This window comes from Balaenoptera borealis (genome assembly GCF_965194805.1).
Source record: "Balaenoptera borealis genome assembly, chromosome: 7".
In the NCBI taxonomy this organism is placed as follows: domain Eukaryota; kingdom Metazoa; phylum Chordata; class Mammalia; order Artiodactyla; family Balaenopteridae; genus Balaenoptera; species Balaenoptera borealis.
This window is the reverse complement of record NC_138864.1, coordinates 60,057,563-60,118,510: the sequence shown is the minus strand read 5'-3', so window position 1 is coordinate 60,118,510 and position 60,948 is coordinate 60,057,563. Positions and strand designations below refer to the sequence as shown.

General features: G+C 39.4%; 2 protein-coding genes across 3 annotated transcripts; one reads left to right on the top strand and one right to left on the bottom strand.

Annotated features, from left to right (window-relative positions):
* The first annotated feature begins 1,971 nt into the window (after positions 1-1,971).
* On the top strand, positions 1,972-33,030 carry TSPAN13 (tetraspanin 13). The gene is made up of 6 exons (XM_082398595.1): positions 1,972-2,255; positions 21,542-21,709; positions 22,684-22,764; positions 23,628-23,741; positions 25,060-25,173; positions 31,919-33,030. The coding sequence occupies exons 1-6, from the start codon at positions 2,193-2,195 to the stop codon at positions 31,991-31,993; spliced, it is 615 nt and encodes a 204-aa protein (XP_082254721.1). The 5' UTR covers positions 1,972-2,192; the 3' UTR covers positions 31,994-33,030.
* A 5,878-nt stretch (positions 33,031-38,908) lies between these two features.
* On the bottom strand, positions 38,909-50,497 carry AGR2 (anterior gradient 2, protein disulphide isomerase family member). 2 transcript variants are annotated; one of them, XM_082398618.1, is made up of 8 exons: positions 50,392-50,497; positions 47,481-47,626; positions 47,155-47,218; positions 46,984-47,036; positions 45,574-45,647; positions 42,780-42,843; positions 40,379-40,462; positions 38,909-39,204 (listed from the first exon to the last, which is right to left on the bottom strand). In XM_082398618.1, exons 2-8 carry the CDS (start codon positions 47,617-47,619, stop codon positions 39,155-39,157), a joined length of 528 nt encoding a protein of 175 aa, XP_082254744.1. In that variant the 5' UTR covers positions 47,620-47,626; positions 50,392-50,497; the 3' UTR covers positions 38,909-39,154. The 2 variants fall into 2 exon arrangements, with proteins under 2 accessions (XP_082254744.1, XP_082254745.1); XM_082398619.1 differs by having other exon boundaries at positions 50,374-50,460.
* Positions 50,498-60,948: the final 10,451 nt, after the last annotated feature.

Here is a 60,948-nt window from a genome sequence, read left to right as displayed (position 1 = left end):
AGCTTTTCTAGCTCATTCTTGTTGGGGTGGGAGCAAATGGTCTTTTGCAAATTTCTACATCCAAATTCTAAGGTGGAATCCCGCTATGTTCACTTGTTTTGTTTTCCAATTTGCAGTACTTTCTTGGTTTTCTCTCTTAAAGGCCGCAACTCCTAATACAACCCTCCTACAACTTTAGCTCTTGCCTGGTTTCCGTAACTGCTCCCTTAAATTGCCCCCCAGACTTAAGGGGAATTATAATAACTACCTGCTCTTGCTAGCTCTGAGCTGCTTCACTATCCTTTGTTGGCTTCACTATCCTTTGTTGGCTTCCTTTAACCTTGTCCATATTTTTCAAAACAGTCCCTTTATTAAACTCTTCTCAGTCATTTAAATGAGCCACCTCCTTCCTGCTGGGCCCCTGACTGATAGGGGACATTCCTATGAGAAAAAGTAAGAAATTCAACCCACAGGCAGATAGTAGAGTGTATTATGAAGAAAGCAAATAAAGAATTGTCACAGTTGGTTGAGTTATGTTGAAGTGGTACTAACGTTGGTGACATCCAGAAATGAGAAGAGGAAGAATAGATTTCCCCCCTAATTCTTCTTCTTTAATAAGCCTCTGGCTTCTCAAATGGAAAGCTGAGCCACAAAGTTTTATTTGGGTTTGAGGGTCATTTTCCAGATTAAAATTAAAAAAAAAAAAAAAAAAAAGGAACTCATTTGGGTGTATACAAAAGGTTAATGTGGAATACCAAGGCTAAAGAATTAATGTGGCTTTCTTGGTGAAGTTGGGTCTGGGAAGGTAAAGAGAGATTAGGAGAGGAAGCAGACAATTCCAAGAAGACAAATTATTTTTATCAGCTAAAATATTTTATTTAATATACACAGTATCATTTGCTATCACATAACTTACTCAGCATGAACCCTTAGGTTTCATATAAGTACCTGAATATTTCTCTCTAAGAACCTTTTTTGGCAGAAGGCACCATGAAATAACCAAACCTTTATTGGCTTAGCTTAGTGCTTGGAACACAGCAGGTTTTCAAAAACTGTTAGATATATTAATACTAGCTGACATATATTAAGGACTAGCTGAGTCCTTACACTGTGCCAGGCGCTCTGCAAAGAGCGCTTGACATACTGTTAATATCCTAATTTTTAGGTGAGGAATCTGAGGATACATGAAACATTTCTATAGTAGACACTCAAAGTGATAATGAATTGACGGAGGTGGAGACTGTGTCATTTAAAATTTTTCACAGTTATCTGTGGGGAAAGAACCCTCAGCTTATTGAAATGCAGGATTGGAAGACAAAAAACCCTCTTGATTTTCTTTTGCATGCATGATAAAGTTTATCAGCATTTTTGCAAATCCCTGTAGGATACATCTGACCTGACAAGAGTCACAATTATGGGCCATATACCTTACCTATTTTCTGAGAAAAGCAGAGATTTCATCTCTCCGTTTATTCTTTCACTTATTTTCTTCCTTTCATTTTCCCCCACTTCATTCTTTCTTTTAAATCGTTCACGTTTATTCATTTATTGCTTCATTCCTTCCTTTTTTCCTTCATTCAAACAAGGCCAGGTGCTTAATTTTAAAATCTCATTCAAAATGGTGCCACGTCACCCGCTGGGGCCAAGAACCGAGAGGTGCTGTCATCTTTCTCCCTGCCAGCGTGGATCTCCGTGGAGTCCCGCCCTCTTCTCCTCACCTGCTCCCCAGGAACCCGCGGCGAGGTCGCTGCCACACACTCTGGCCTCAGGCACTCTCCCTCAAGGCCTCCGCCCCTTCCCCCTCTCCCAGGGGCCGCCCCGCCCCGCCCCTCCCCTCCCCTCCCCTCCCCTCCCCTCCCCTCCCCTCCCCTCCCCTCCCCTCCCCTCCCTGATCCCAGCTAGCTGAGCGCATTTATTTGCATATTTCTACCTTTGTTCCCCGCCGGCGGCCAATCAGCGCGCGGGGCGAGGCGGGGGGTCTGGGCGGGGCTCGGGCTCGTGCTTCAGCAGCTGCGGCCGCAGGTTCCAGAGCGGGTAGGAGCCGCCGCGGGCGTGCCGCTCACTGCAGTCCCTGCCCAAGCCCCGGGCTCCCCCCCGCGTCCCCGCTGCTGCGCCGCCTCGGCCAGGCCCCGAAAGCAAGGACAAAGAGGCTGCCTGGAGGCTCCGCCGGAGCCAGACTTTACCTGCAGTTGCCGGAAACCGCAGGCTCCAAGATGGTTTGCGGGGGCTTCGCGTGTTCCAAGAACTGCCTGTGCGCGCTCAACCTACTCTACACCGTGAGTATCCCGAGCCCGTTCCTCCCAGCCTGGGGGCTTTGCACCTGCTCGGGTGCCCTGTGACTTCCCTGTCTGTCCAATGACTCGCTCACTTCATCCCGCACCCCCTTTCTGTCTTCCCACGCTCTGGCCTCCCCCGCCCGGCCTCGCCATCCGTCCCCGCCGGGGACCAGGAGCCGGCGACTGTCGCAGTCTCTTCCTTTCATTGTGAAGCCGCCGTCTTTCTGGCTCACTGGCCGCGTCTCTTCCCCATTGCTCTACCCCGCCCCCTCACCCACCGCCTTGTTTTTCAGTTATTTGACCAGACATCTCCACTTTCCCATCCTTATCCCTTCTGCAACTCGCTCTTGGCTCCCAAACCCATCTGGGGCGGATTTGGAGGCGGGAGCCGCCTCTGGTTTGAGGACAGTTTTGCAAAAATAGCGTGATCTGAAACTGACAAGGCGGCATATGGATGGTGTGCGTCGTGTTTAGCTCTACGTGCGCCTGTGATTTTAATTGAGGCCGCCGAGTAGGTTCACAGGATATCCGCAGCTTCCGAAGTTTGTTTCGTGCTTACATAAAGGAATGTCTTTTTGCGGGGAGCGGGAGTTGGGGGAGGGGGAGTTTTGCTTATACCTGATGCTTTTTCCATGTATCTCCCCTCTTATCAATATCCTAAATCCATTTTAAGCTAAATTCTCCAGTAAATAAGCGAGCCTCCACCCAGGTTGTTTCTTTCCCTGCCAACCAGCTCGGGCTTTTTAGTTTTAACCCTGCAGTGTATGTTTATAATTTTTGAGGGGCAATTCGGGGTGAACCGGAGGATGGGAGAGTAGATTGCCATTTACCGATTGCCTACCGCGTCCCAGATTTTACATACACTTTCCTTTTTCTGACAATCATCCGAGGCAAGGGGCATTGTCTAAATTTTATACGTAAGATAATAGACCGAAAAGGGCTTTAATAACTTTACATAGTTGATAGTTGGCGAGTCAAGAAGTGGAACCCAGGCTGTGGGATCCAGATCTTTCCACAGGCTTCTTTACCATGCGGAAGAAACTTCATCTTCTGTCATCATCCCTCCATCATAGTCTTGCTCCCTTCTATAAATACACCTGGGTTTGTTTTGCAGCACCCACCCTGAAAACGAACCCAGCTCCTGTGCATTAGCAGAGAGGTAGGCCATCTGTGCAAGCTTAGGTTACGTCCTTGGAGTGCAGAGTCTGCCTGTGGTCCCCAGCAGGAGGGAGAGGCTGGGTCCTTTTAGCATTACTGTTCCATTGTATGTGAACATGGTTGCAAAGCTTTGAAAGCAAGACATAAACCTGTAAAAAGTATGTCTTTCTGACTAGTTAGTAGGAATCTAATCAACATGTCACTAATCCTAGATTTGGGAAAAATTCTAGACCACCTGGTGATTCAGGTCCTTGTAATCGGAGATCCATGTCAAGTTTCAGATCAGAATTCACCTTTGTCTCACCTGAACATGCCTATCACATTGATTATTTATTAAGTAAAAGCTGACCAATTCTGCAGGTATTTTCTTTTATTAGCATGAATGGCCTGTTTAGAACTTCACATTCCCCATTTTATGCTCTGAATTCTGCCCCTCCCCCTCATGATTTAGTTACCTGTTTGCCAGACGTTTAACCTTATAGTATCTGCTTACACACAGTAGAATGTCTGCGTTGCATACTTACGTCACTGAGGAGGTCTATATAGATTAATATGCCGTATATATTCTTTTTTCTAAAGGCAAGTTATTTTAAAATCTGGTTCTGTTGCTTTTGAGATATGTCATTTCTACTTGTATCTCTTGTGTATCCGGAAAGCAAAGAGAAAGGTAATTCTGAAGGAGCATATTATATAAGACTTTTATATCTGTTCTAAATTATTGACCTTCAGAGTGTATTCTATTGATTTTAGTAGCTCTGTAGTGAAAATTAATTGGAAATTCACAGGACCATAAAGATGGTTGGCCCTTTTAAATCTAAACCTTTTTATTTATTTTTTAAAATTTATTTATTTATTTATTTTTGGCTGTGTTTGGTCTTCGTTGCTGCGCATGGGCTTTCTCTAGTTGCGGCGAGCGGGGGCTACTCTTTGTGCGGTGCGCGGGCTTCTCATTGCGGTGGCTTCTCTTGTTGCAGAGCACGGGCTCTAGGCGTGTGGGCTTCAGTAGTTGTGGCTCGCGGGCTCCAGAGTGCAGGCTCAGTAGTTGTGGCACACAGGCTTAGTTGCTCGGGACCAGGGCTCGAACACGTGTCCCCTGCATTGGCAGGCGGATTCTTAACCACTGCACCACCAGGGAAGCCCTAAGGCTTTTTAGAAAAAGGATATTTCTTAAAATGAATTAGTGTCTACTGCTTATACATTGTGAACAAGTTTAGATGGGTTCAGCAGTTTAAACTGGAAATGAATGAAAGGTAAACGTTGAACCAGGTCTTAAATAGATGCTGAAAATGTGCCATTGCTATTATTTAGATTCTGTATCTTCCCTGGTTTCACCTCAACATTTTAAGATGGGAAATGTGAAGTGATTGGGGGCAAGGTTAAGGCTGAAGACTTGGGAGACATTTCTTTTTAAGGCATGAATAGGAGGACCCTTTATAGGTTCCAGTCCCATCTGGGTCACTGCCTCCGAAATAAGCTCAAAGTTGTGGGATTGAATCTGAGATTATTTCTAAAAGTGTTAGTAAAGCCAGGATTGCATACGGGTGTGGCAGGTGTAAAGGCCATGGTCTGCTCTGAGTCATCACTCTTGCCTTGAAGCATTTTCTTGAGGAACTTAGGGCAGCCTAACTGTCCACATGCTCAGGTGGCCTGCTTATGACCTTGAGATTAGGGCAGAATTCGTGACCAGTCCAGAAAGCATGTCATTAAAATACGCTGGATGGAACATCCGCCCAAACTTGTCATGGAATTTTGATCACTAGCCAAAGGCGTGGCTGATTTTTGTTGTTGTTTATGGTTTGGTTGTTTTAATTAATAGAATCCCTAGTAATGAACAACTTTACATTAGTGTAGTGAATATCAACAGTTTATAGATACGGGAGGAAAGGGAGAAGCTACGGTTTCTTCATGCACTTTCATGGTGTTATAGAAAAGAGAGTGACTTGCTCTAGAACTTCCTACATTTATAGAAACTGAATGTTTCTTCACTCAACAAATATTTATTGAGTGTCTACTGTGTGCAAGGCACTGTTCTCAGTCTGGGAATACAGCAGTGAACCAAACTGGGCTTTGAAATCAACATGCCTTATGAAGCCTCTTTTTCATTCACTATCTTCTCTACATATGATCTCAAGAGCTTTCTTCAGTCAATAAACATTTGCTTACTGTGTGCATTCTGCTGAGAACTGTGGGAAATAATAAACACATACAAAGGCAAGTACCTCCTCTGTGAAGACAGGATCTAGTTGGGATTTATGGAGTGGAAAAATTAATGCTATATAAGGGAAGGACTGACTTTAGGTGCCACAAAATTTAGGACTAGGGTAGATCTTTGTGGGTTGGAGAAGAAGGTATGATTGAATTGGGGAAGCGTGGAAATAGCTTGGTCTTTTTGATACTGTTCAGGATATAAACACAAGTGAAAACTGCTTTGGGAAAACAGTCTATTTTATTTTTAATCGTTGATTTTAAAATAATTTTGATTGAAATTATTTTGACAAAAAGTGAAAAATAACTTTAATTATTCCTAGTGATTCGTGGGGAATTTTAGGAGGTATGAAATAAGTGTTATATTAAAATATGTAACATTTTGAGGGGGCTTTCCTGGTGGCGCTGTTGTTGAGAGTCTGCCTGCCAATGAAGGGGACACGGGTTCGAGCCCTGGTTTGGGAAGATCCCACATGCCGCGGAGCAACTAGGCCCGTGAGCCACAATTACTGAGCCTGCGCGTCTGGAGCCTGTGCTCTGCAACAAGAGAGGCCGCGACAGTGAGAGGCCCGCGCACCGCGATGAAGAGTGGCCCCCGCTTGCCACAACTAGAGAAAGCCCTCGCACAGAAACGAAGACCCAACACAGCCATAAATAAATAAATAAATAATTTAAAATATGTAACATTTTGAATATGTCTCCTTGTGCTTCTTAAGCAGAGAAGAAAAGACTTCTAGGAATCGGCTGCTGTTTATATGTATGTGTGTGTGTGTGTGTGTGTGTGTGTGTGTGTGTGTGTATGAATAGTTTTAATTAAGAACGTAAGGAACAGAAAATAACTCATGGTCTTTAAATAAGGGTCATTTCAGAAGTTTCAGTTTTGTTTCTTAGTCTATATTTATTCTTCTAAAATCTAAGTTTGTTTCTGTTGATTTTTTGCAATATTTTTTCTATATCTTGGGTTGCTTTGGGGAAAAAATCTCCATGCAGTCAAAAATTATACCAATTTACATTCATTCTAAGGCATATGTTTATTTGCGTTTTAGGTATCTCTGAAATTGAGGTTGTCTTAAAATAGGTAAAACATAGCAGATTAAAAAAAAAAAAAAAAAAAAAAATATATATATATATATATATATATATCTGTACAGTCTATGGAGAGAAAAACAGCTGGGTTTCGGAAGGAAACCTAAATTTGAATACCAACTTTACAACTTGCTTGGAATTTAACCTTGGGCAAAGGTCTCCATCTGAGTTTCAGTTTTTTCATTTATAAACTGGTGATGATATTTTTCATTCTTCCCTTGTGGAGTTGTTAGGATAAAAGGAGAGAATGTGGATAAATGCTTTGGATGTGCTATAGAAAAAAGAGCAAGTTGTTACAGCTTCGTGGAAAAAGTTGAATTATTTTAAATTTCTGAATTACAAACCTGTATGTTACAATGGAAAGGTTTTCAAGCTACTGGGATTTCTAACACTTACAGGCTGGTGTTAACTCAAGCAGGCCCTACGGGGTCAAGAGTTCATACCCTCAAAACAGTAATATTAATCTTTCAGTTGTAAGAAAAAAATGACTGAGGTATGGTGAGTATAAGTTTGGAACGATTTTCCTGTACATTTTTTAAAGTCCTATTCTGGTCATTAGAGGGCTGGAAAAGTATAATTTTGTTCAGTTTCTACTCCAAAATAAATGAAAAACACTAATACTTCAGCCAAAGAAAAAAATCTGCTTATTGTAATTGCCTTCAAATTATTGTATTTGACATTTTTCAAAATTCTGATCATTATTTTTCAAATTATTCTTATTTAATATTTTAATGTGTGGTTAGGCTTATGTTATTTCTCGGCCCTTGTTCAAACTACTGAGTGAATTTAAAATATTTAAGTGGTTGCTGAATGTTTACTTGGATTTTGAATTTAAAATGATTCACTGTTTACAGAACCTGGAATTTCCACACGATGCTGTTGAGCTGGTGTTCATAGTCGGCCTTTGTGCTAAATACGTTTGTGAAATTTCCCAACTTTTGATTTTAAAACAGTTACCGAAATGTGCTATTTATGCCATTTCTTACTTGAAATGAGGTTATTTTCTTTCACAAAGTTTAACAACATAATTGAGAGGCTTTTACAAAGAAAGAAAATTTATTAGGGGAATAATTGTATTTCAGCCTACATTTGAAAAGTGAGATTTGAACATCTCAGTGGTTTAATTTGCATACAGTTTTAGGTAGGTTAAAAGTGGGCCATCATCACCTCAAACACATATGAATTACTAGTGAAGACAGGCTAGGTTTAGTTCGTCTTCCTTCTTATCACATTTCACCTGAATTGTTCCTCCATATTATCTTATCACTGTAAAATGGATAATGCACTTGTAATAGTGGATGAAAACTCAGAGAATAAACCCAAATTCCTTAGCATGCCATTCAAGATCTTTCACCATCCGCTCTTCCCGTGTGCATCTCTTCGTATATTTCAGCCACAGAGGGTTCCCCAGACATTTTACCCTTTGTTGCCTGTCTTTGCTGATCCTCTGCTCTTGACCTCTAATACCTTGCTCTGTCTTTGTAAAACTACTCAAATAAAGCCTCCCGTTTCTTAAGTCAGAAAGAATTGTTTCCTTAAATTTTCACTTGGGAATCAATCTTACTACTTGAGTGCCACCCCAGACTAATTCAATCAGGATTCAGAGAGAGGGAGGAGACATGTGATTTTTTGGTTAAAAAAACCCTTTTTAAAATCTTCCTAGCTAATTCTAAATTACAGTGAGGGCTGAGAGTCAGTGTTGTAAGACTTTATATTATTAGTCTAATTTATTATTATTAGTCTAATATAAACATATTGTTAAGACGAACCAAATAAATTTTCTTTTATTCATTCCAATAATATTAATTAAGCAACAGCAGCAGTGAACAAAAGAAACCAAAAGTTCCTGCCTTCATGGATCTTACGTTTGGGGGGGAAGGTAGATGATAAGCAAATAAGCAAATAAGTTATACATCATGTTAGAAGGTAAAATGCTATGGAGAAAAATGGAGTAAGAAGGCTGAAGCACAGTGGGGCATTGGGGGGTGTAAGGGAGGATAAGGGCATATTTTTATATGTGGTGGTCGGGATTAGCCTTCTCGGTAAGACAGCAGTGGAACAAAAACTTGAAGGAGATGACGGACAGACATCTGGAAAACGTCAGTGGAGGGAACGGCCTTTGAGAAGATCCTGAAGGAGTATTTCTGATTTATGCAAGGGACAGAGAGGACTCCTGTGGCTGGGACAGAGTGAGCAAGGGGTGGGTGGAGTGGTTGGAAATGAGTCAGAGAGTTTCTGGGACCCAGATTGAAGGAGTTGAACTTTTACACCAAGGGAAATGGGGAGCCATTGGTGGCTTTGGGACTGATTTTCATTTAAAAGTTTGTCTGGCTCCTGAATTGAGAATAGATTATAGATGGCAAAAGTAGAAACAGTGAGATCACCTGTAAGGGTACTGCAGTAATTGAAGCAAAGATGATGGAGGTTTGGACCAATATTATAGCAATGGAAGTAAGAGAAATAGTCAGATTTTGGGTGTATTTTGAAGGTGGTGCCAACATAATTTCCTCATGGATGAGAATGGGATGTGAGAGAGACCAGTCACAGATTACTTGTGATTTATGGCCTAAACAACTGGCTTGCTGAATCTGCTATTAACAGGAATGGGGAGACTGTGGGTGGACCAGGCTTTGGAAGGAAAATAAGAGGTTCAGTATTAGATGTGATGCCAATCAGATACCCAAGTGGAGATGTCAGATGGCAGGTAGTCTAATAACAGTGGAGTTCAGGGGAGAGGAATAGCTGGAGGTTGAAATTCAGGGAGCCATCAATGTAGAGAGTGGTATTTAGAATTGCTACTAGATGAAATCAACCAGTTGGTGAGGATAGGTAGAGAAGGGCAGTGATCTGTGAACTGAACCAAGGACACTCTTATAGTAACAGTTTTCGGAGACAAGGAGGAGCCAGCCAAGGAGCCTGAGAAGGAATGGCCGGTCAGATAGGAGGAAAACCTGATAGAGGCGGGTGTCTTAGAAGCCAAATGCACATCATTTTAAGGAGGCAGAGTTGAACATCTGTGTCAACTGCTGCTAAGTAAGATGAGGACTAAGACATGATTCTTAGGTTGATCAATGAAGAAGTCACTGAAAAAAGCAATTACCCTTTTATTTTGTCTTATGATAGACTATATGTCCCTCAACAGTAACGACCGTGTCCCAATCACTCCGGCTTTCCTGAATGCCCAGCACAGCCTTGCCATATGGTTGGCATTTAGTTGATTGAATGAAGGCGGCAGTGCAGGGCTGTTTCACCCATAATTCCACTTCCTGTCTCCCAAAACTGCTCCGAAGAAGGAAGATGTAGGGTGGGGTTGAAACTTTGTTGGCAGCTGTGAGTGCTACCTCAAACTAGTTATCCTTGGAAAATGGCAAGTCAGGATGCCTTATTTTGATTCTCTTTACATAATTTCTTCCCAGCAGATATTATATATTATGTATTCTGTGCCTTGTAAGTATAAAGCAATCTGCTTGGCACCAAGGAGAACATAGAGAAGAAAACTATGTGACAACAGCACATCAGCCTTCCTCGTATCATTTGAGGAATGAAAATGAGACGAAGAACTGCGGTCTTGGCTTCAACACTAAATGTCTGGGTATTTAGCAATATCCAGATTATTTACAGAATTTTCAAATTTCCGTCCAGGTATTTGGTATCAAAGAAACACATGCTTGATAATCACTGAATTGTTCTTCAATTTTTCACATTAGGCAGAAGTTCAGAGGGAGAGTTCAGTGTCAAGTGTAATTACTCTTATGACATGGAGAGGTCTGGGGCCTTAGTTTTTAATGTATCGGTGGATGCTGTATTACATTTTCGTGGTATAGTCCTTTTAAATCTTATTACTGTTTTAAGATTCTTACCCTCCACTATCATCACGTCTTCTCTCTTGCTTTAGTGCTGACAAAACATTTTTGAATGATTTAACTGCAGAATCGCATCCAGTTTTTTCAAAGGTTCTACGTTCCTCTTTCGTCCTCAAAGCAATTCACTTACCCTGGTAGAATTTGGATGCTCAAAAAATGTAGCTGCTCTAGAAATGATTCAGGTCTCTCTTTGCATGTTGTTTCTGCAATGTGGTGGATATTTGGTGAAAGAATGAAACTCTCTTTTATAGGTTATATAGAGAAAGAATAATCTGGGACACCATTAGGCTGGATTTCTTCACCCCAAATATTGATTAGGTTAGGGAATAAGCATTTGCCTATCCCTAAAGCATAATGAACAAGATCATGAGCTCTTTCAGTCTGCAGTGTATTTGGAGTACCTCTCCTGTACCGGGCACTTAGCCACATGCTAGGAATATCAGGTCGACATGTGCTTTGACTGTATGGCACTCAAAGTGTAGAGGGCTCATTAGAAGAATTCAAAGTATGACTGGAGGTGGGGAATAGTGGCTAATGAGTTACCTCGAGAGGTAAGCCAGGCCCTTCACATTCTTGGATTTGTCAGCCTGGTGTTTGGACTTTATTCTGAGATTAGGAACAAAAGATAGCCGGCATGGGAATGACCTGATCTATTGGCTTTAAATTAAAGACCATCAAAGACTACCATATTAGGCATAGAGTCCAGCTGCTGGTAATAGAAACCCAGCTACTGCTGCTTCAAATAGTAAGCTCTGTTATTTTCACGTAGCAAGATGTCTAGAAGTAGGTAATCTAGAGAAGGTACACAATGCAAGCATGTTATCAAGGTCCCAGTTATCCTGCCCTACCATCCTTGGTATGTGACTTTCTTCTTTGTCACCCAATTACATCTGCAACTCTAGGCATTAGGATTTGTTCCCTGCTGGAAGAAGGATAACGCTGTAAAATGCTTTTCCTCATAAAGCTCTGTGTGTGTGTGTGTGTGTGTGTGTGTGTGTGTGTGTGTGTGTGTGTGTGTGTTAGAATAGTTCTATTGGGGTATTAATGACATACAATAAGCTGCACATATTTAAAGTATAAATTTGATAAAGTTGTGACACATATATACACCTGTGAACCCATCATTGCATTCACGACCTTGAACATATCAACCCCCAAAGTTTCCTTATCCTCCTTTGTAATCCCTCTCTCCTGCCACATAACCTTTGCTCCCAATTTGCAGGCAACCACTGACCTGCTCAGCAGTAAAATTGAGGCTAGAGTTCAATTTGGTAAGCCTGGGGAGGGTGTTTGCAGGAGGGAGATGGCCTAGGACATTTCTCTGGCTCATTGAGTCCCTTCTCGTTTGGTCCTTACAGTAAAAAGTTTCAGGTAGGTCTTTTAGGCTAAAAGGGAGTGCTCATATTTTGTAAAAGCCCATTGACAAGGTGAAGGATATAGAGTTAGTCTAGGTGGGGAAGGTGGTCACAGTGGGGAAGGTAGACAGGGTCACTGCAAGTTTGCAAGTATTAAAAATGTTACGATAAACACTTGCAAGATGAAGCTTGCATTAACCAGAATTCTTTATAAGTTATAAATGAACTTAAAAGAATGTGTTGGCGAGATAACACAAACTCTTAGAAGGATATAATTGGGAGATTCAATAGTTGGATCACCAAGTATGGCTGGATCAAGGGGCTCAGAAAAGGTCAGAACTCTCTTGCTCCTTCTATCCACTTCTCAGCCCAGCTTGCCTCTGCGTAGATTCTTTTTGAGGCCAGAACTTTCCATGTGCAAGATGGCCACTGGCAGAATCAATTTTAATTGTCCTTATGGCTTGCTATACCAGAGGAACCCTTTTTTTCCTCTTTCAATATTCCTGTATGATCATATGGGACATACTAATTAACCCTGTTGGTTTATGGACCCAACCCATGAACCAATCACTGTGGGTAGGAGGATGAGCAACCATGATTGCTGCTGGCAGTGGTTGGAGGGGGCCAGTGAGACACTATGATTACGGGTTTTATAAGAAATGTATGTGCTGGGTTGTAAAAACACCGTATGTCCCCTACAGAGATCATTTGTCCTCTGAGTAGGAATTTGAATCTTCTATTCCTAATTCTAGAATGTTCTAGCAACTCCATCATTTGAAAGGCCTACTGTAGTGGTTTAATGCTTCAACACCTACTTAAGCTAGATTGTAAAGAACATTATGCACAACATTTTTTTTCTTTCTTCCGGAGTGGCATTGCGTGTTATTGATCCAAAAAGTGCATAAATACATGTTTATTAGTTTTAAATAATTTTATTTGCTGGAGTGATCTCAAAGATAAAGACTGTTCATCCTGACTAGGATTTCTTGCTCCCCTACTCCAGGCAATGCACTGTGTGCTTGTATATGAATGTCGGCATATGTGACAAATTTTCTAGGTCGGGTAAAAGAAAAATAAGCGCAAAATGAATAAGCAAGGATTTGGTAGTTAACTAATAGCAAAGTCGTATGAGTGAGGACCTTATTGTTCGTTTATACATGACTGTGCAACCAGATCTCATAGGGAGTCAGTCAAGGAGACGCTAATCAAAGCTATATCAACCTGGCTACGAAGCAAGAGCTACAGTTTCTTATGCTTTATAATATTGTCTTTACTATTATATCTCGATGTTAAAAATTACTTAACTATGTTGCTAGGCACTATGATATGGTCCTACAGGAAGAAAAAAATGCACCAAACAGAAAGGTTGCCACAGTTCTGCCTCTGTCATTGGGCACGTCATTTTGCTACTCTGATTTATCACCTATAAAATGAAGGGACTCGGTTAAGGTCACTGGCCAGATAGTTTTGTGCTGCTAGTGCCCTCCTTCATCAGAATCGATGGGACTTCCCTGGCAGTCCAGTGGTTAAGAATCCGCCTTCCAATGCAGGGGATGCGGGTTCGATCCCTGGTCGGGGAACTAAGATCCCTCATGCCGCGGGGCAACTAAGCCCGCGCACCGCAACTACTGAGCCCACGAGCCTAAACTAGAGAGAAGCCAGGGTGCCGCAATGAAAGATCCCGTGCAACTAAGACCCGATGCACCCCAAAATAAAAATAAATAAATTTTTTTTAAAAAAAGAATCTATCCATGTGCGCACTAGTAGTTTTGCCACCACCTCCTTTTTTAAGGGTTTGCTTGGGGAAGCAATACCAGTTGTAGACACTTTTATAATCTTGCCTTGGCGTGGCTTTTCATTTTAGCCTTTGTACTCTCTCTTTTAAAAGCTCTTTTTTGTATGATTCACTTTTCTTTGTTTTAATGAGAAAACAGGAAAGGTTGGCGCTTCCTGTTCATAAAAAACATCGCTATCAACAAGTTAACAGATCCATAATTTGTTTTTATCAGCCTTCTGTCTCCCAAAGGAAGGAAACTATTTGTCACAGGTCTAAATTTACTTTCTATTACCATTGGTCTCATAAGGAAACTGTTGTTATTATTAAACAAAAAATTCATGCAGTTCCTTTGTCTACCAGGTTCTAGTGACAAGCAGGCTTTTTAATTATACAGTTAGAATTTTATTGGAATCCATAATTTTTGTATCACTCATTTGGAAGATTTCACATAATCCCATTCTCTTCAAAATTACAAACCAACCATAACATACAATTACCACTATTCAGAAATGAATTGCTTCATTATTATCTTTAAAAGGCTCCTTCTTAGTAAAAGTTAAAGAAACACTGATAATCACATCTAATTAGAGGCATATCATAAAACATTAGGTGTTGTTTCTAATTTAAAAAGTTAATTATGAGTACTTGGGGATTTTTGTTACAGTGTGTTAGAGACAGCAGTCACACCCAAAAACATTTATGTTGTTTTCAATTTTGCTCTATTAAAAAAACCAAACAGGGCTTCCCTGGTGGCGCAGTGGTTAAGAATCCACCTGCCAATACAGGGGACACGGGTTCGAGCCCTGGTCCGGGAAGATCCCACATGCCGCGGAGCAGCTAAGTCTGTGCACCACGACTACTGAGCCTGCGCTCTAGAGCCTGTGAGCCACAACTACTGAGCCCACGTGCCACAACTACTGAAGCCCGCGCGCCTAGAGCCCATGCTCCGCAACAAGAGAAGCCACTGCAATGAGCAACCCGCGCACCGCAACGAAGAGTAGCCCCTGCTCACCGCAACTAGAGAAAGCCTGCATGCAGCAACGAAGACCCAACGCAGCCATAAATAAATAAATGTTTAAAAAAAACCCCAAAAACAAAAAAAACCAAACATATTTTGGGGGTTTATTAGAAAATTGAGTCACTTAAGTAAGTTTATGTTTGGACAGTTTCTCTGTTGTGGTAATAAATGCAAAATTTGTTTTTGATTGGACCGTTAAATCATGTTCTCTTCTACATTACAAATGAGAATGTGTATTTAGGAGTCGGGTACCAGAAGGAGGTGATAGGGTGGTGTCAAGATGCACACGTGAGTCTACCCAAGTGTGACAGACCTAGAGCTTCACTTTCTGTTATAAACAAGTGGAGAGTCAGTGAATTACTGCCTACTGTCTTCAGGTCTCTACCACCTTCATTTGAAAGCCTTCCTTTTTCTTAAGTGGGTGCAAATTGTAGGGGAGAATGTGGACAGTACCTGGAGATGCACAGTTGGGAATTAATGTGAAATATTTGAGAGACAAATGAGAATATCTTGATGCGAATAGCCATGTTTAGGGAATTGTGGGAACAAAGGCTGGGTGAGGCAAGTTGGACAAATTTACAGAGGAAAGCAAAGCGGAAGAATTTAGTATTGGTGTTCCAGTAAGAAAAGGGTTGTTACATTTTCAGGCTACTTGTAACTTGGAAATGCTTTATATGCACAGAAAGTAATATGGTGTACTCATGTGATCCCAACAGCCTGATTTCACAAATGCCAGTGTTTTGCTATGTCTCTTTTTAAGAGCTTCAAAGTTATAGTACAGCTAAAGGGCCCCTCTCCGTTCCCTTTCCCAATCCGCACCAGAAGTATTGTACTCACTATCCTAAAATCAACATACATCATTTCTATGCATGTTTATATATGACAATTTGATCTGGTAATCAACCACAGAGAATATATAGTTGTTTTTTTTTTTAATAATTAATTTATTTTTGGCTGCGTTGGGTCTTCGTTGCCGCGTGCGGGCTTTCTCTAGCTGCGGCGAGCGGGGGCTACTCTTGATTGCGGTGTGCGGGCTTCTCACTGCGGTGGCTTCCCTTGTTGCGGAGCATGGGCTCTAGTTGCACGGGCTTCAGTAGTCGTGGCTCGCGGGCTCTAGAGCGCAGCCTCAGTAGTTGTGGCGCACGGGCTCTAGAGCGCAGGCTCAGTAGTTGTGGTGCATGGGCTTAGTTGCACTGTGGCATGTGGGATCTTCCCGGACCAGAGTTCGAACCCATGTCCCCTGCGTTGGCAGGTGGATTTTTAACCACTGCACCACCAGGGAAGTCCCTCAGCTAAATATTTAAATAAAATGTTAAGTCTTTTTCAATATTTTAAAGTACGAGTAGCAGGAAGGACTCAGTTACGTGGGTAACTCAGTTGCCCAAGTTCTATGGTAGGATGAGTAATACTCTTCTCCCACCAAAGGTTCACATCCTCATCCTTAGAACCTGTGAATATGTGACCTTATATAGCAAAAGGGGCTTTGAAGATGTGATTAAATTAAGCATCTTGAGATGGGCGATTATTCTGGGTTACCTGGGGGCCCTATATAATCATAAAGGTCTGTATAAGAGGGTTGTAGGTGGCTTATACTCAGAGAAAGTGATGTGCTTAGAGAAGGAGGTTGCAGTCTGAGAAATTTGAAGATACAACACAGCTGCCTTTGAAGATGGAGAAAGGGGATATACTGGCCAAGGAGTGCAAGTGGCTTCTAGAGGCTAGAAAAGGCAAAGAAATGGATTCTCCCCTAGAGCTTCCAGAAGGAATGAAGTCTTACTGACACTGTTATTTTAGCTTGGAGGACCCGTGTTGGACTTCTGACCTCCAGAATTACAAGAGAGTACTTTTGTGGTGTTTTAAGCCACTAAGCTTGTGCTAATTTGTTAAAACGACAATAAGAAAGTGATATACCCTCTCAAATGTTTTTTTTTTTTTTAAATCAACTCCCTACCACTGTGGTTCTGTTGTCATTCCTGAGTTTGTGGCACATGGTTAGTACTTTTTTTTTTTTTTTTTTTTTAATTTTATAGCTACTTTATTTATTTATTTATTTTTGGCTGTGTTGGGTCTTCAGTTCGTGCGAGGGCTTTCTCTAGTTGCGGCAAGCGGGGGCCACTCTTCATCGCGGTGCGCGGGCCTCTCACTATCGCGGCCTCTCTTGTTGCGGAGCACAGGCTCCAGACGCACAGGCTCAGTAGTTGTGGCTCACGGGCCCAGCTGCTCCATGGCATGTGGGATCTTCCCAGACCAGGGCTCGAACCCGTGTCCCCTGCATTAGCAGGCAGATTCTCAACCACTGCGCCACCAGGGAAGCCCTCTCAAATGTTTTTGAAGGAGAGGTGCCTAGTATCAGTGATGGGGATAAACTAAAACTATATTAGAGACACAGCAGAGCTAACTTGGTGAGGAATACTCTTGAGAGAGAGGTACATAGAAGGGTGTAGCCTTTTTCTTCCCCTACCTAGAAAAAAAAAAATCAGAGCAAAGATACTTGTGAATGTTCTAGATAATGTTTTCAATAACAGCATAAAGCCTAGTCTGGAAGCTAGAACTTCTCATAGAAGTGATAAAGTGCCCTACCCCCTTTTTAGTTATAGACATTATTTTTCAAAGGGGGAAGGATTCTCATTATTAATAAGCCTGTAAGTTGGGTAGCTGAGAGAGCAGAGAGCAGTTTTCTCCTTTTGTTGAAATGCTGCTGTTCTAAATAAAGGATTTGGTTTGCTGGGAGGGTACTGACAAGGGATACCTGAATAATTCACTCCAGCTATATGGTAAGGATTGCGCTGATGGTAAAATATCAGGCAGCCTTCTGTAACATGCATTCCTGACTTGTTCATCTGCGAATGCGAGGACTGTTTTGTGTGGGCTGCTGTGACAGATTACCACAAACATGGTGCCTTAAAAACAGCAGAAAGCTATTCTAACAGTTCACGAGGCCAGAAGTTCACCATCAAGTCGTTGACACAATTGCACTCCCTCTGAAGGCCCTAGGGGAGAATCTGTTCCTTGCCTCCTTGCCACTTTGCCTCTTCTGTCTTCTGCCGGCTGCCAGCATTCCTTGCCTTGTGGTCACATCACCCTCTGCCTCTGTCTTTATATTTCTGTTTTCTCTCTCTGTCTCTACTCTCCCTCTGCCTCTCTCGTAAGGATACTTTTTTTTAAAATTTAATTTAATTAATTTATTTATTTAGTTAGTTATGGCTGTGTTGGATCTTCGTTTCTGTGCGAGGGCTTCCCCCAGTTGCGGCAAGCGGGGGCCACTCTTCATCGCGGTGCGCGGACCTCTCACTATCACGGCCTCTCTTGTTGCGGAGCACAGGCTCCAGACGCGCAGGCTCAGTAATTGTGGCTCATGGGCCCATCCACTCCGCGGCATGCGGGATCCTCCCAGACCAGGGCTCGAACCCGTGTCCCCTGCACTGGCAGGCAGACTCTCAACCACTGCGCCACCAGGGAAGCCCTCGTAAGGATACTTTTGATGACACTTAGAGGCCGCCTGATAATCCAGGATAAGCTTGTCCCTTTTAGACCCTTAACTGAGTCACAGCTTTTGCCATGGGATACAGCATTCATTCTTTTGCTGTATACGGTAATATTCAGTTGCGGTCATTTTCAGCCTCCTATGTGTTCTGTTATGGTTCCTTTGCAGTCTTTGATGTGTCCTGTTTATCTGGATATTTTTGATTATTGTTCTCTACTCTGACCCACTTTGTAAAAATCTCTGACATAGCAATGATTTGTCCCATTGTAGTTTTTCATTCTCTCCTACATTGAATTCTAGAATGAAAGTCAGCAAGCTGCAGCCCATGGGCCACATCCATTCCATTGCCTATTATTGTACAGCCTGCCAACTAAGAATGGTTTTACATTTTTAAATGGTTGAAAAAAAAAAATCAAAGGAACATATTGTGTTCCACATGAAAATTATATGAATTTAAATTTCAGTATTTAGGGGTATCTTGTCTCTGGCTTCCATGTGTAGTGGGCACTAACCATTTGTTGATGAATATTTAACTCGTGGTAAGAATTTCATTAATGTTGTTAAGGATTTGGTATAATTCCCAAAGGATTCTTTAAAACTATGGATTAGAAGAATTTTATGTGTCGTATTATTCACGCTTCTGATCTTTTTGGCCTTAAGACTCAAAGAAATATAGAGTAAATGTCCTGCCCCTGAATTTAATTAAGTTAGTAAATAGGCATCACACCCAGGACTTGAAGCTGGCAAGTGCTGGTTAATTTTATATGTCACCTTGGCTGGGCTGCGATGCCAAGATGCTTTTTCAAGCATCAGTCTAGATGTTGCTCTGAAGGTATTTTTTAGTTGTGATTAACATTTATACTCAGTTGAGTTTAAGTAATTATGGGCCTCGTGTACGATATGAAATATGAAAGCATTAAGAACAAAGACTGCGTTTCCTAAAGGAGAAGGAATTCTGTCTCAAGACTGCATCGCTGAAATCGTTTCAGAATTTCCAACCTGTCATCCCGTCCTACACATTCTGGACTTGGTGGACCCCACAAGTACATCAGCCAGTTCCTTCAAATAAATCTCCTCTCTCTCTCTTACTCTCTCTCAATATATATCCTGTTGGCTCTGTTTCTCTGGAGAACCCTGACCGATACAGCAAGTTACTCTGATGTGTTGAGACTGTGGACCATCTTCAGTGTTTGTTGAGTATGCTAAGCCTTGCCCTCTCCCCTCACTGAGGTGAGGCCCCTCCAGCATTATCTTCCTCTCCTGCCTTGACACCTCCTTCAGGCTTCTGCCTTTTACACCTCGTGAAAGGAAATGTGTTGTATTCGGGTATAACAAAGTCAGAAATAAGCTCATTTGTGATGGGCCCAAGGACTTTTTCTCAATCCAAGATTGTTTGAAGTTGTGAGAAGACTGTGAGTTGATAAAAATGAGACAGAAGCAGATGGATCTGCTGAGAAGAAGCAGTTGAGAAAATGAGGAGAACTAATTTCTGGGTAGCAGTATTTGTGAGAAGTTTATCCTCTTCTTCTCCCTCTAAAAAGAAAAACTTCCTCTGTGTACTAATTCAATTGGAGAACATCAAGTCCATATAACTCCATAACTTGTTCCTATCATGCTACAGATAGTTGCTTTCATTCTCAAGTTTTGCTGCTTTACAATAAATGGATAAAAATACAAATAGCTGCTGTATTTGTCCATATTTAGCCATTTTACTTGTATGTCTATACATATAAGAAGTTTTACATACCAAGGCATTTAAAAATTGTGTCTGATAAACAATGACTACACTTATAAAAAATTATACATTTGAGTAAAGAACCATTTGAGTGAGTGATGATTTAGTTTGTATCTCAAAACAAAGTTTATTAGGCCTTGGAGTGGTGCTAGAAAGTTTATTTTACATACTTTGATTCCTCCCAACAAGGTATTAAGCTGTCAACTTGCTCCAGGAAATGGTTGACTCTTGATTGACTTGAAGATACTGTCTCTTTCCTGTTCCACCCTCCACCCCGCGCCCCCCATACCTATTTAAGCTGTATCTTCTATCAGTTGATTATAATCTTTAATATGGCATGCTATTTAAGTGTTATTTTAAAGAAGTAACTGTAACTTTGAGTTTTACAGGTAATGACTGATTGAGGCATGTGTTTTACCTCTTACACTTGATTTTGTTTTATAAGAATATAAATTAAATGATTGGCATGTAAAATAATTTCTTCTTGCTCAGAATGCCATTTTTGCTCTAAGTAGCTAAAATCTCTTATACTCTTTTCATCCTAAAAGTTTTAATAGTCTCTCTCTATATTTGAATTCTCACAGAATAGCCAATGATATCTAAAGCAATTGATTTTGTCAACAATACTGTGAGATATTTTGACTGTTCCAAAGGCGAGGTTCTGTGATAGGTTCTGGGGATAAAGAGAAGTGAAAAGATGGGGTCTCTAAGTTGCTCAGAGACTCCTAGGAGAGACAGGCTTGGAAACAGAATGCTAGTGTTGAAGGGAACAGTGGAACCATATTTGAAGAACAGAGATTGCTCAGAGAATGGAGAGATGAATTTAGTTTATTGGGGACTAGGAAGGTACCACAGAGAAGGTTACAGTCTGGGGCTTTGAAGGAAAGATATGTGATTTCCACGTGAAGAAACCAGTATGTCGGACTGAGATGTGTTGGTGTCTAAAAGTTTTACATACGCTATTATTTCAAAAGCTTAAGTAGAAATCGTTTAGGTTTCGTAAGCCAGACGGCCTCTGAGGATCCATAATAATTTTATAGATTATTGTTTGTTTTTTAAAAGCATGGCCAAGGATTAATATAACTTGTTAAGACAATACTATCTGTGAGATCATGTGTGTATTCTAGTATTGAGTGTTAGCAATCATTTGTAAGATACTAAGTAGGTGCCTGAAAAATGTTCTTTTTTTTTAAAGTTTCTTTAATTAATTAATTAATTTATATTTATTTTTGGCTGTGTTGGGTCTTCGTTTCTGCGCGAGGGCTTTCTCTAGTTGCGGCAAGCGGGGGCCACTCTTCATCGCGGTGCGCGGGCCTCTCACTATTGCGGCCCCTCCCGTTGCGGAGCACAGGCTCCAGACGCGCAGGCTCAGTAGTTGTGGCTCACGGGCCTAGTTGCTCCGCGGCATGTGGGATCTTCCCAGACCAGGGCTCGAACCCATGTCCCCTGCATTGGCAGGCAGATTCCCAACCACTGCGCCACCAGGGAAGCCCTGAAAAATGTTCTTGATATTAATACATAAATTGACGCTTTTCCCTTCTTTCTTCTCCCTCCCCCTCCCTCCGCCCCTCCCCCCATCACTGCCCTTTGTGGTTGTTTTTGCAGTTGGTTAGTCTGCTGCTAATTGGAATTGCAGCGTGGGGCATCGGCTTCGGGCTGATTTCCAGTCTCCGGGTGGTTGGTGTGGTCATCGCAGTGGGCATCTTCTTGTTCCTGATTGCACTAGTGGGGCTGATCGGAGCCGTGAAACACCATCAGGTGTTGCTTTTTTTTGTATCCTTTTTTACAGGTGGGATTTATACCCCACTTGGGTTTGCTCTTATCTTATTGATTACTCCTGTGATAACTACAACTAATTTAAAATTACCGTAAGGAAATTAATTGCCAGACAGCAACTCCTGGCAAGCATTATGTGTATTTGTCCAACCAACATTAGGAACATTTCTTAGGGTTAAGTTATTGTATGTTTACATATTCTCTCTCCTTTTCACATCATGACGAATGTATTCTGCAAGTTCAGTATCATTCTATTTATGTGTTGCAAATTCAGAGTTACATTGAACTGATTCAGTGACTTCTAGGTCCTTTCCAAGTCATTAATATTTGGTTGAGAATTTCACAATGATTTTTTTTTAAGAGTTGATATTAAGAAAGCTTACATACATTTAGCTCTACTTATTTCCTGTTTTATCTATGTAAGAATTTTTATTTTAATCTAAATGAAATTATAATAGATCAGCTTTTATTTATTTTTAATAATTTATTGAAGTATAGTTGATTTACAATGTTGTGTTTAATTTCTGCTGTATAGCAAAGTGACTCAGTTATACATATATATTCTTTTCATATTCTTTTCTATTATGGTTTATCACAGGATATTGAATATAGTTCCCTGTGGTATACAGTAGGATCTTGTTGTTTATCCATCCTATGTATAAGAGTTTGCATCTGCTAATCCCAAACTCCCAATCCATCCCTCCCCACTCCCCTCCCCCTTGGCAACCACAAGTCTTTTCTCTATAATAGATCAGCATTTAAATAATAATTGTTGTTAGTATTTTTCTGTATAATTATATCTACAGTGTATCATCAAAATAAAAATTACGTGTATTCTTCTTGCACTTTCTCTAAGTGCCATTTGTTCTGTTTTCTGGGTGACCTCCTTCTAGTGAGTTGTGAAGTTGGCAGTACCTCTGTTTTATGTTATTTTAAGAATTTCCAGAAATAGCCTTAACTTTGATTCTCAGTACATGATTATTCTCTTACTTGTATTTATTGTCCAGTTTTCCGTATCATGTGCTTGCTTAGCCCTGAACCAGGAGCAACAGGTAAGCAAAGACTTTTTTTCTTTCTACTTTATTATACCACATAGTACATGTAGGAAGAAAGGGGGAGGAATGATTGGAATATAATATAATTTCTTCCTGTTCAGAATGCCATTTCGCTCTACATAGCTGAAGTCTTTTGTTCCTCATTGCCTTAGTGGAGCTGCTTAGAGCCCTAAAACACCACATGTTGCTATTTTCTGCATCCTTGAAGTAGGATTTTGCCCTCACTGGGTAAAAAGTGCTCCTGCTAATGGATGTTCACCCAGTCTTTCCCTACTATTATGCAATGAAACATTGGCTCCAGAATGTTTGTGGTTTCATTCTGGCAATTATTCTCTTCAAACTCTAATTTGTTTGAAGAATATGGGTCTCTCTTTTGGGGCAATGGAAAATTTGTCTTGCTACACTCTGAAAACTAGGCCTTTGACCTAAGTGCTTCTTTTAAATCACATGTGAACGTGAAGACTTTTTATTCTTGGGATAGAAATCATGCCTTCTTTTTGTTGCAGATTGAAGTGTAACCCTTTGAAAAGTTTTGATGCTCTTATAAAGAGTATTATATTAGGTGCACTCAGTTTTAAGAGTTGCAGGCTCCAGCTTTATACATTTTATGCAGGGATGACACTTTTTTTTTAAGATTTTTTTGTGATGTGGACCATTTTTCAAGTCTTTATTGAATTTGTTAAAATATTGCTTCTGTTTTATGTTTTGTTTTTTTGGCCACGAGGCATGTGGGACCTTAGCTCCCCGACCAGGGATTGAACCTGCACCCCCTGCCTTGGAAGGCGAAGTCTTAACCACTGGACCACCAGGGAAGTCCCAGGGATGACACATTTTAATGTATGTTTAAATGTGTTTTCTAGGGTCAGCTTTTGGAAGTTGGTTGGAACAATACAGCAAGTGCTCGAAATGACATCCAGAGAAATTTAAACTGCTGTGGGTTCCGAAGCTTTAGCCCAAATGACACCTGTCTGGCTGTAAGTACAAAGTATACAATGTTTTTTGGAGATGTATTGCATACAGGTGAATAATGGTTAACATGGAAGAAGTGGACTTTCTGATGGTGAATTGTACTTTTAAAGTGTTTTTTATATACCAGCATTACATTCCGTGTACACTATTGTATCAATTGTCTGTTCTCAAATATCCATCCTGAGGATACTGAATATTCCAGGGCCCAGCCAGGCACGGATGCTTTTGGTTCTTTGCCCCTAATTCCTTCCCAGTCAAATCCTCCTAGAACAAGTTGTGAAAGAGAAGTAACAGCAGATCAGCAAGTAAATGTCTTGGTTTGGAAGGCTATCAGGGTGGTAGGAGGAGAGTGGTCTGTACTAAATTGGGCTTCTCAACCAGCTAAACATCCCCAGGGTGGAGGACACAAGGAACCACCCTCTTTCCTCTCTCCCTTCTTCCGCATCACAACTTCATGCCCTTTCTCTCTGGGAGCTGAGCTAGCGATAGATCAATTAGAGCCATCCTATTGCCCCAGGCCAGACCACTGACCTCCCAAGTCCAACCCAATCCCATATGGCGATTGACTTGGAGCTTGGAGCTTGGCTCTCCTGGGAAGTTTATATGTGTTTATATTTTGGGGAAGCTCCTATTACCCCCTCGCTGAGCCCTGAGCTGGACATCCCTGCGTTGTGTCCTCTTTTGTGGGTTATTAGTTTTCTATTGCTATACAATACATTATCACAATTTTAGTGGTTAAAACAACACCCGTTTATTGTCTTAGTTTCCCTAAGTCAGGAGCCTGCGTATAGCTTAGCTAGGTCCTCTGCTCATCAGGATCTCACCAGAATGAAGTCAAGGTATTGGCCAGGGCTACAATCTCATCTCAGGTTTGGGGTCTTCTACCAAGCTATTGTTGGTCGAATTCAGCTTCTGGTGGTTGTAGGACTGAAGTCCCATTTTCTTTCTGGTTTCTCTAAGTTCCTAGATGCTGGTCAGCTCTTAACTATACAGACATCTCACAACATGGCATCAAAGTCAGCGTGAGAATCTCTTCATTTTATTAAGACAGTGTCTTATGTAGTGCAACATAAACATGGGAGTGAAAATCCATCCTATTCACAAATCCCATCCACTCTCAAGGGGTGGTTATTCACGGCATGTACCCTGGGGGTGGGAATCTTAGGAGCCATCTTACGATTTTGGACACTACTAAAGAACCACGGCTCCAAGATGGATATGATATTCCAGACAGTCATTTTTATGTGGGTGTTTTTTTTTTTTTTAATCTGCTCATTATAAATGTACTTTGAAATAAAAGTTCTTTTTTGAAAATTGATACAGAGCTGTGTGAAAAGCAGCCACCAGTGCTCACCCTGTGCTCCGATAATAGGAAAATATGCAGGAGAAGTTTTGAGATTTGTTGGCGGCATTGGCCTCTTCTTCAGTTTTACAGAGGTATGTACAAATAACTCAGTATCTCCCGTTCTTTGTCATAGAGATTCCTGTTTTATAGGGCAAGAGGGCGTGGCATTTTACCTTAGCATGGCACTTAACTTTTGGAATGTATCAATGGATGTTTTCACTGGGAACTAGTACTGTAATAGGTGGAGCTGTGGCTTGAAATCAGAAGATCTCACAGATCTAGCATTAAGTTTATACAGGGTGAAGTGCTTGATCATTAATTATGTAAAATTAAATGAAGAGATTTGACTGGGTTATCTTTTGAGTCTCTTCTATTTCTAGAGTTGTATGATAAATTATAATTTTAGATATAATTTTGGAATAGGTAGGACATTCACATTGTTTAATATATATATATTAATGTGTAATATACACACATTTATATATAGGTATGCTTTGAAAAGTTGCCTTCCAACCCTATCCCCACTCCCCTTTGTTCCTAGCCTTCTAAAACCTGTAGGTAATCATTGTTATTAATTTCTTACCTATATAACATATATCTATGTTATATTAATATATTTACTATATTAATACATTTATATATATGTCTAAGCAAAACCACACACATATTATTTTGATAATTTTTGAGGAATGCTAATTCCTCATTGTCTTTATTAAACACTCAATAACTCTGGACATTTTTGATGCATCTGAATTGGCAATATGTATTTAAATTAAAACTTTTTTCTTTAACTCATCAATTCTACTTGCAGTGCTTTATTTCATGGAGATAATTGTATAACTATGTAAAATGAATACACAAGAATGTTTATTGTTTATAACAGCAAACCTTTGGGCCAGCTCATGTTTGTCTAGTGAATAATGAGCTGGTGAAATTAGAGTTTATTAGACAAGAGCAAATAGTTAAAAAATGCAGTCTCTGGGTTGGAAACCTAGTTCTCCTGCTTTATTAACTGTGTGACCTTGGGCAAGTTCCTTAATCTTTCTGTGCTGCTGTTTCTTCGGCTTTGCAAACAGGCGTAATAATGGAAAGCCCCTATTTCACGAAGTTGTTTTGATGCTTAAAGGAGTTAGTATATGTAAAAACTTGTAATATATAGAAAAATGCCTGACATACGGCAAGTGCTGTGTGTGTTAGCTGTCATTTTGTAGACATGAGTAAATTATTGATGTACAAGTCCCCATATTATACCCCCTTAAAAAATGATGATGGGACCCCTGTGATGGTTGTGTTAATTGCCCATGTCACACTCCTGTTTTAAACAAAGAATAGCATGTGTAGAATAATGCTATTAAGTAAGATTGTGCATATAACTGTGGAAATATATGGTAGGCTATTGTAAGAATGAGCATTTATCTTTAAAAGGAAATCAGAAAAATCTTGTATTTTTTATATTTGAAGTTTACTCTGTCATTTAATTTCTTGGACATTTGATTTCCCCATCAGTATGTCCCTATAATAAGTAATTTCATGGTCAACTTCCTTGTATATATATTTTTGATCTATATTCCCTAGTTTTTCTTTAGAGTACACCTCCAGAAGTAAAATATGACACATTCAGTATATGGGCATTTTAAAAGAGTTTGATAAATATTGCCGAATTGCCTTTTGGGGGAGATTCTACCAACTTTTGATTCAGGCACTAATTCTCGATATTTTTATCTTATAAAATATTTGCCAATTTGGTAGGTAAAAATAGTATTACAGTTCTGTTTGCTCTTTTGGAAATGTGACTAGTGAATTTGAAAATATTCATGTATTCATGTGTTTTTGGACCACTGGTATTACTTCTTTTGTGAATTGCCCACCTACTGTCTGTCCTGATCAAGGACCTTTGGATCGCCTGTAACTCAGTCTATGCAAAAAAGGGGAATTTTGTAAAAGAATAGGAGAGCGGGCCTCAGGGCCTAGAAGGTGTTTAGAAAAGAGGCCTCAAGGCTGGGGCTCACTGGGTGCTCTTAGAAACCCAGGCGCCCCAGAAAGTTGCCCACTCTCCTTTTATTTCCTCCGTTCCCTTCCTGGCTCCCTCCTCCTCTCATCACTCACTCTACTTGACTTCTTTGTCCTGCTTTCAATTTCTTTTGCATTTACTTAACTTTTTCATGATTTTTAAATAAAATTTATAGGTTTTACTTTTTATGTGGTTCAGTTTATTGCTTTTTGCCTATATGGTTTATCCAGTTGATTTTTATGTTTAGAAGCCCCTTTCTCATTTTGATTATATATGTTAAAAATGATTAAAGAAGGCAGTTTAGGTGATACAAACAAATTTTAACACTTCATGGACAGTCTCCTTTCAGAGAACTGCAAAATAAGGCCGAAGGCAAGGAGCTTTTATAGGATAAAGAATAAGGAAGGGAATAATAGAAAATATCTGATTGGCTGGGGCCACATAGTCAGTCTTGTTTGGGGTGAGAAGGCCCAGAATTGGCTTGGCCTTTGGGGATTGGCTGACTGAATATATTGCACTTCCGGTCAAGAGGAGCATTTACAGGGACACAAAGTTTACCCAAGTTTCGGTTTGCTGATGTGGCACCCTGGATAAGAGCAGCTTCATCTTGGGCCTAGAAATTTACTTCTCTCTGTATAATTAAATATAAAAATACAAAAAAATATATTTTTTGTTTTATTGAGGTATAATTGACAAATAAAATTGTAAGATATTTAAAGTGTATATCATGATGATTTGATATACATATACATTGTGAAAGGATCCCCCCTATCAAGTTCATTAACACATCCATCACCTCACATATTTACCTTTTTTTTTTGGGTGAAAACATTTAAGTTCTACTCTCTTAGCAAGAGAGTAGATTGTACAATACAATACAGTATTCTGTACAATACAATTGTACAATACAGTGTTTTCACTGTAGTCACCATGTTGCACATTAGATCTTCTCATTTTGATTGTGTGTGTGTGACATGTACTGAATTTGTGTATATAATGTATACATTATATATATATGTATAAAATGTATGATTAAGATAACATATTATATATACATAGATGTTTGTGTATATTGTATATTCTAATTCAGTTTCTTTTTCTCCCTTTGAGAATGAAAAATCCATACTTGGCTGTTATTATCAAACTGGAGATAAAGACCAAACTTAGTATTCACTTTTTTTTTTTTGGCCTCACCACATTTGCGGGATCTTAGTTCCCCAACCAGGGATTGAACCTGGGCCCCCTGCAGTGGAAGCTTGGAGTCCTAACCACTGGAATTCCTCCCAGGAATTCTCATTAGTATTCACTTTTCAAAAGAAGTTTTCCCTGACATCCCTTCCTATGCTAAGCATATTTTCACTTCACTTTTTCTCAGGAAGGAGCCATCTTACTTCTGGGCTGGTCATGGCATTGATTCAAGAAGATTCATATACCATTTGAAAACAATCCTGTGCATTTTTCCTTTCTTTCTTTTAAAATAAAACGTGGATTTAAAAGTAAAAAAATTTTGTCATAAAAATTTAAAAATATAGGTGGGAAAAAACCAGAATGAGCAATCTCCATACACTCCATTAGCCAGAGTCAGTAATGATCAGAATTTCGCCACATGGTTTCTTTTTTATATCTGGGATTTATTTTGAGAATTTAGTTCTTTTGAGCAGCTCCATTTTCTTCTCGTCGGATCACACTGCCTTCAGCTATGCATATATTATTTTAAAAGGAGGTTATTTATTTATTTTTAGAGCAGTTTTAAGTTCACAGCCAAATTGAGAGGAAGGTCCAGAGATTTCCAGTATCTCCCTGCACCCACACAAGCAGAGCCTCCGCACTGTCACCATGACTCACCGGATGGTGCATTTGTCACAACTGATGAAACTGCATTGGCACATAATAACACACAAAGCCCATAACCTACATTAGGGTTCACTTTTGGTGTTGCACAGTCTATGAGTTTGGACAAATATCTCCATCATTATGGTATCACACAGAGTATGTTCACTACCCTAAAAATGCTGTGCCCTGCCTATTCATCCCTCCCAGCCCCCGCTGTCTTCTAAAATATTAATTATTGAAGAATATAAACTCATGGGTCTTAGATTTCTAAGGTGTTCTTTCATGGAGTCCTGCCCTGAATTTATACACCATGTCCTTTTGAAACCTAGCTAGAGATTTTAACAGTAATTTATCCAACCTGATACTTTTTGGATTGTGACTATTTTATAGGCTCTCTCACTTTTTAAATTTTTATTTTATTCAGTATTTCACAGAATCAGCGATTCTCAGAGTTTGAAGGGATGAGACTAACTAGCTGATGATTTCCTGTCATAGATGAAATAGAAAGATTTCATTTGAACTATTTGTAATACATGAAAATAAATATAAACCATCAAAGAAACATTGATTTAGAATCCCCCAAAAAAGTTATAACAATTAGTACATGTGCTTTGTAGAAAATTTAGAAAATACAATTATGAAGCTGAAAGAGTAAATGTATCTACTAAAATTACCTCCTCAGAAATCATCATTAATATTTTGTCATATTACCTTCTGCCTTTCTATATTTAATAAATATAAAAATAAATAACAAAGGACATGCTTTTTGCACACTCTGTGTAGACATTTCATAGAACTGTACTCTGGTGACCTCTTGCATCCTGGGTGTAGGTTCTAGAGTCAGCAGAGTTTATGATCGGGTCAAAGTTACCCTTGAAAATCTTTAAATCATGAGCACCTTTGTAAGCTAAAAATCCAGTAATTATCTAACTTTGATCTTTCTGCATTTTGGGCATGACCTTTTCATGCTCTCTCTGGGTGTGAGGAGATAGTGGTCCAGCAATGGGGCACAAGAAGGGGTTGTTTCATTTTATCACAGCTTAATTGGAGGAATTTTGGTAAAATGTGACTCCAGATTATGAGTATGTTATTTACCCGATGGCTTTGTTTCCCCTAAGAACTGTAACTTACACCATCGGCATGTATTCTGGGGTGATTATAAAAATATTTAACAAACTCAGAAATTCTAACTAGAAGTTCCCTGTGTGCCGGTATTTCTGAGGCAGGGTCAGGGAAATGATGCTCGGGCAGGATGAGAGGTGTCAGAGAAGTAGCTGCTTGATAACAGGTGTGTAAGTATTTCAGTACTGTAATAACAAGCATGGCTGAAATGGTAGGTGGAATGTTGTTAGCTTGAGAATGGCCTGTAACACATCAGATTCTCATATAAAACAACACACGTAATTAAGAGCTTGGACCCAAGATTTGAATCCTGGTTCTGGCACTCATGACCTGTGTAACTATTATCCAGTTATTTAACCTCTCGATGCCTCAGTTCCCTCACTGGTAAAATGAGGGTAATGACAGTTCCTATCATATAGGGTTTTTGGTCAAATTATATGAATTTGTGAAATGTGAAGAACAGAGCCAGTCACAAAGTACTCATCATAGGTTTAAGTAAATTCCTTCCCCCCAACCCCCCGTCATACAGACACCAAACCAGACTTTCCACTTCCTTAAATTAGACTTTTGTTTCCTTGATTCAACACAAAGCATAGTTCCATCAGCCCTTACATGTTGTAATAAACATTGCCAATCATGAGTTTTATAGTAACTCAGAAATTATTATTGTGGTAAATGGAGAAAATTTTAGATTTATCACAATTCTCTACACGTAGTTTCAAGAGCTAATGAGTAGTCAAGTGAAGTCAAGTGAAGTCAAGTGAACAAAATTTAGATTAAAAGTTGGCACAGGTCTGAAATGGGAAATATAATTTGAAATTCATTTTGTTCCATTAAAATTTTGCATCTTTTTCAGTCTAAGAATTTTTGATTATTTTAAATAAATCAACTTTGAGGTAGCAGAACCAGAATGAACACATTTCTCAATTAAAAAAAAGGCAGGTTATATTGGTTAACTCGTTAGTGAACGTGGTGTGAGAAATGGCACAATGACTACTTATTACTTTTCTAAAAGTATACGTCCCCCTCCCTTGGAGAGGTAGGAATTATCACATTTTTTATGATCTGTATTGGAAAATGTATTTATTGTAGGATTTTTGTTATTGCTTAATTTTTGCCAAACGCTGTTTCTGAATTAGCAAAATATATGATATTTTAGCTATTAAGACAATTCAGTATTAATAGGTAACTTGTATCACTTTCCTATTGCCGCTCTAACAAGCAATCACAAATGTAGTAGCTTAAAGCAACACACATTTATCTTCTTATACTTCTGGAGGTCAGAAGCTTAAAATGGAGACTCATTCTGGAGGCTCTAGGGGAAACCTGTTTGCTTGCCTTTTCTAGCTTCTAGGGGCTGCCTGCACCCCTTGGCTCGACTTTGGCTTGACTTTTCTTCATCTTCAAAGCCAGCAGTGTTGCATCTTCTCTCTCTGAATCTGCTTCCCAGTGCTTCTGTCATGCCATCACCTTTTGGCTGTATCTCTGATTTTTGTCCTTCCTGCTTCCCTCTTTTAAGGACCCCTGTGATTACGTCACAGAGCCCACCCAGATAATCTCCCTGTCTCACGAGCTTTAACTCAGTCATGTCTGCAATGTCCCTGTTACCACGTAAGGTTGCATATTTGCAGATTCTGGGGATTATGGTGTGGACAACCTTGGAGGGCCATTATTCAGCCTACCACAATGTTCATATTAATTTTTCTTAGGATCTCTAATTTGGGTTACGTACTACATTTTAAAAAGAAATCTCTTCCTCTTTGAACAAATAATACAAAATGCTTCAGAGGTTCCAGATTATTTTGCTGATAAACTGAATAAATACACACAACTGTTACTTTCTCTTTCTTCTTTTCTTTCTTCAATTCCAGATCCTGGGTGTTTGGCTGACCTACAGATACAGGAACCAGAAAGATCCTCGTGCTAATCCTAGTGCGTTCCTTTGATGAGAAAACAAGAGAAATCTTTCATATTCTGATCTTGTACATTTCCTCTAACTTTAAGTTAAGCTAATTTGCCTGTTTAAGGAAACAGTATATGAAAAATTGCATAATTGACAGTGGAATTATATATTTTTATGTTTCTCTGAATGTTTTTCTTTTTCCATTGCTGAAAAAATCTGAAACTTGTGGTCTCCTCTGAACCTCAGTGGTACCTTGTAATCTACTGTTTTTCACAGTGTCGGCACTGTCCACTGTGGCCTTTCTTAGCGTTTTTACCTGCAGAAAAACTTTGTATGGCACTATTGTGTTGATCATATTGTGAATCTAAATGTACATCTCACTGGAATAATTAATTGTATGTGGCACTGTGCTGTGTAGATAGTTCCCACTGGAAAAAAGAGTTGAAGTTTATTAAAGCCAGAAAGTATGAGATTCTATTCTGTTAAGTTCAATAAGGGAAATCTAAATTCCCCATTTTTTTTTGTCCTTTTAGGAAAGATGTTGTGGTGAAAATTGTTAACCTAAAAGTGATAATTTAGTTCTAGTAGTCTTTCTGATTACACTAATGTACTCTAGAAATAGCTAGGTCTTTAGGAAAGTGTGGTTTAGTTTTTGATATTTACAGGTAAGTGCAAAGGAGAAATGGTTTCATGAATGTTCTAATGTGTAACATTTGCCTTCAGCCTTCAAAATGAAATGAGTTTGAGAAATTCAGAAATTATATCTATATAATCTTGATATTCTTTTATAATAATTTGAAGTCCAAAAGACTGCCTTTTTAATCATGTTACTATTAATGCATTGGCCCATATAGCAAAAAGATATTTGACTATCTTACAAATTCTAAATACCTTTTCCGTGAAATTTCTCAGTATTGTCTCAGCAACTCGTCAAATCCAAGCTATTTGAGTGTGATCTCCCATAATTTGGAATTTAAATAGTATTGTGGTTCTGTATATTATGTTAAAAAATTAAGTATGGAAACCTTCGTCTATGAATGTTTGAATTAAAAGAAAGTAATGGAAGGATTGATAAATGAATTAAGTGAAGTGGAATTCTTCTCTTTTTTGCTTCGGGTTCCCTTTGACTGACCTAGAGCTGAGTGTATAATCCAACCGTGGAATTAACTTCCAGCACCAGTAGTCATCCCAAAATCTTTTCTTGAAATGTTTCAGTGTCTAATATTTTCTCCATAGTGAAAATTGTTTTTTAAAAGAGAAGTCGCTCATTTTGGGGGGAAAAATATGTACGTTCTTTCCTGTTACTGAAAATTACTAATTTCCTGTCTTATATTTTATGTAGTATATGGTATTTCATTAGTAATTGTTTCGATGGCTTTTAGACCAAGAAAGAGGATAAATGGTTAATCTGTAGAATTTTAGAGCATTTTGAGGGTGGGTCACTTACATGCCTCTGGAAGACTTGCTCATCTTTCAAGAAAACTAAATTCCCTTGCTGTTGTAGGGGAAGAAAAATAATTTTTTCTCTGTTCTTCTGAGTTCTTGGCTGAGACCCCGTGTAGTAAATGACAGATAACAAGAGAAACAACAGAAATTTATTAACATGTATACCTCATGTATACATAGGAAATATCCAGAAAAACTGATTAACTCCTCGAGATGGCTCAAGCCATCATCTTAAATACCGTCTTCAGCTAAAGGCAAAAGAAAGGTGTGTGTGTATGGGAGGGGGGCTATCAGGAAGCCAGTTATGGGAGGTTACTAGGAAAGACACAGTAAATAAGGATAAGGTTTGTTAGCAGTTTTAAGCCAGTGCCATTGATAAAAGAGTTTCTTGTGATTTGGAATCATCCTTTTCTTCCTGGTACAGAGAAGACACCTTTACAAATGGAGATTTAAGTGTAAATTTACCTTACAGAAGAGTAAATTTCTACTCTGTTTTCAGAGCTTCTCCTGTCTGTTGTTTCTCAAAAGTAATCAACTCAAAATAATCTTAATGCCAAAGAGGCATATTGTGGGGTGGCGGGCGTATTCTGCTCTCCTTCAATTTCATATCGAGCTCTGGGTGACCCTAAAAATGTTGCCACTTGTACCATAAGATGAGATTGTAAGTGACACATGAAGGAAGTGAGATTTTTGGACTCCGTCTTCCTTTAAGGCATTTTGTATTTTCCCTGTTTGCTTTGTTGCATTTTGAAGTTTCCATGAAGTTCTGGAATCTCCTACTAGAATACTTTTCTTGGTGCGAATGATTTTATGTGGGAAGGGCTGTTCCTGAGAGAGCCAACCCATAACCTTGGTTTGTGCTCTAATTGCAATGGCCTTATTTAGGTCACCCTAGTTACAGACCAGGGACTGAGAAGCAAGAATCTTTAGGACTACTAAACTCTGAATACTGTCCCGAGTCCCGAATGGCTGCTGGAGAGCCTGCCGAGGTCAGGCTGATCCCAGGATGACCGGAGGGCCACTGCCTCTTGTGCACAAAATGTTGCCACAAACACATTTTGTGACCTCAGAGGAGGGTACGTTTCAAATCAGGGTCTGTCCTGGAGCGATAACAAATGTCTGTAAGGCCAACTCAAGACTCCAGGGCTTCTTTCTTCTAAACCTAGCATTTATTAAAAAGCAGATAAACAAAAAACCTATTTTAAAAAATTCTTTCATTCTCTGTGGACTTATTTCATTTAGAGAAATGTTTCTCAGAACATTTACGCAGTCAGCCTTGATGTTAAAGTTGGAATTTTAGAAAATATAAGGCTAATACAAAGGGAAAAAAGTTAGGTTATAAATTCTAGAAATCCGAGCTCATATAGCTTAAATTCATCTCAGCTACTGTGTTATCTAAGCAACAGTGAGTTTGTGAAAACCAGTTATGCATGTTCAACCTAAGTAATATGCTGCTGAATGGAACCTTTCAGGAGAAAAAGAAACCGGAAGAGTGGCTTTTAGTTCTTAGTTTCTTCAGCCAAAACCCTCCTCCCACAGTTTTTCTAAATATTTGTTTAACCCTGTTTAAGTTTTTTCATCCTCTTGAAAATGCACTGACTAAATATATGAAACTGTTTCACCATTTAGCTGGTACTGAGAAAGTTAGAATCGCGTTTTTACATAGTATTTTCTAGGGGAAAACCACTTTTGGGCATCTTGATTATACAAATAGGATCATTCACATGTCAGTTGTTTTATTGCAGACGACAATAAGGTTAAAGACCAAGTTGTCCAGGTTTCTGGATGAGTGAAGGGATTTGTGTAAAGTTGTTCTGCACTTGGTATGTTTGGGTCTGGCAGTTAATTTTTACACCAGGCTCTCTATGCCAGATGCAATTACAAGGTGGGTTTTCCATGAATGTTTTCTAAACAATTTTAAAGGGGCAGTGCCCTTCACCCCACACCTCCACCTGACTCCAGAGGGAGAGGGAGGGAGAAAGAGAAAAGAGACCACAGCTTTTCATGTTGAAGTTTATCTGGAATGTCATGATCACAATTGTAGTCATTGAAATGACTCTTGAAACAGTGGGAAAGGGGAAGAGCAGCACCCCCTATACCATGTGTTGGGCTGCTTCTCCGGTCCTCTCCTCTGCTGAGGAAACTCAGCTTTTGGAATTCATTTTCAAAGAAGGGCTTGAGGGAGCTCCCTGTGAGTGAAAATATATGTCGAAGAACGGACTTTGACATCTCTTGGAGGGTGAAACCATTTCTGCTTACTTTTGGGATCTTGCTTTTGACAGGTCGATGAGGTCACAACTTGACAGGCAGCCTCTTAATAAGTTAGGCTGACTTCATCTGGACTTTGAAGTCTGCCTCCTTGGTGGGGTGCTGGAAAGTTTCGTGCTTGCCTTCGAGCTCTTTCTCTTCTCCCTCCAGCTCCCATTCTCAACAGTGATTACTAAATATGAGGACCTCAGTACCTACTTAGGATTACTGAAGGCATCAAACAAGCAAAAAACCAAAGCAGAGATAGCTGGTTATAGGTGATCGTTGGAAGAAGACCGCGGTTCTAAAACAGGTAATAAAGGTTTAGTCAGGTATGTTGATCATCTACGTAAATGACTTTTATGGATGATTTTTGTTACTACCTTTTTTTTTCAAAGTTAGTCCTCTCCCTCCTACCCTCAGATAAAACTGATAAAAAAAAAATTTAAGGTGGTAACATATACATAGCATAAAATTTATCATTTTAACTGTCTTAGGTGAGCAGTTCAGTGTTATTAAGTACATTCGCATTGTTGCACAACTGTCGCCACCATCCATTTCTAGAACTTTTTCATCTTCCCAAACTGAAACTTTGTATCTGTTAAACAATAACCCCTCATTCCTCCCTCCCTTCAGCTGCTGGCAACTACCATTCTACTTTTATCTGTATGAACTTGACTGCTCCAGATGCCTGTCTGGAAATCAGACAGTATTTGTCCTTTTGTGGCTGGTTTATTTCACTTAGCATAATGTCCTCCATGTTCATCCATATGTCAGAATTTCCTTCTTTTAAAGGCTATAGAATATTCCATTCTATGTGAAGCACATTTTGTTTACACATTCATCCATCAATGGCTATTTGGTTTGCTCCTACCTCCCAGCTATTGTGAACAATAGTGCTGTGAATGTGAGTATACAGATATCTTTTTGGGTACCCACTGAGAAGTGGAATTATCAGATTGTATGGTAATTCTGTATTTATTTTTTGAGGAACGGTTATATTTTTTCCATAGTGACTGTACCATTTTACATCCCCCCTAGGTTACCAACATTTTAATTCAGCTGTTCAAAATAATACTCTAGTCTTAAGGCATTCTTCCATTTCTCTCTCAAGATATGCTCTCAACTTAAATTTATTTAAACACAAAGGAAAGACTGTGAGATGACAGTAAAGGGTTTGGTAGAAAGAGCAGGCATTGTTAACATTTCCATGAGCTTAAAACAACCATTTTTATGTTTGCAACTTCCCTTTCTAACCTTTGTTAAGTACACATGTCCTATAGTTGCAATTATAGCATAGAAATTCTTAAATTCTTTTTCACTTACCCTTTTTGTTTCCCTGTGATGTTTATAACTTATAGATGACAACGTAGTGCACTTTGTGTTAATTATGTAATCATTAGATTTGGAGGTGGCCCCTTTCTTTGGGTATGTTTAAATAATGTTGCCATTGGCATCTTCGCAGAACAGTTTCTCTTGAGTGATTTTCTTAGGACAAATTCTCAGAAGTAGAGAAAACTGGGTCAAAGTTGATCAATTTTTTTTTTTTGAATGACTGTTGCTCTGTCACTTTTCTAAGGGGGACTCATTTCCCTTGCAACCTTGACATTTGACTTCTCAGAGATGTATTTATATTTTAAAAAGTATATGGGTGGCTAAAATAGCATGTCATTCAATAAATTTTAAGGACTTAATCTTATTTCACATCAGCCCAATTAAAAAAAAAAAACTATTTTGCTGTACAATGAGGAAACCTGAATAGCTTAGAAGTTATCATTCAAAATATTTGTTTATACACGTGGAACCTGTTTTTTTCCTCCAGTTAACCCTCAGAGAGCTTTCTAAATGGGATATTTTACCTTTTTAAGTACATGTAGGTTATCTACTTACAAGGAGGGCACCCAATCCCTCTGGTGATATTTTTGCTGAGGATTTATATGCCATTAAATCAACAACATAGGTTTCTGTTGCAGAGCTCTTTGACAGTACTGTGTGAGAGAAAAGTATTTTAAAAAGTATCAACTGGGAAAGTTAATAATGCCAAAGAATCTATTCAGAAAAGGCTGTATCCAAACAAACAAACAAACAAAGTTAATTAAGACAAACAATAGATAACCAATAGGCAAAGCATTGCACAGACTGTCGCAGCCATTCAGGGGCCAAAGCAGGCAGTGGGGTTTGGGTGATAAAGGAATTTTATCTAACAATGAATGTGAGATTAAATATGTAGTGAAGTAATTAATACATGGTTCTACTTTTTTTTTTTTTTTTTTTTTTTGGCTGCGTTGGGTCTTCGTTTCTGTGCGAGGGCTTTCTCTAGTTGTGGCAAGCGGGGGCCACTCTTCATCGCGGTGCGCGGGCCTCTCACTATCGTGGCCTCTCTTGTTGCAGAGCACAGGCTCCAGATGCGCAGGCTCAGTAGTTGTGGCTCATGGGCCTAGTCGCTCCGCGGCATGTGGGATCTTCCCAGACCAGGGCTCGAACCCGTGTCCCCTGCATTGGCAGGCAGATTCTCAACCACTGCGCCACTAGGGAAGCCCCATGGTTCTACTTTTTGTCAGCAGAATAAAGAGTTAAAAGTAGTTAAAGTGCTCCCCTATCTGATGGCACCTCCTCTCTCACCTCATCCAAAGATAAGTAGTAACCTCTGATCTTTACCCCATGGACATGAAGTCAGTGCCCTTTGCTCTTTACCCAGCAAGTCACATTTGGGTGAAGAAGATGGGAACATATCAACTGAATTTATTCCCGGCCAGTACTCTAAAACCTTAAGAAACCAAATATATTATGAGTTTAATTTTCAGGATTTCATTAGGGTGTGTTTAAGGATACAGATATTCTTTGAATGACCTTTTTTTACAAAATTAGTCTTCTGAAGGAGAAAGCTACCTGCCAGAGGCTTTCTCTGAGAGCAAAATCTAACTAAAATTGGATTGCTAAATTCAAGAGTGTCCATTGGAGTTTCTGGCCAGGGTGAGGAGGGGTGGTCTTCAATTAGGTATTGATTTTCATGGGATGCCTTTCTAGATATTTTCACACTAGAGCATATCATTTGATACTTCTGTTGTTCAAGCTCATGTCTACTTTTAGTCAGCCAGTGAGAAACTATAGTGAGATGAGATGATAACTTTGTTTTTGGGCTTCATTGCTTGAATTAGGTTTGTCTTGTCCTCTTTTTGAACATTTTGTGTGTCTGAAAATCCTATTTGGTGAATGAACCAAAGAGCTTTTCTGTGAAAGACCAAGTTGGGGGAAAAAAGAACAGTTTGAACACCCCTAAAAGGATTTATTTTTTTAAAAATCATGGCTCACTCTGGTAGTATAAGATATTGTTTTCATACATGTATACTTAAAACCAAATTTAAAAAAAGAGCTGTTGTAACATGAAACCATAATCTAATCAGTAGGTTCACCAGTGCTTCTGCCTTCTCCACAGTCTTCTAAAATGTCCTCTGGTTCCAAGTCTCAAGGCCCAACACAAAGGGAGGAGCTTGCAGATTTTGTTTTTCCTCTACAATTCAGTCTTCAGGAACTTGAGAGCTTTCTTCATGTTGTCAAGCACTAATGTGGGAAAAAGTTATGAGAGTCAACACATCATCAGATCATATTGATAGATATAGCGTGAATGTTGGTAACCTTGTAAATTTTTTTCTAAAAGTATGTGGAATGGCTTTTATTATTATAATCTAGTTCTCTTCCAATGTTTATTAACTGCCTTTCTTACAAGGCACGGTGATATTACCTGTGCAGAATACCTGCCTTTAAGGAACCCAAAGTCTTATTAAGATCTATACTGTTATCTCAAGAATGGTCAATACATTTAGAATGTGCTTCCCCTGGTACACCCAGCATCTACTGGAGACATTGCTAATGGACCAGGACATTCTTTCCTGCTGCCCAGACACAACCTCATAATCCTTCCCAACATAACATTCTAGGTTGGTGCCACCCAACAGAAATTTCTGTGATGATGAAAAATAGTCAATGCCTATTCACTGAGTACTTTAAATGTGGTTACCATGTCTGAGGATCTGAATTTTAAAATCTTAATTAAAACAGCTACATGTGACTAATGGCTGACATATTGGGCAGTGCAGGTCTACATAGTCACTAGTCATTGAGTGAATTGGTTCTTATGACAAGACTCAATTTTCTTCCCAGAAGGACTAATTAGATGTCACAACTAGGTACAGCCTCTCATTGAGGTTCTTCATCTGCCTTGAGTCTCACACTTTTTTTTTTTTTTCATGTTATGGCAACCCCAGGGGAAGTGAGTATCTTGGCAACTATTTGGAACCATCTTTCCTATTGATCTTTAAAATTGAACTTGAATTCAACTTTAATAAGCTGGACTAAATTATTTCACTTTTGTTACTTGGAAAACATTTAACAAAGCATGCAGATTGCTACTGTTGCTATTGTAATGGTACGATTACTATTGCGCTCAGGTCTGTGGTAGAAGGAGTTAAGTGAGCCTAAGAGAAACCTGAAAAGGAGGTAATATGGTCCTAGGATTCTCCTAGAGGAAAAGATACCTAATCTAAATAACTCATCTTTAATTGAGTTTTTAAGAAAGTGAGATCAGTGCTTGAATGTCATTTGCTGGAGGACACAAGGCCAGTTAGGGTCAGACTGGTTCTCTGGGGTCTCTGAGCACAGCTTTTTCTCCCCTCCCCATGTGGGCTCTCCTCCCAGTACAGCAGTGAAACAGATGTTCAAAGGAGGTAACACTTACGTAGAGCCATATCCGAAGGTTCGTAAGCATAGAGACGATTTGAGTATCTTCCAGTGATGTCGGCTCTAACTGTCAGGGATGGGTCTACAAAGAAAAAGCCAAAGGGAATGGAGTACTATGTTTCAGAATAACCCCTATTGCATGATGAAGCCTACATGTGTATCCACATCCCATGAAGAGAACACAATGTGTCCTGCTGGATGAGATTCTACTCCATCCGGTCTGCAACCTGGCCTCTGCAGCCGGTACCCAAAGCCAGACTGGGAGCATTCAACAGCCGTGCAGCGCTATTTGTGGAAAAGGTTAAGAACCCTGCTGTCCTATCTATAGCAACCTGAAAATAGGGTAATATACATTCTTGGGATGGCGTTTTGTTTTTTTGGTGAAAACATTGGCATTCTCTACTAAAGAATTATTTTAAATTTTTGAAATGATTATATTGTAATTGAAATATGTTACCAAGAGCAACCTGGATAATTAGGAACTCACATCAAATGCTAGTTTTCCAAACCAAAGTTGTTTTTTATTTAAGTGAATAAAAGAATGCAAGCCCTTAAGACCAGCCAAGGCGAAATAAGTGTGTAGTTTTTTTACTTTATTGTTAAGTAGCTGCATTTTAAAAATAGAGATTTAAGCGTCTTCCCCTATACATATATTCCTATAGGTTGAAATCCTTTTTTTTTTTTCATGTTTTATATTTACTTGAAGTTATCAGTTAATGAGGAAAAAACAGGTATAAATAAGATGCATCCAGAAGGGAGGTACTAGGATATGCAAAGGCCTAGCAACCTTGCCTTGAGAGAAGTGATTGAAGGAGGCTATGGTCCGTGTCCTGAGAATTAGATGAAGAGGAAAGATGAGGCCCAGCCACATGGATGCCAAGTCTGTCACCGGTACCTGATGGACAATCCCTGTCGTTTCAGAATGTTGGACTAGGACCGGCAGACATAAATCACAGGAAGCAGACTTTCCTTTGTTCAAGAAAGACTTAAGACCTACTCTGCTTCTGCCCGCTGTAGAGGATACACACACAGGGTCTCATCTTCATAATACAGTGACATCAGAAAAGCGTTTTCAACTCCCAAGCATTGGCTTACAGCCTTGGCTGCACAGTCATCTGCAGAGCTTTCAAAGACTGCCACCTGCGTCCCAGCCACTGAGATTCTGATTTAATTGCTTTGAGGTGTAACCTGGGCAGCTTGATGTTTAAGATCTTCCAGGCAATTCTAATGTGCAGGCCTCGTGGAGAACTACTGAGCCGGAAGAGCAAGCTGCCTGGGACCTAGTTCTTATGACCAAAGGAATCGAACGGGGGTTAAAAAGCCCTTAGACAGGAACACTCTGAAAAGAATTCCAGCACAGGGTGTGACTGGATGACCTATAAGGGCCCTTTCCTTTAAGGGTCTAAATTTTCTAAATCCCAACAAAACCAAATCTGTAAGATTAGCTCTAGTTCGGCCTTTCTCCTTTTCTCCCTTCACTTTTTCTTGCCCCTGTTTTATAGGTTAGTGTGAACTTGGATGAATTACAGAGGTGATCTGCTTGATCTGAGTGAGCTCTGCTGTGTGATGGATTTAATTATGGATTGTCCTTTTATCAGTATCACTTTGATCAAAGCCAAACTCAATTCATTTGTTCAATCATTTAACAAATACTTATTGTGAGCCTACCACAGGGTCATGCTGAAAATATGATGGTGACCTGAAAAAGATCTCGTCCCTGCCACATGGGGGGCAATATTTATTAAACAATCACCCAATAAATACAAAATTAAAACTGAGGAAAGAGTGACCATTGAGAGGAATATGGTGCCACAAGAGCACATCGTGGGAGTTTGAGCAGGTCAGTGAATGACAGTGATTAACCAGGTGACCTGGGGGTACCGAGGGGGGAAGCAGAAAAGCTTTCCAGCAGAGGGAATGGCACATGAAAAGTACCAGTGGCAGGAAGGAGCATGTCTCCTTTGATTTTTTTTTTCTTTCAGCCCATATTCATAACTTGCCTAGAAATAATGATCAAAAAATGTCAGAAAGAAAAATCCAGCACAGGAATCAAAAGTTTGCCTGATTAAATATTTACAGACCTGATATAATTCAGGGAAATGATTAATACGTTTAAACAGTTAACAGGGTACTTCCTTCTCAGGTGTACTTGTGGCAGAAGATGAGAAGTTAATATTAGCAGATGAAGAAAAAAATGTCATGTATGGAAATAGGTAGAAGCTTGCATTTCCTAATGAAAATAGGTTGTGAAACTGAAAGTTAAACCTCCCCAGTAGAGCTTCGTCGTGGCCTTGGCCATGGTGCAGCAGCACGTGAGGGTGTGGAGGACAGAGGCAGAGATATGGCGGCACTTGTGTAATGTTCACAGTGTGTTTTATCTCATTGTCACTTTTACTTACCAATAAACATAATCCTGGGGACGTATTGGCCATCAGGAGAAAGGTGTTTGTCAGTTGTTTCATACTAAGATTTAAAAAAAAGCAACTTTCAGTTTGTTTATATTCTTCAGTTATTTTCAAACTTGTTAAAACAACAGTGTGTCCATTCCTGGGCTAGGCATCTTAAGACACTATAAGGCACATCTCTTAACACAGAGAGTTTATAATATAGATGGGGAGGCAAGTTCCATGCATGAAATAATAAGACAGAGCAGACTGTGATGCAGAACATGAGGTAAAGAACTGATGCATGTGGTGAACAAAGAGCCAAAAAACTCAGTAAGGGAGAATTTGGAAGGCATACAGTGTTTGGGGAAGGAGCTTGCATGAGGTAGGAGGAAATAGCATAATGAAAAAAAAAAAACAGAAGTCATTTTTAGAGAATCTGCAAAATCAGGATTATCTTGAGAATTCGTCTATCCATTTATCATTTTTTAATTTTCTCTGTTTAACAGGGAGATACAGGTAGGAGAAGGAATATTTAGGATCCAGGGGGGTGAAATGTTATGATGAAGGATATACAGGTGCATTGGGTGCCCAGAGCAGGATATTTAGCCTCATCTGCAGGTTCCGCTAGGACTTTCTGAAGTGGGTAAAGAGGAATCTTTAAAAAGTGAATAGGGGTCAGTTATATAGAAAAGGAGGTTACTCCAGGCAGTGGAGGGGGTAAGATTATACAAAGGTAGAGGAAAGGCCTAGCACTTCATATAACCAAGTGTTTGGATGCGACTAAAGGATAGGGATACCTGAGGCAGTAGTGAGAGAAGATGCTAGAAAGCTACTTCAGGGGCTGGCTTGTGAGTGGCCTTGCACACCACGCCACAGTGTTTACGTCTGCTCGTAAATAAATAAGAACCACTGAGACTGTCATACAGAGTGAAGTAAGTCAGAAAGAGAAAAACAACTATCGTATATTAACGCATATATGTGGAATTTAGAAAAATGGTACAGATGAACCTATTTGCAAAGCAGAAATAGAGACACAGACATAGAGAACAGATGTGTGGACACCAAGTGGGGAGAGGGGGGTGGGATGGATTGGGAGATTGGGGTTGACATATGTACACTACTATGTATGAAGTAGACGGCTGGTGAGGGCCTACTATATAGCACAGGGGGAAGAAAAAAGAAGGTACAATCTGTCTGCAGGACACATATTAAGTTAACCTTAGAAATGCATTCCAGTATACATTAGGTGCAGACAAATACTGTTTGGTTCCACTTATGTGAGGTACCTACAGTAGTCAAATTCATAGAGTCAGAAAGTACATTGGTAGATGCCAGGGGCCAAAGGGGGGACAGTGGGGGGAGTGGGGAGGGGGAATGGGGAGTTAAAGTTCAATGGGGACAGAGCTTCAGTTTAGGAAGGTGAAAAATTTGGAAGATGGATGATGGTAAGAGTTGTACAACGATGTGAATGTACTTATTGCCACTGAACTGTACAATTAAATATGGTTAAAATAGTATGATTTATATTTTGTGACTTTTACCACAATAAAAAGAAAAAATATTAAGAAGAAAAAAAAAAAGAACCTCTGGAGGGGTGTTAGAAGTGCCATGATTGCAATTTGGTTTTTAGAGTGATTACCCCGACAATCATGTGGGATTAGATGGGATTTATTTTGTAGGCAGGGAGCCACTTAGTAATACTGCAATAAGCTAGGCAAGGTGAAAAACTCTTACACTAAAACAGCAGTCCTCAATTTATAGGGAAGTGACCAATAGCAAGAATATTTCAAAGTTAGAACCACAGGGCTTCTTGACTGCCGGAGGTGAGTGGGAGGATCACCTCTAGAATAACACTCTAATGGAATAAGGAATAGAGGAAAAAGAGCTTTTTGAAAAACCTGGGCCTCGCTGATAAATTCGGTGTTGAACGTGTCGAGTTGAAGCTGATTACGAGATTTCTGGAACTAGGCTGTGTGCGTAAGTTGGAAGCTGGTGCGTGTTTGGGGAAGATGTGGGAGTTATCGGTAAGCAGGCATTGATTAAAGGCTGATGAAATTGTCCACAGAGAATATAAAATACAAAAAGAGAAGTAGGTCAAGTAGAGATTCATGAAGTCACTCATATTAAGGGGTAGAAGGAGGAAGAGGAGCCTTGGAAGGGAGGTGGGGAAGAACCGCTGGCGTGGATGTTCCTTCAAAAAGTCAACTTGTCAACCTGGAAAGAGGATGACAGAGAGAAGCTTCAGGGGACATCTAGTTAGGGAGAGTAGTTTTCTGAGTAGTTTACTGACTGTTTGCTCTCGGAAGGGAAGTGGATACTGTTTGTATACCAAGCAGGAGAACTTGTCAAGGCAGAAAGCTTGACCATCAGGAGGGGTGGTGATGGTGAAGTAGGGCGGGAAAGCATGAGGCCGCAGCACATGTGGAATGATTAGATTTGGACACCTGGAGAGCCGTCTCTTCCGGGGAGAGAGGGCACAGGGACTAAGAATGGGTGGAGAGCAGCGAGGACTGCAGGGGAAAGGGGCACAGCAAGGAATTTCTAATGACAGAAACGTTCCACTTATTACAGCAGCAGAGAAATTCTGGACCACAGGAGAGTATTTTTCAGACAACTTAAAATTATTAATTCCTCCATAAAAATGTAGACATGCAAGAAATAAAATCTTTCCTCACTGTTATCTATGAGATGAGATGTTTGGAGCACATCCCCATTAATGCAGTGTGGCTAAGATGTGTAGGGAAGACGAACCATCCATTTCAAATTCTAAGCCCCAGAGAAATGGCAGGATGAAGAGTAAACTTACAACTAGATTGAGGAGGACAAACTGCTCTGCCAATTTCTGGATTTCTTTATTTTCAGCGAATGTCTTCTTTAAAGCTATAATGTAAAGAAAAGATTGTTAAGCATTCATTTCATCACCAGTTAAAACCATTATTCTCTGTTGGATTTTAAGTTGAACTGTATTTGTAATACAATACTCAACTCCGCCCTTTCTGCAAATGGTTAGTGAAGTAATATCTAGGCCATTGACTAGCTTTGCTTCGCTACGGACTCATCCAATCATTCATTCATTCATCCCTTAATTTTTTTAACCCATATTTACTGAGTGGTTACTATGTGGCAGGACCGTTTCATGTACTGGGAATAGAGCAGTGGGGAAAAAAAAATAATGTGCTTTCTTCATAGGGCTCAAATGCTTGTGTAGGAGACAGGTCATAAACAAGTAAATAATTTTAGGTGGAGATAATGGTACTTTGAAGAAAAATAAAGCAAAGCAAGAGGTTTAAAAGCTACAGGGTGGTTAGGGTAGACTTCTTTGAGGAGGTGACATAGAAGTGAGAGGGTGCTGCATTCTAAGATGTTAGGGATATGTCACACATGGCGGAGGGGACCGCAAGAGCAATAGCCCTGAGCTGGGAATGGGTTTGGATGCTTGAGGGAAAGCACAATGGCCAGGCTAGATGCAGTGGAGGGAAAACATGGCGAGAGTGGTAAGAAAGGCAAGGCAGCCAGGGGCCAGATCATGTCCAGCCATTTGGGCCATGATCAGGAATCTGGATTTAATTTTACCTGTGATGAGAAGCCACTTGAGCATGTGAGTGTTAGGATCTGATGGCTTCCGTGTGGAGAACTGACTGTCCGGTGACCAGGTAGGTGCCTGTTACAGGTCTAGGCAAGATCTAAACTTGGTTTGGATGAGGGCGGTAGCAGTGAGGCAATCGGAAGTGGCTGGATTTGGGCAGGACCTACATAATATATGCGGCCCATTGCAAAATGAAAATATGGAGCCTTTTGTTCAAAAATTATTACGAATTTTAAGACAGCAACAACAGAGCTTTACAACAAGCATAGGAACCTACTAAGCACTGGGTCCTGTGTGACCGCACAGGTGGTGTGCCCACGAGACTGGTGCTGGCTTTCGGATATATGGTGAAGGTAAAGCAATGGTATTTGCTGATGTATGGGATGTGAGATGTAAGAGAAGACAAGAAGTCAAGGATGAATTCTAGAGCTTGTTTTTTCAAAATGTGAACCAATGGCTAACACAGACTGTGGAAATATTTGAAGTTACTTTAAAATATGTTTTTACTACATAAAATATTCTTTTAAATTCAGCTGTGCTAGGTGCTAAGGATGTAAAGATGAGTGATCTGGACCCTGGCCCTAGAGCTAAAAGCCTGTAAAGGAAATTATATTTAGAAGTATGAATTACCTTGACTGTGTGGGCATTCATCCAAGTGATGAATAATCATCAAGGGTTTATTGCTTTAAGAGACAAAGAGAGATTGGATAATCTTTAATGAGTAGGATTTCATGTGTAGCTAAAGATCACTAGATGGTGCTCTTGAGAGCTTTGAGGGAATTCTGTAAAACTTGTCTTTACCTTGTCTTGGATTTGTATAAAGCTTCTTCATATGTCTGAGTCCAGATGAGTTGATCGCCCCAACCTAGAACAAAATGAACCAGTATATTTAAAGTGATTATATTCTCAGATCCAAAGCTGTTGAAAAGCAGGGGTAAAACTGGGATCAGTATATACTTGACGCTAAAGAAGAGCAAAACCCCCTAGAGAAAGCAGAAACAATTATAAACTTTGATAAATCTAGAACAAACACATAAAAAATATGTTCAGCACACAACTCTCAGCTCTGAATGTTAAATCTTTACCAATTATGTATAACTGGAGGCCGACAAGAAGCTGACTCCTACCTCTGGAGAGGGTCTGGGGCAGTTTGGGTTGAGAGTCCTTTGTGTCCTTCTTAGCTCCTGGTTTGACTGTGGTGTCTTTGGCCAGAGTGTAGGAGAGGGCCACAAGGAGCAAGAATGCTGACACTGAAATCTTCTCCATGGCAAATCTGATATGGAAGACAAACAGATAAGCAAAAAGTCAGTAAAACAAAAGAGAATTAGCAGTTTTCGAAATCTTCAGATTGTAGCACAACCATGGGATACAACAGGAATTGAGGCTTAGATGAGATTGAACACGTGCAATTGGAGTAAAAAACTACCTTCCACAGAATTTTCCTAAGAATACATAGTATGAATATCTATCTATCCATCTATCATCTATCTATCTCATCTGTCTACCTCTATATGCTATAGATCCAACTAGATAAAATATGAAAATCTCCATAGAAATCTATAATATAGAAATAAATACATATATATTTTAAGAAAATAAGTAGATAGATGTATATATTCTTATAGCTAAGGGAGTTTGCTTTTAAATTTATATTTAAAAAATTGTAGTACTGGAAGACACCTTAAGGGTTATATCCTCTTTTCCCACCTCCCCATTGTCTCATTTTGTAGATGAAGAATCTGAAATTCAGAGAAATGAAGACTAATGAGATGGGCATAGAACCAAGGCTTTTGGATTGTGCCATTTTGCAATGCTGGCTCCCATCTTCCCATCCTGAAAAAATTACCCTAAACATACATACTTCTTTAACATTTTGTTAAAATGAGGACACTGCCATTGAAGAATAAGATCTGAGTAAAATGATTTATTTCATTTAGAAACTGCCAGCTTTATCTTTTAACTAAAAACTTGCACCCACAAAACTCTCTCCCTAATGTAATATTTACTCAAATTCTATATATTGGTTTTGAATTGGTTAAAATACATCAGTGCAGGTTTCTTTCAGTGAACTAATTCTTTGACTCTCAGTGCAGGCCTGTTAAGGTAGGTGGCTATAGGCATGTACTTTAGTGCACAAAAATATTCTATGGGACTCCTAACACAGAGAAACCAACCCCATGGATGTCTCTTTGTTAATTTTTTTTCCTTCCCAGTATTCCAAATTTAATTCTCAGGGAATGTTACACTACTGTGAAGCAGATGCTTATGAATGGGAAAGTGAATGGCAAGGTAAGATCCATGAATGAGTGAGGAAGTGAGCTAGCTAGCTAGCAAAGTGAATTGCACTAGCCAATCACTAGGGTTATCCAGGGACCATAACATGCAAAGCTGGATACTTGGGTTGCTAATAAAGCCAAAGACTGAAATTTCCTAAAAAGAAACACCTAACTCTAATATTGGCGTATGTTTCGAATTAAATCAGCTGAACTCTGCAAGGGAAGCAGGATGGACCATCAATGCTTAGTATTTTTAGGGAGTAAAGTTTCTCATGTTCTGATAGAGCAAGTGGAAACCTTTGTTAAGTGTTAGCCAATTCTAAAAAAAAGGCGTTGCTAAGTCACCAAATCCAGATGATGCCTTGTATTAAACTGACCAATTATTATCTGTGTCATCGTACGTAGCCACACAACATCTCACTCAAAAAAGACAAAAGCATAAAAACAGGGATACACTTTCTTCATTTTCTATACCCATAAAGATATGGAAATGCCAATAACAATTTTTATTATCCAGCATTTTGCAGAAACAACTAAAGTGTGCTCCAAGTCTTCCAGCCTTTTTGGTACAAAGGCTTCTTTTTAATGTAAACAACAAAACCCAAGAACCTTTATGTGAGAATAGTTATACTTTTGGAATACTAGTTGGATTCAGAAAAATATCATGGCAAATAATGACTTTAAATTTATCGACACACATTTGATTTTGTATTTCTTTATAACAACAGCATCTAATGTATATTAGAAAAAATAGTAGTAAACTAGTGGTGAAGTATTTAATTCATTGACAATTCTTGTTGTGCAAGTGGCTACTAGGACTCCTTGCTATACCTCTGCATCTTTCAGGTTGGAACTGTTGGTATCTTATACGTGTCTTATGGCAGGATGACTCAAGGGAACCGAATAAAACTCCTGCTGTACAAACATCCTGCTCTGAGCTGACTTTCTGAGATTCACTGTACTGAGTTTTCATTACTGAGTAGACTGTGATCTGCAAACTGCTTGCATAAACCACCTCAAAACAGAAAGCTAACCACCGAGGACATTGATAATTTGGAGACACACACACACACACACACACACACACACACATATTCTTCAAAACCAGAACTTTTCACTTTTCATTATATTCCTGTCTTCTTATCTTCAGCAAGGAATGCTTTGCAGGAGGTTTCAGTGTCCCTGTTCATAAATGCCTCAGGAAAGCAACCAGATCTCTCCTCCTACAGCCTATCCCATGAATTTAAAGATTGAAGAAGCAATAAGGATATCTTTATATTAGACACAGAAAGAAAACTGTTTTCTGATTTGCAATAATATTCTGAACTGTAATTCCAAGCAGCCAATCTGAGCTGAGCTTTCACAGTCCTGCAGGTCTTTGCTTTGCCAGTGGGAAAGAAACAGAGCATTAGATGGTGATCAGGGCTCAGTAACTAAGACAGGAGACGCTGGGCCCTGTGCCGGGCTTGAAAACTCCTCCTGGAGTTCGCTCACTCTTAAACCTTTCATTTCCTGAGGGAGAAAGCATTACCTTGAACCAGCTCAGGAGCATAGCTCTGCCAAAGAGAGGTCCCAGTAAGCCTTTGGTGGAAATCCCATGATTCCCTCTCCAAATCCCATTTCACTGCCCATGGAACTACCCTGCACTCCTCTGCCTGTGGATTGTCTGCAACTTTACACAGTAACCAAAGCCCAAAGCTCATTCTAACAAGTGCCCTTCCAACACTGCTGTCAGGAGCCTTACCTGGATTTCCCCACCCACCTGTCTGTGTGAGCCAGATGGCCTCGATTCGATGCGGTCCAAGCTTCCTAGTGTGCTGGCTCAGCCCAAACCTGTATTTATGCACCTGTGCACACCTCAGGCCCACCCACTAATCCCACATTCACATGTTGCAAACTCGGAGAGGAACTGTTCTTTTCCCAAGTCTTCCCTGGGCTAAAGAGTTCCTTGTTTTGAAAAATAAGGTTGCAAAGGAATGCCTTTCAGTATGCATGTTGTTAACTGTTTGTGAAAGTAGATTGTTAAGAGATTGGGAAAAGATGGTCAGAGTGCCAAATCCAGGTAAGCTTTAAATGAAGACATTTGATTTGCCTGAAGGCTGATTTGTCTTTTTGTGATTGGATGGAGTTTGCGGTTTGTAGAATTTTTTTTTTTTCTCCCTCTTGGGGAGATTGCCTCTATTTAGTTGGAAACACACAAGAGATGATTCACAATTCTAACCCCTACAGTCTTATAAGCTGCTATCCTCCATTATGGTATAAATTATTTTACACAATGTACTTCCTCTTTCTGGCAAACAAAATGTATAGTCGCTATAGGTATGAAAAGAATCCAAACCAAGCATTCACATCATATTTTAAAACTAAGGAAGTTATTGAAAAAAAGATATCCTAACACTAGGAGTTTTTATTAATTACCTTGCAGCAACTTCCCTCCAAAGAATTCAAAGCTATTTCACAGATACTCTTTTTTTTTTTTTTTTTTTTTAAAGGACTGTGGTTACCAATGGGGTGTGTGGGAGGATAGGGTAGAGGAGGATGTGTGTGGACGTGTTTCGTACTGTTTAACAGATATTCTTTTATTTAATGGCAGACTTTCCTGCTAGGCATGCAGGAAAGTATTTACATCATTTTTCAGACCTAGAAAGTAAGGTCTGCAACAACTTTCTCATTCAAGGTTTTACAATTATTCGCTAAACATTTTAAGACTGGACTTGGGTTTTCTGTAAAAAATTTTAATCCTGTGTTTTGTTCGTGAAACTATGCGCAATCCTTAAAAGTTCAGAATAGAGAAATCTTTAACGACAGAAAATTAACTAATGGGATGCAAGCCCTATAAAAATAACTTTTGAAATGAGTTAATATTTCAAAACATTTTAAAGTATGTAAATTTTTTGACAGAGCCTTAATATCTGTGGGCAAAATATGAAGTGATTCCCAAAACGGTGAATTTTCATTAGAAATGAGTTTACAGAGATCATTTCTTTAGGAGTTTGAGTGAAAACAATGATTTGAGCTCAACTTTTAAAACTGATAAGCCTTTTATATAGACTCAGTCTATTTAGCCTTTAGAATAGTCAATTCAACCCCCTCATTTTGCAGATGGAAAAAATGATGTTAAAAAATTAATGACTGTGTGAAGATCTCACAACTTGTTAAGGGCATCGCTGAGACCAAAGCTGTGGTGTCCTCTAGTCTACCACCTGCTAAGAATGGGAAGTGGGTAGCATGTGGGCGACATAAGATTCTTGTCTGAGTCCTGCATCCTTGTGTTCACTTGCAGGATGATCTCAGAGACATCATTTAACATCTCTGAAACTTCAGTTTCCTTATTTACAAAACGGGGATAAGATTACCATACATGTCTGTTTTGAGTATGAAATGAGATTTTAATGAAATAAGAAATGGGAAAGTACTTGGTACATTCATTTGCTAGGCTGGTATATAGCAAAATACTATAGACTGTCTGACTTAAACAACAGCAGCTTATTTTCTCACAGTCCCAGAGACTGAAAGTCTGAGATCAAGGTATCAGCAAGTTTGATTTCATCTGAGGCCTCCCTCCTTGGCTTCTAGATGCCACCTTCTTCCTATGTCTTCCCACGGTCATCCCTCTGTACCTATCTGTGTTCTAATTTCCTCTTCTTGTTAGGACACTAGTCATCTTGGATTAGTGCCCATCTTAAGGACATATTTTACTTAATTACCTCTTTGAAGACTATCTCCAAATATCCTCATATTTTGAGGTACGAGAGTTATGATTTCAATGTCTGAATTTTTTTTTTTTTTTTAAAGATTTTTTTTTGATGTGGACCATTTTGAAATGTATTTATTTATTTATTTATGGCTGTGTTGGGTCTTCGTTTCTGTGCGAGGGCTTTCTCTAGTTGCGGCAAGTGGGGGCCACTCTTCATCGCGGTGCGCGGGCCTCTCACTATCGCGGCCTCTCTTGCTGCGGAGCACAGGCTCCAGACGCGCAGGCTCAGTAGTTGTGGCTCACGGGCCCAGTTGCTCCGCGGCATGTGGGATCTTCCCAGACCAGGGCTCGAACCCGTGTCCCCTGCATTGGCAGGCAGATTCTCAACCACTGTGCCACCAGGGAAGCCCCTGAATTTTTTTATTGTGGTAAAAACAGATCACATGAGATCTACCCTCTTAACAAATTGTTAAGTGTGCAATACAGTATTGTGAACTATAAATAATGCTGTATATCAGATCTCTAGAACTTGTTTCTTGATGTTTAATTAAATGAAATTAAAATGAATATCAATGGATTAAATTCACCTAAATTAGATTACATTTCAATATATTAAATTTAATATATTAAATAGCTGCTTGTACAAAATTCTTTAATGAAATCCCCCTAAGTATTTTTACCTACATTTACAAATTTAATACCAGTACATCTACTTCTTTTAAACTTTTAAAATGTCCAACAGGGCAGATTTGCAAATGTAATTACCAAAACTTTTCTAAGCACTTTAGCAATTCTTGTAAATATCATAAATTAAAATTACTGATTAACAATTCAAGTTATATTAATCATGTAAATATTGCTCACAGCCAAATATATTATGATTCTCACTTTCAAAAGTATGGTGAAAAAAGTATGGTGGTTCGGACAATAAATTATATGGTCTAGATAATAAAATCTACCAATGTTCTCTGCAAAAAAAATTTGCCTGTACACACACACACATAATTTTACAATTATTTCGGATATCTCATTTATATACTGAACTTAATCCGAGGAGCCCTTTGTGGGATCCGTAGACCCAGGTTTTAAAAAAACTCTTACTCAAATGTTTAAGCGTCGATGTGTAGCCGTTTTCAAAGAGCCCACAGCTTTAGAATTTAGCATTTAGCTCTCTGCCCTTGTTTTATAGCACAACCTTGTATTTCTTCCCGTCTATCAGCAGTTTTATACTGTGGTCTAAATTGGAAAGAATCCTAGTCTCACAGTCATTCAAGTCTTTTGTTGTCCCTGAATAAAGGCCCACAGTCGGAAATCCTTTTAGATCGCAGTGGAGGTGGAGCTTATAAGGAAGGAGGAATAAAAAGTAATTTATAGTGTATGAACATCCAAAATGGATGAAGTGATTTCCCCACAAACTCTATCTTTCAGAAGACGGGTATTTATAAAGGGAGCATGTACATCATTCTTTGGAGTTTGAAGGGAATAATCTCATGACTCCTTAGAACTTCCCATTGAAGTGATTTGCTGCTAATGAATTTGGATAGGTGGGAAATGGGTCATTTAAACAAATATATCTGGATCTGGTAAGTAGCCGTATATGAAAGAAGGGTTTCACATGCATTAAGGAGACGTGTCCTTAGCAGTTGGAGTCTGACCCTAGAGTCAATATTGTTACATGACCTACACACTCCTTAGGGCGGAGCCGTGAACAAGCAGAGATGCTGTCGAAAGCTGTCATTCCTCCTTAAGGATGCAAGTGACTTTTTTAAATAACCTAATCCTACCTTCTGAGATAGGTTTACTTTGACTTAAGCTCTATGAATTTCTTCTGATAATTTTTTTTTCACCTTTACTATTTTCCTACCCAATGTGAGCAGATTGTCTTGTGGTCATGACAAGAGTTTTCTACCTTATTATCTAGCCATCTGTATACTGAAATGGCTGTTGTTTTGTGAGGGACAGTGGTAAGTGAATACCAATGTAATATGAGAATAACAAATACATTACATATTAATATCATCTTGGTAAATACAACACATGGTGTACTGTTACATCATGTAATGTAACACTTCAAAGTTTGTCAAGTTTTCTTGAACAAGAAAAAAGTATACATTTTCATATTTTGTATCCACAGTAGAAAACACACTTTACTGTTTAGCAAATGGGCTCAAAAAAAGTGCTTATGATTTTCTAATTTGACAAACAGTAATAAGTAACTTTCCAAGACCTCAGTTTTTTTGTGCATATAATTGAGTCTGTTTCTTGAAAGACGAAAATAATCTGTGATCTGTGATTCCAGATTTGCTTTGGGTCTGCTTGTGTGTATCTTTTATACCGATTGATTCCGTTATACTCTTTCTCCAACAAGGTTTCTCAAACAAGGTTTGAGTAATTTTGGGGTTTTCAAAAAACTTCTGTGATTGTTATTTAAAGAAATACAATCGCTTTCAGGAATTGATCTTCTGGGGACACTTTTTACTATCCAATTTTTATGTCTTATCCTTAAAATTAGCTACCAATGAGAGAATAACACATACTTGTATTCTCAGTATTCTTCTGTTTGCCTGTGTTTTCCATATGACTCATTCTGTAATAACTATTCTCATAGTCCAGAGCAACAGGTCAGCCCTGAAAGCAAACAGAAAAGAAACTTGTCACATTTACTTTCTTCCTGATTTCTGTAAGACCTCGTCATCATTTCAAGGCTAAGCTGTGCTGTGTTCACCATATTACTTTTTTTTTCTAATCTGTGCTTATAGGAAAAGATACATTTGTTCATTATTAATAGGCTTTTAGACTCTGCACGATGTGGAAAAATGGGTTCCAGTTCAGTGAATATTTAAGACATAATTTTGGAAGTGTATCTTAATTACAGTTACATCAGTTTTCTATTATTCCTATTTCATGTTGGGTTGCGAAATAAATGTCTCTTAACGCAAGAAATTCTGCCAACAAATTACTATAAATGTTAAAGCGTTTGGTGGATTTGGTAAATCTCCTGAGGCTATAAGGATGGTTTGAGGGATATTTGAATTTCCAGGGCACAAAATGCAGATATTCTATAAGGAGATTTCCATATGGGATCATTCAGGTCACTTTGTGAATTAGAATTAGCACCAGGATGATTTTTGTTTTCTAAGCATCAAAATAGGAATAGGATTTTTTTTCAAATGAGTACATGGACATCTTTTTATGACTTAAAGTTTAGTCTTACCTGTTTCATTTCACTAGCCCCACTCAGGCTCATTTTATACTGGTCTTAAATGAAAATCTTCACTTCTTCACAGTTCTTTCAAACGAGCTTTAGGTAACATGTACAAAATGTGTATCATTTACATCTCGGATTTGTTTAGAAAACTGGGATTAATGAATTCCTGAAGATGGGGAAAGAAAATAAAACAAAGCTGTGAAAATATTTAAAACTTCTAAAATCATACATTTTAGTGTATGTCTTGAATTGTTATTAACTCTGGCTGTGATTTCTGAAGTTTTATTATAGTGTTCAATTATTAAGCACGATACCCTTAAAATGTAATTGGCCACTCATGTTCTATATCCTCTTTATTCCTTGTTGTAAATTGGTTTCTGTCGTTAAACCACTTTCCTTGTAGCACCATTTGTTAACTTTTTTATTTTTATTTTTTTTATTTTATTTTTTTTTAAAGAAAGGGTTTGGACCTTCATGATTTTTCCTTTTTTTTTTTTTTAAATTTATTTATTTATTTATGGCTGTGTTGGGTCTTCGTTTCTGTGCGAGGACTTTCTCCAGTTGTGGCGAGCAGGGGCCACTCTTCATCGCGGTGCGCGGGCCTCTCACTATCGCGGCCTCTCCTGTTGCGGAGCACAGGCTCCAGACGCGCAGGCTCAGTAGTTGTGGCTCACGGGCCTAGTTGCTCCGCGGCATGTGGGATCCTCCCAGACCGGGGCTCGAACCCGTGTCCCCTGCATTGGCAGGCAGATTCTCAACCACTGCGCCACCAGGGAAGCCCCTTAACTTTTATCATAAACTTTTCCTGCATAATTTTGCCTATTAGAGTCATTTAGATAGTTCAGTGCTACTGGATGATGGAGAAGTGGATAAAAGGGCCTAAAATGATTGCTTTGGGATTTCTAAACTAACACATGAATTTTAATGGAGACTTTTTTCCTACAAAATTACTCTCAAAAATTTCACAAATGAAATTTTTATTCCTGGTGGTTTTGGGTGTTACTTTTGTACCTATTTCAAACAGTATACGTTACTGAATTTTGGCAAAGCTGCCTCCCTTTGTTGACTACATGTTCTGAGCTAGAATAAACCAGAGATCATGTATGAAATAGTATAATATTTATTCTGGCACATGTGATCCAAGAAAGATTAAACTTCGAAAACGAATCCCCAAAGCATCTCAGAAACAAGAGTACATCCTCTGAGATCTTGTCGCTCGGAAACACTGCAGGTTTCGGTGGAACGAAAGATAGATCTAGTTCACAATTTTTTAAAATAACAGCTTTCACAAGGGAGTTTTGCACACCTTCTCAGATTCTGACTTTGTGGCCATTTTTCTTTTACAAGGCACTCTGGAGGCACATTTCAGGTTAGGTAATAACACCACAAAGATTTATTAAGCTTGGAAGAAGGAAGTTACCAATGGGAATGTGGAGCCCAGGGGGCCAGTTGGTGCTTGCTAATCGCTAGAATTCTGGAGTGCTGGATAAGTACAGAGAGTTTTATATTTTATTTCCAACCACAGGTCAGCGCTAAAGATATGGCCACAAAAATGCTTTGTTGAGTCTATCTTGTTATCTGAAATCCAAGAAAGAAGTAGTTCCAGGATCATACTTGTACTCAGTGCTTAATGCCAGAGGAGAAGAAATGAAATAGTGCTTCCTGCACCTAATGACATGACCCGGAAGACCCTTTGCCCCTTTTTATACCTTCAGCATCTGTCCCAGCAGCTAGACTTGCTACCCTTAAAGTGCCTCTTCCAAGGATGCCTGTGTATTCACTAGGCAGAGCGCTATATTACGACAAGAAGTTGTGTAAATCAGAACTGAGTCAGGATTCTCCTATTTGTTCTTGTGTTAGCATAATGCCACTGGGGCTTTCAAGAGAATTATTGTGTCTTCTTATTGCTAGAATTGGGGCAGGGTGCTGTCCTTTTGATATCCTGGGGAAGTTTCCCTTTTATAGAATGTAAATGCAGTCATTTCAAGTCCTCCCAGAGAGCACCGGGGTGCTACTCCCCTTTCCCCACCCCATTTCATAGAACTGGGATGCTCTGATCATTTTTAATGGTTTTGTTTTTCATTTCTAGAAGTTTTATTACATTCTTTCTTGATCCACCTGTTTATTTTTATAGCATTCTACCCTTATTGTTTCTTTCCTTTTAACCGTTTCTTTAATACTAATTTGATGGCCAGTGCTAAACACACCTACTTGGTTTGCTTGTTGACTCTTCTTCGGGGGGGGGGGGGCGTTTTGTTTGCAATGGTCTATATATTTTATTTTTGAAATCATCTCTTCTAGGGGTTATTTTTCTGTAGGAGTCCAGTGTGCTGGGTCATATACAAGTTTTTAGAGAGGATTTTTGAATTTGTATCTGGCAGGTGCCTGAGTGGTATCTCTGATCCGGGACCATTTTTACGTTACTTGCTTTCCTCTAGAAGATTCCAGCACAATGAGGATGGTGTAAACTTTGTTTCCACACCCACACATAGGACAGGTGTAGAATTTTCATTTTTTTACAAGACCAGGTTTCTTTTATTTGGATTTTCTCTACTAGGTCTCTGCATAAAAGTTGGTTTCCTGTGTTTCTTGGCCACAGGGTGGAATTTTCTAAACCCTTTTCCCCAGGGCCCTCGTTTCAGCAGAGTTCTCAGTTTTAGCTCTCTTCCTTGCACCAAAATCACATTTCCTAAACCCATTTGGCACTTCTGAATGCTCCTGGAACTGTCAGTTGGAGATGATAGGATATAAAGGCAACCCAGTCTCCTGCAATATTCAGGTCTGAGTTGATTTGTATTCATGCAGGCTCTTGTAATTCCTTTTCACTTGCTCCCTGGAAATGAGAATCAGCAGAAAGAGTGTTGTCTAAGGGGTGATTATTGCCATGGTGATGTGGGAGTGACTTTATTTAAGGTCCTGGTGGAGCCGGCCCTGGGTTTTACTCATATTGATTGGTGAGAGGAAGACTAAGGAAGGGAAGTAGATGAGGTGGGGACCTGGCAGCAAGCCTGGGGTGATTCGGGTGGTGATTAAAACTGTGCTGGCAGCAGATGGGTACCCAGACAGAGGCCTGATTAGGGGTGGGTAGAACAACAATGCCATCTAATTCTTTCCGGAGAGGTAGGAAAAGGGCTCTATTTCCTGCTTTTATATATTTATCCTCAGAGTGAGAAGTGATAGCATTCAGAATACGTGTGCCCCAGCGTAAACATCTAAGAAAATAAGCTGATGGGACAAGGGGTGAATTAGAGTACCGTGTACTTCCCAGGATGTGCCATCTTTATTCCAAGAACACTGAGTGTTTAATATTAACCATGTTCTTAATATTGTATATCTAATATACTATCCAAGTGTGTGTGTGTGCATACATGTGTATACACATAAGTGTATACATATATAATACGTATCTATACATGTGTGTATATATCTACATATCTGTATCTATTTGTATATCTATATATATGCACATACGAGGTGGTTAAGTATCTTTGGTGGTAATGAAGCTTTCGTAAAGGTGAAGGAAGCTTCATTCCATCAAAAAATAATTGTGACTTGCTACCATTTCCAGGCACAGGAAATTCAGCAGTGACTAAAACAGAGAAAAATTCCTGGCCTCATGGAATTTACATTCTAGTGCAGAAAGGCAGACAATAAATAAAATAATTTAGCAAAACATAAAGCTTGTTAGATGGAGATAAGTAGGATGAAGGAAAATAAAGCCAGTGAGGGGGACATGGAGTGTTGGTGGAGGGTTCCTGTAATTTAAATAGGATGCTGAGGGAAGAGATATTGTTTGGGAGGGAAAACTTACTGGTAATTTTTTTTTTTTTAATTTTATTTGTTTATTTATTTATTTTTGGCTGTGTTGGGTCTTCGTTTCTGTGCGAGGGCTTTCTCTAGTTGCGGCGAGCGGGGGCCACTCTTCATCGCGGTGCGCGGGCCTCTCACTGTCGCGGCCTCTCTCGTTGCGGGGCACAGGCTCCAGACGCTCAGGCTCAGTAGTTGTGGCTCACGGGCCTAGTTGCTCCGCGGCATGTGGGATCTTCCCAGTCCAGGGCTCGAACCCGTGTCCCCTGCATTGGCAGGCAGATTCTCAACCACTGCGCCACCAGGAAAGCCCAACTGGTAATTTTTAAAACATAAGGATATAGCAACTGTGAAAACTGGTCTCGTGTCGAGCTGTGATCGTCCATGCCCTGCTTAGACTGAACGGTCTCCAGCACTGCTGGACGGTATGATGCAGTGATAAGAGCATGGGCCACAAAGACAGCACCTGGGTTTGAATCTTGGTTACTAGTTGAAGGACCTTAAGTAAATTTCTTAATCTCTCTGCAGCTCTGCTTTCTTATGGGTAAACTATGGATAAAATAGTAGCTACTGCACAGAGTGTTTTAGAAGAAATGAGTTCACATTTTAACTTACTAAGAACAGCACCTGGAACACGATAAGGCCTCTGCAAATGTTACATATTACCCTAGGCAACAAATTCATTCCCCTCTTCTAGCCATTCCTTCTCTCTAGCACACTATCTTTATTGACGACTGCTACTTGCTTAAACAAATATCACAACTTCCTGCACCTTAAGAACAATCTGGAGGCTGTAAGAGAGAAATATATAGGCGAAACCTCTAAGCCCTGGGAAAAAAGTTCTTAATTCCCCCAAATGTTAAGTGCTATAGAAATTTCTGGATTTCTGTAGCTTCTAGAATTTAACTTTTACGGATGTAACTCAACTGTCTTTTGGTCTGTCTTTGTTTATAGCAGATGTTTTAGTAAATAAAAAATGATTACAAGCAAGAATATGTATGTGTATATAAATAATATTCTCTGTGCCTTCAAGTCATTTGTAAATTAGAACTTAATTTTTATCTCACCTGCATCTGTAGAGGATTTTCGGAGTCTGTCTTAGAATTTGTAATATACAACATAAAAGGAAGCTAAGAATGTGTGATTGGCTCAGAAGCTATGGTACTATTGTAGACTTGTCCACTTCCACTACATCTGTAATATGAGAATCACTAAACTATCTGTCTGTGAATAAGCTGACTCAATGCATGCTTGAGTTTGCAAAAAATTCAACCCTTTGTAGTAGTACAGCTGCTATCAAATAAAATTTGGTCCAGAGTTTGCATAATGGAGCTTATGATTGAGGGAGGACAAAACACAAAAATAGTTAGCAAAAATTGGTGGGAATTTATGGTTTCTACAAGCAGTGTGTGTGTGTGTGTGTGTGTGTGTGTGTGTGTGTGTGTGTATTTCAAAGCATAGCATCAATATATGAAAATCAAGGGAGTCTAAAATATTTTGCAGGAATCTCTGAAGGATCCTGTGGTGGGAGAGAAAAAGTAGGCAGCCCCAGTCTCAATCAGAACAACTCTCATTTTGTGTGCTTACACAGTGAGCTTCCAAGTAAA

Excerpts from the sequence above, each read along its gene's own strand:
- TSPAN13 (XM_082398595.1), top strand. The coding sequence starts at position 2,193 with ATGGTTTGCGGGGGCTTCGCGTGTTCCAAGAACTGCCTGTGCGCGCTC. Across the intron at positions 2,256-21,541 it reads CGCTCAACCTACTCTACACC|TTGGTTAGTCTGCTGCTAAT; the intron begins GTGAGTATCCCG and ends TTGTTTTTGCAG. Across the intron at positions 25,174-31,918 it reads TCTTCTTCAGTTTTACAGAG|ATCCTGGGTGTTTGGCTGAC; the intron begins GTATGTACAAAT and ends CTTCAATTCCAG.
- AGR2 (XM_082398618.1), bottom strand. The coding sequence starts at position 47,619 with ATGGAGAAGATTTCAGTGTCAGCATTCTTGCTCCTTGTGGCCCTCTCC. Across the intron at positions 47,219-47,480 it reads GCCCCAGACCCTCTCCAGAG|GTTGGGGCGATCAACTCATC; the intron begins GTAGGAGTCAGC and ends ATTTTGTTCTAG. Across the intron at positions 40,463-42,779 it reads CCCCAGGATTATGTTTATTG|ACCCATCCCTGACAGTTAGA; the intron begins GTAAGTAAAAGT and ends TTTTCTTTGTAG.